This window comes from Electrona antarctica, assembly GCF_951216825.1.
Source record: "Electrona antarctica genome assembly, contig: scaffold_99, whole genome shotgun sequence".
NCBI lineage: Eukaryota > Metazoa > Chordata > Actinopteri > Myctophiformes > Myctophidae > Electrona > Electrona antarctica.
Genome location: NW_027637089.1, coordinates 402,125 through 474,213, shown reverse-complemented (window position 1 = coordinate 474,213; position 72,089 = coordinate 402,125). Strand labels below are relative to the sequence as shown.

The 72,089-nt window shown below is 43.1% G+C and overlaps 1 protein-coding gene across 1 annotated transcript; it reads right to left on the bottom strand.

The window, feature by feature from the left end:
• Positions 1 to 12,471: 12,471 nt before the first annotated feature.
• On the bottom strand, positions 12,472 to 38,950 carry LOC306919174 (protein NLRC3-like; the record flags this gene model as incomplete). Its single annotated transcript, XM_079532004.1, has 7 exons — positions 12,472 to 13,047; positions 17,799 to 17,851; positions 18,450 to 18,596; positions 25,631 to 25,807; positions 27,272 to 29,027; positions 29,511 to 29,567; positions 38,830 to 38,950. 7 exons carry the CDS (start codon positions 38,948 to 38,950, stop codon positions 12,482 to 12,484), a joined length of 2,877 nt encoding a protein of 958 aa, XP_079388130.1. The 3' UTR covers positions 12,472 to 12,481.
• Between the last annotated feature and the right edge of the window lie 33,139 nt (positions 38,951 to 72,089).

Below are 72,089 nucleotides of genomic sequence, written 5' to 3'. Positions count from 1 at the left end.
ATTTGCCCGACAATTTTGGTGATACTTTGTACTGTTTTGCCTCAATGTATCCTCACTGCCACCTCCATCATCCAATCTGGATGAGTCTAACATGATGGGCAACAGGTGTATTGCCTGAAATACAGGGAGACTTCAACTCCTCTTTCGTATCTGTTTGACACTTCCAATCAGTTTTAGTAGCGGAACATCTTGTGTTATACAGTTAAAGGCCGGGGGCTATATCCTTTTACCACCCAACCGTACAAACATCAAAGCACATTGAAATATGGGATGCATCTACGTTCAAGCATCTGGTGCCCTACACCTAGCCCGACCGTTCATCCAGTGCAAGTCCTGTGCGATCTGTACACCATCCAGGTAACTGAATCCCTGTTACCCTTGTCTCAGCTCTCCCACGCTGACACATCCTGTCAATTCAGGTGCGGCTATCAACTAAAATGCTACAACTAACTAAACTTCTATTTGAGGTATACAGGGGCTTATTAGATAGCATTTAGGACACTAAAGTATACTACAAACTACAGTGAGTACACGACTACAACAATTAGTAAACCACAACTACAGCTACGTTACAAGCCGACACTGAACCCCATGCGGAGTCTCACAGCAGTGATGTCACCAGTGTGTCCTGGTTGTGCTTTGACATCACTCTTATATACAAAATTACAAACCAATAGAGCTTGATCACAGCATTTCAATGAATGGTGATGTTGCCCTTCAACAATATCTGTGATCAGACGGCTTCCGAAAACGCAAATTTTGAGTTGCGTAATAGCCCCCATCTTGAAAACTGGCGGCCATATTGGAATTAAATTGACACCATCAGAATACATTCATTTTGATGTTTGAATCAATGTGTGGATCACACATTTCTGTTCACTAAAGTTCTACTTATTAATTTGACGAGGTGGCCATCTTGAAAACTGGTCGGCCATCTTGGATTTTCAGCTGGAAAACATACTTTTCCTAGAAAGTACATCCTGGACATCACATGTGCCAAATCTGGTGCTTGTACCACCACATGAAGGATTATTATGGAATATGGACTTAATCTGCCCAACTTTATCGTTTAATTCCCATTGTATCATCATAATATTAAATAATTTTGATGTTCTAAATGCAGAATTGGATTTCTCATACTCAGAAACATATATGTTGATGTATAGGCCATCAAAATAGGATTTTATAGCTCAATATAACTCAAACACTGTTTAAAACCACCTCGAATGGGGGCCATCTTGAAAAATGGTGTCCATTTTGTTTTTTCAAGTGGACAACGTACTTTTCTGAGAGAGTAGGTTCCGAAGCACTTGTGTGCCAATTTTGGTGCTTGTATGATCAAGTGAACGATTCTTATGATATATTGACTTAATCTGCTCCACTATTAAGGGCCTTTGAGGTGCTGTGGTACCAGGAGGTGCATGCATAGTCAAAGAAACCCTGTACAAGGGCTCCTGTTAAGGTCTTCAAGGTGTTTTTGTTGACCAGTGAGGAGACCCTGTAAAGGAATCTTGTTCTATGGTTTGATTACGTTGGTGGCCATTTTATCACCGGAAAGATTAGCCTCCAGGATACAGAGAAGATTGGGAGCAAACCAATAGGAAGTAAAATTGGAACGATACAGAGAAGATTGGGATCATAGGAATTTAAATTGGAACGATACAGAGAAGATTGGGATCAAACCAATAGGAACTGAAATTGTAACGATACAGAGAAGATTGGGATCATAGGAAGTGAAATTGTAACGATACAGAGAAGATTGGGATCATAGGAGATGAAACTGGAACGATACAGAGAAGATTGGGATCAAACCAATAGGAACTGAAATTGGAACGATACAGAGACAATTGGGATCAAACCAATAGGAACTGAAATTGGAACGATACAGAGAAGATTGGGATCATAGGAACTGAAATTGGAACGATACAGAGAAAATTGGGATCAAACCAATAGGAACTGAAATTGGAACGATACAGAGAAGATTGGGAGCAAACCAATAGGAAGTAAAATTGGAATGATACAGAGAAGATTGGGATCATAGGAATTTAAATTGGAACGATACAGAGAAGATTGGGATCAAACCAATAGAAACTGAAATTGGAACGATACAGAGAAGATTGGGATGATAGGAAGTGAAATTACAACGATACAGAGAAGATTGGGATCATAAGGAAGTGAAATTGGAACGATACAGAGAAGATTGGGAGCAAACAAACAGGAACTGAAAATAGAACGATACCGAGAAGATTGGGAGCAAACCAATAGGAAGTGAAATTGGTAGGATACAGAGAAGATTGGGATCATATGAATTTAAATTGGAACGATACAGAGAAGATTGGGATCATAGGAAGTTAAATTGGAACGATACAGAGAAGATTGGGAGCAAACCAATAGGAACTAAAATTGGAACGATACAGAGAAGATTGGGATCAAACCAATAGGAACTGAAATTGGAACGATACAGAGAAGATTGGGATCATAGGAAAAAAAATTGGAACGATTCAGAGAAGATTGGGATCAAACCAATAGGAACTGAAATTGGGACGATGCAGAGAAGATTGGGATCAAACCAATAGGAACTGAAATTGGAATGATACAGAGAAGATTGGGATCAAACCAAAAGGAACTGAAAGTTTACGTTCCTTTTGTCGATACGGCGCTTTCAGCACCAATTTTCTTGTTAGTTAACACCCATCCTGACTCCCACAGTGGCGTTCCCTCCCCAGGTAACCTCAACCGTGAGACTCATGGATGTCCAGACTGAGACCTCTATCTATTTGGTCAAGCCAGGATGCTCCTGTGTCATATAATAAAATTGGAACGATACAGAGAAGATTGGGATCAAACCAATAGGGCCTGAAATTGGAACGATACAGAGAAGATTGGGATCATAGGAAGTGAAATTGGAACGATGCAGAGAAGATTGGGATCATAGGAGATGAAACTGGAACGATGCAGAGAAGATTGTGATCAAACCAATAGGAACTGAAATTGGAAAGATACAGAGAACATTGGGATCAAACCAATAGGAACTGAAATTGGAACGATACAGAGAAGATTGGGATCATAGGAAGTGAAATTGGAACGATACAGAGAAGATTGGGAGCAAACCAACAGGAACTGAAATTAGAACGATACAGAGAAGATTGGGAGCAAACCAATAGGGAGTGAAATTGGAACGATACAGAGAAGATTGGGATCATATGAATTTAAATTGGAACGATACAGAGAAGATTGGGATCATAGGAAGTGAAATTGGAACGATACAGAGAAGATTGGGAGCAAACCAATAGGAACTGAAATTGGAACGATACAGAGAAGATTGGGATCAAACCAATAGGAACTGAAATTGGAACGATACAGAGAAGATTGGGATCATAGGAAATGAAATTGGAACGATTCAGAGAAGATTGGGATCAAACCAATAGGAACTGTAATTGGAACGATGCAGAGAAGATTGGGATCAAACCAATAGGAACTGAAATTGGAATGATACAGAGAAGATTGGGATCAAACCAAAAGGAACTGAAAGTTTACGTTCCTTTTGTCAATACGGCGCTTTCAGCACCAATTTTCTTGTTAGTGAACACCCATCCGGACTCCCACAGTGGCGTTCCCTCCCAAGGTAACCTCAACCGTGAAACTCATGGATGTCCAGACTGAGACCTCTATCTATTTGGTCAAGCCAGTTGCTCCTGGTTTCGGGAGAGAAGCAGGAGGAGGAATGGAGGAGGGGGAAATGCAGTTGTCAGAGGAGGATTCTGATCATGACAGTGCAGTGATGGAAATAAGGATGGATTTAAACAAGAAAAGAAAATAAAGAAAGGAATGGGATCAAACAATTCAGAAAGTGATGAAGAGAGATTCATTATTGGTATGAGAGCGGAGGCGCAGGTCGACGGCATTTTTAATGACCAATATGCGCTGGGAAAGTTTGTTGAGAAGAAAGTGGGGGAAATTAAATCCTTGAGGGTTACTAGGAGTGGTCTGGTGATTTTTGAGTGCCGTGCAAAGCAGGTGAACAGGGCTCTGAACATTAATAAATACGGGGAGCATGACGTGAGTACCTTTCGCCTTGAAGGTAAACGGAGCAAGGGAATTATAAGTGGAGTTCCAATGTCATTGAAGCCACAAGCGTTTGTGAGCCTTGTTGAAGGTGTGTGTGAGGCAAAAAGATTGTCCAGATTCCGAGATGGGAAACGAGAGGAAAGTGGGTCAGTTTGTTTGACGTTTGCAGGAGAGCATTTACCCCAGAGAGTGTACCTGACTTACATGAGCTATCGGGTCAGGCCATATGAAAGAGCACCGCTCAGGTGCTATTGTTGCCAAAAATATGGCCATGTGTCAGCAGTGTGCAGGGAGAACAGAAAGTGTGGGAGGAGTGGGGAGGAAAATTGCAAAGAAGAGGAATGTTAAGAAAGCCAAGAAGAACTAAAGTGTGTGCACTGTGGTGGGGGACATTACACTGGATCAGCTGTGTGTCCTAAAAGAGAGAAGGAGATTATGGTGAGCAGGGTTAGGACTGTCCTACGCTGATGCTGTAAAGAGAGTGGAGAGGAGCAAGGCCAATGATGGAAAAGCACCAGTGGAAGTACAGCAGGCAAATGAGGGGGGAAGCAATGTAGGCTTAAGTGATAACAACATCTGTATGGACAAGAAACGGTTCTTGGCATTCATTGCGATGATCATAAACTGCGCGGCTGACATACAAACCAAGTCGGAACGAATTAAGATGGTGCTGGAAGCGGCGAGGAGGTTCCTAGGTGTACTGGATGTCACTGCAGAAGACGTGGATATTGTACTGAGAGAAGAATTCACACCATCTCAGGCCACAGGGTCTGGGATGTAGCGCACAGAATGGACAATGGAGAGGGGGGTCACTTTGGAGTGGGCACAATTAAGTTTGCACAGGACGGTGATAAGTTATAGTATAGAAATAAGTTTTAGTTTGTCTGATCCACACACGGATCAGAAGGGGGCGGTAATGCAACTATTTGGATGCCAACCGCCATAAAACCCCACGAAGAAGAAGAAGAAGAAGCCAGTTGCTCCTGTGTCACCTTCTGCTGCACATATAATAAAATTGGAACGATACAGAGAAGATCGAGATCAAACCAATAGAACTGAAATTGGACCGGTACAGAGAAGATTGGGATCATAGGAAGTGAAATTGGAAAGATACAGAGAAGATTGGGATCATAGGAAGTGAAATTAGAACGATTCAGAGAAGATTGGGAGCAACCCAATAGGAACTGAAATTGGAACGATTACAGAGAAGATTGGGATCATAGGAAGTGAAATTGGAACGACGCAGAGAAGATTGGGATCATAGGAGATGAAACTGGAACGATGCAGAGAAGATTGGGATCAAACCAATAGGAACTGAAATTGGAAGGATACAGAGAAGATAGGGATCAAACCAATAGAAACTGAAATTGGAACGATGCAGAGAAGATTGGGATCATAGGAAGTGAAATTGGAAAGATACAGAGTAGATTGGGATCATAGGAAGTGAAATTGGAACGATTCAGAGAAGATTGGGAGCAACCCAATAGGAACTGAAATTGGAACGATTACAGAGAAGATTGGGATCATAGGAAGTGAAATTGGAACGACGCAGAGAAGATTGGGATCATAGGAGATGAAACTGGAACGATACAGAGAAGATTGGGATCAAACCAATAGGAACTGAAATTGGAAGGATGCAGAGAATATAGGGATCAGACCAAATAGGAACTGAAATTGGAACGATGCAGAGAAGATTGGGATCAAACCAATAGGAACTGAAATTGGAACGATGCAGAGAAGATTGGGATCAAACCAATAGGAACTGAAATTGGAACGATACAGAGAAGATTGGGATCATAGGAAGTGAAATTGGAACGATACAGAGAAGATTGGGATCATAGGAAGTGAAATTGGAACGATACAGAGAAGATTGGGAGCAAACCAATAGGAAGTAAAATTGGAACGATTCAGAGAAGATTGGGATCATAGGAAGTGAAACTTGACCAACCTCCACTCTTGCTGCTAATGAGGGTTCTTCTGGCAAGTTGCCTTTGCAACTGTTCTTCTCCCCACAGAGCGGTCAGTCTGAACCCCAATTTCTCGGGTAGTGACTTTGTCACACTGACTCTATGGGCCCTATTATGCGTGTCTTAAGTACCAGGTCTTATTCCTTAACTTAAGACCTGGAGGCGTGATCAATGCCATTTGGCTATTCTGAGTGGCCAAATGGCATTGACCACGCCTCCAGGTCTTAAGTTAAGTCATAAGACCTGGTACTTAAGACACGCATAATAGGGCCCTGTGGGCCCTATTATGCGTGTCTTAAGTACTGGAGGCGTGATCAATGCCATTTGGCTATTCTGAGTGGCCAAACAGCATTGACCATGCCTCCAGGTCTTAAGTTAAGTCATAAGACCTGGTACTTAAGACACGCATAATAGGGCCCTGTGTCTCTCTTGTGGATGGAAGGGCCTGCTTTGTGAACAGATAAGATAACATTACATTACATTACATTACAGTCATTTAGCAGACGCTTTTATCCAAAGCGACTTACAATAAGTGTATTCAACATAGGTAGGGAACAAAAACTACTAATCACCAGAAGTCTTTAGTGCATTTTCTGCAAAAACAAGCAACCAAGAGTATACCTAGCGCTAAGGTAAAAGTAGAATATATCAGCTACCTATTTCCTTAAGCAGATAAGACAAAATAGCTAAATCAAATGAGCATGAGCTATAACAATTAAGTGTATTTAGGAGTTGCAGTAGTCCAGGCGGGAGATGACGAGAGCCTGGATGAGCACCTGGGCTGCCTTCTCCGTGAGGAAGGGGCGAATCCTCCTGATGTTGTAGAGGAGGAATCTGCAGGACCTTGTCACTGATGCGATGTTTGCCGAGAACGTCAGTTGATCGTCCAGGGTCACACCCAGATTCTTCGCAGTCCGAGTTGAGGTCACCACAGCATTATCAATGGTGATGGCCATGTCTCGGTGCGGACAGCCCTTCCCCGGGAGGAACATCAGCTCGGTCTTGTCCAGGTTGAGCTTCAGGTGGTTTGTCGACATCCACTCCGAGATGTCAGCCAGACAAGCAGCAATGCGTGCCTCCACTTGGGTATCAGAGGGGGGGAATGAGAGGATCAGCTGGGTGTCATCGGCATAGCAGTGGTAGGAAAAGCCATGGGAGTGGATGACAGCACCCAGAGATGTAGTGTAGAGAGAGAAAAGAAGAGGACCCAGAACCGAGCCTTGGGGAACCCCAGTTGTGAGCCTGTGTGGTTCTGACACAGACCCTCTCAGCATCACCTGGTAGGAGCGACCCGTCAGGTAGGATGCAAACAGGGAGAGTGCAGAGCCTGAGACACCCATCCCCTCGAGGGTGGAGAGGAGGATCTGATGGTTCACCGTGTCGAACGCTGCAGACAGGTCCAGGAGTATCAGGACGGAGGAGAGAGAGTTCGCTCTAGCGGCATGGAGCGACTCCGTCACTGCCAGCAGGGCAGTCTCTGTCGAGTGACCCACTTTGAACCCAGACTGGTTGGAGTCCAGGAGGTTGTTCTGGTGGAGATAGGAGGACAGTTGTTTAAAGACAGCACGTTCGAGAGTTTTAGATAGGAAGGATAGAAGGGAAACCGGTCTGTAGTTCTTGATCTCAGAGGGGTCAAGTGTCGGTTTCTTCAGGAGGGGGGTTACTCTGGCAGTCTTGAAAGTAGAGGGAAAGTAGCCAGATGTCAGAGAGGTGTTAATAAGGTGGGTTAAGAAGGGAAGAAGTTCAGGTGCAATAGACTGCAACAGTTTAAATTACTTGTTCAGACATACTTCTGCTCATGAAAACAATAGTGCAGGCTATGTCCTGATCAATAACACCCTCGTAAATCTGCATGTAAAAAATAAAATAATGTGAATGTCCACTTGTAATGGCCTACATAACTGTAGCATCAGTCTTGAGACCGCCCCTTATGCCCCTATACACTTGGGAGGAGGTAAACCCTTACCTGGCTACAATACATGAAATGCACATGGTGTTTTGTGACAGTCAGTGAAGATGCATTGTACATGTTCTATTGTGTTCTGTTTATCATCACCAGAAAAATGTTTGATACTTTGGCAAATTATTTCAGTGGACAACAAAACACAGGCATAACTTTATCAAAGAGCAGAGCGCGAGATTTCCAAATTACTCATATCCAGGAAACACACTGCAACCAGACTAGGCTACTACCATCACTTTTCGTTACGGTGCAATACTTTCTGTATTTGGTCGATGGTCAAATCATGGTTGGTTGCACTGTGTTACAGTGGATGATACGATACACACTACAAACGCTACGTAACATTGACCATTTTGTCGTTTAGCAGAAAATAGAGCCCAAACTACTACACATAAATAAAAAAGTATAATTATAATAACAAGTACTGCTGGAAACTTACATGGGAAGCAACAGGCCTGTTGACGACGGTAGTGATACAGGTGGGGGGAGAGGTGTTGGAGGGAGTCCGGCCCCAGCGGCGATATATATGGTCGGCTCGGCACCACTCACTAACATCAGTGGGTTGTCTGTAAAACCGAGCTGTCTCCGTTGCCAGTTTGAGAAACAATCGGAGGTGAAATGTTGGCTGCAGAGGTAGGCAGTGGAGGTGGTGATTTGTAAATCTCTCCCGCCGTGGCGCTTCACAAACTCCATCCACCTCTGTCTCATTTCCTCGTTTTTGGGGAACGCGAATAAACAAATGGAACCCCCTTGGCGAGCATGGAAGGCAGGTAAAACGCATTTGCGCCAAGGAGCCATGACAACGATAAAAAAGGACAACGAGCAAAAGCTAAACCAACAAACAGGAAAAAGTACCGTCTACTAGCTGTAGGGACTCTGTAGTGGTGGTGGTAGAGGGAGCGTGGGGACATCAACCACACACAGCACAGCAGGCTAGTAGCTAGCCAGGTAGGGGGCGGAGCTTCGGCAGTAGGCTCATCACATTTAAATATCACCGTGATACGTCACGCGGTGATATGATAATCTCGACCCCCCGCAGATAATGATCAAAAAAACGCAAAGTGGTCTAATTCCATAGTGCTGTAAAATAAAGTTCCAATTTATTTTCCAGGGTTTCATAGATGACCATTTTACATGTTTAATATGTCTATAAGAAAATAGCTTAGTTTGCTTTACAGCCACTTTAAGTTATGATGACTAAAACTAAGACTGTATATTGCCAAGATCCAGTAGAACTGAAAGACAAGTAATTTTGTTTGGTTGCGCCCGGGTGTGAAGCTCAGCTTGTAGATCTGCTATTTTCAGCATGCAACCAAGTGCAAAATCAGCCATTACGACACCATCAAGGCAAAACACATTTTAGTAAATTGTAGATTTAGAAGAACTTGCACTATAGTTGACTAAAACTAGACTAACACTAAAGCATTTTTAACTGGAAATAAATTACATTTTACTCAAGACTAGCCTATGACTAAAACTTAATCAAAATGTGCTGTCAAAATCAACACCACTCAATAATGAACATGTTGTTCATTATTTTTGAGTGGTGCAACCACTCCAAGGAACAGCTTTGTCCCTATGTCCTAACCTATGTCCTACTCCTAACCTATGTCCAACCTATGTGACTATGTCCCTGTGTCCCGATGTTTAGAGTACCAATAGGGGGTAATGTTAACGAAGTCCACACCCACAACACCAGAGGGAGTGCAACGAACCATGTACAACCCAGATTTGGCACAAACAAGGGACTAAATTATTTTCGCTCCTATGACACCAAAATGTGGAACGCCCTACCAACAGTCATTAAGACATGTGAATCCCTTGACTCCTTCAAAACCGCTCTCAAAGGGCACCTACGGACGGCTGCAATTCGAAACTGGCCCCCGTAAAATCTGAATCCCCCCCCACCGCCCCCCCTTTTTATCCTCACTGTATATGTTTCTGTTCCCTTTTTACCTCCTTTATGATGAATTCCTGTTCTGTTCTTTGACTATATAGAAGTGTCTATTTGTACGTCTCTAAATGTTTTGATGAATTGAACATGGTGGACCCTCTTGTAAACAAGTGTAATGCTTAATTGGGTCGTCCACTCACAGTTAACAGCCTTTGTATTGAGTTTGTGCTTGAAATGTACTGTAATTCTGCAAACTGTTAATATTTCAATCAATCAATCAATCAATCAATCAATCAATCAATGCTGTTGCACCACTCGCTTCAGACTGGTCTGATAAAAAAATCAGACCAGTCTACATTTATACTATCCATTTTAGCGATCTCTATGTTTCTATCTTCCATTTAGGCTCTGTATTCCATCCGGTATGTATTATGTTTCTATTAATGGGGTGTAAGGGGTATTCTGTCTCTATTATGCACTTCTCCATTAGGGTGTAAGGTATATGCACACACTTTGTTGTGATGTTACAAAAATCAGTGGTTCACAAAACATTTCATGTCAAGGACCCCCAAAATAATGTCAGGGACCCCCATCTGAACACGATGTTGTACCAGGGACCCCCATCTGACACTATGTTGTACCAGGGACCCCCATCTGAACAGTATGTTGTACCTGGGACCCCCATCTGAACACTATGTTGTACCAGGAACCCCCATCTGAACACTATGTTGTACCAGGGACCCCCATCTGACACTATGTTGTACCAGGGACCCCATCTGAACACTATGTTGTACCAGGGACCCCCATCTGGCATTATGTTGTACCAGGGACCCCCCAATCCCCCATTTAACACTATGTTGTACCAGGGGACCCCCATCTGAACATATGTTGTACCAGGGACCCCCATCTGAACATATGTTGTACCAGGGACCCCCATCTTAACACTATGTTGTACCAGGGACCCCCATCTAAACACTATGTTGTACCAGGGACCCCCATCTGACCATGTGTTGTTCTAGGGACCCCCATCTGGAAATATTTTGTTCCAGGGACCCCCATCTGGAAATGTTTTGTTCCAGAGACCCCCAGAAGAGAAGATTTGTGTTATTTAAAATAGTTTAAAAATATCAGATCTACAAGACCCCTGGGGGTCCCCAGACCCCCTGCAACCCCCTGAAGGCTAAATGTGTTGATACCCAAAACTACATAGAAATCAATCCAGAGACACTTCTATCATGCATAAACATTTATTTGATGTTATGGTTTCAGAAATGCTTCCAGAGCATTAGGAATATAACATGTGTATCTGCTTATGAACGCTAGACATTTACAATGTACTTTATGAACGCTAGACATTTACAATGTACTTTTATACATCAATATTGTAACAAGAACATTACAGAGTACAACTGATCCATTTTTTTTTCTTATTTTTTAATGAAATAAAATACATGGAAAAAGTAATAAAAAACATGGCCTCCTCTCGCATCAGAAGGACAATGTCAAAAGCAGAGACGTGTGTTTTCAACCAGTCTAACATTCATTAGAGTTGGAAAAGCGTCTGAAAGAGTCTCCTGCCGACAAGCTCCCGTCGCTTGCCATGGATATCGCCGTGCCGACTGGTCAGAAACCCGTGGATGAAGAAGCTAACATGTTGGGTGGGTGGCCGACCTGGGGAATCGTGGCTGTCTGCGTGGTCGTTATGAGAGGGTCAATATACACCTGGGGAGTCGTGGCTGTCTGCGTGGTCGTTATGAGAGGGTCAATATACACCTGGGGAGGCGTGACTGTCTGCCTGGTGGTGATGAGAGGGTCAATATACACCTGGGGAGGCGTGGTTGTCTGCCTGGTGGTGATGAGAGGGTCAATATACACCTGGGGAGGCGTGGCTGTCTGCGTGGTCGTTATGAGAGGGTCAATACACCTGGGGAGGCGTGGCTGTCTGCGTGGTCGTTATGAGAGGGTCAATATACACCTGGGGAGGCGTGGCTGTCTGCGTGGTGGTGACTCCACTGTAGAGTGGATCTCTAGTCTGCTCGTCATGTTGTACAGAAGGTCTGTCTGGACCATATTCTCACTTCCTGAACCAATCCATCAACTCCAATTAAGCTCCAACTCCAAATCAACTCACAAAACTAAAGTGGAAAAATAAATGCTGTGTGTGTTTTGTAAAGTATAACATAATGCTTAAAACACCAAAAGGGGTTCCTGCCCTGAATGGGTTAAAAACCAGGAAGTGACGCCTGGTGTTTTACACTTCAGAAACAAGCCCAACATTAAACAACCCGCAACTATGGATATTTACAAGAGACTTTACAGGAAAACACGGCCAAAGTCGCTTACAATAAGCATACCTGGCAACACTGCAAACCAGCGCTGCAAGCTAATTTGCATATGATCAAAAACCATGTTTCATTGGCCGACTGGCTCGTGCTGAACTAAAGGACCTCAACGTTCAATAGAAGGACAAGGTATCTCTCTCTCCCCTTTAAATGATGTCTCTCTCTCTCTCTCTCTCTCTCTCTCTCTCTCTCTCTCTTTCTCTCTCTCTCTCTCTCTCTCTCCTCTAACTCTAGCTGATCAGAGACATTATCTGTCCTCACAAAGACACACTGAGGAGGAGTCATAAAGCGTAAACCCAGGGTAGAGAGGTTCAGTGAATGTGGTCTGGAAGGTGTAAATGTGTCTCAGTGAGTCAGAGGACACTTCATAGAAGGACAGAGTCCCTGCAGGGCAGTCTAGATACACTGCTACTCTGGAGACAGGCCAACCCCTCTCATCCACTGCTCTGCTGGAGTCAGAGGGAACAACAGGGAGGCGAGTCACCCTACTATTGTGAATGACATAGTAACCACCTCCAGTACAGACCAGACTCCAGGAATGATCATTGTATCCAAGCCTACTACCCTCTCCTCTCCTGCTGATTGGTCTGTAAGCCCCTCCTATCACAACCCCTCCACTCCGCTCTACCTCCCACAGGTAACGACGTCCAGACAGACCTTCTGAACACAGAACCTGATAACGACTATCATCAAATCTATCAGGATGGTCAGCGTATGACTGAAGCTCCTGTGACCTTGTGACCTTCCTGTTGTCGTCAGACAGACAGAGTGTTCTGCTTGCTGTGTTTGGGTCCAGAGTGAGACGATGGGAATCTGATGAGAAAACAATACAGTAAAAAACATTAAATATTAAACATATTTACCTGTCTCACCCTCCTCCACCCCAGCTACCCCCTGTCTCACCCTCCTCCACCCCAGCTACCACCTGTCTCACCCTCCACTCCAGCTACCCCCTGTCTCACCCTCCTCCACCCACCCCAGCTACCACCTGTCTCACCCTCCTCCACTCCAGCTACCACCTGTCTCACCCTCCTCCACCCACCCCAGCTACCACCTGTCTCACCCTCCTCCACCCCAACTACCCCGTCTCACCCTCCTCCACCCCAGCTACCTGTCTCACCCTCCTCCAACCCAAATATCCCCTGTCTCACCCTCCTCCACCCCAGCTACCACCTGTCTCACCCTCCTCTACCCCAGCTACCCCGTGTCTCACCCTCCACCCCAGCTACCACCTGTCTCACCCTCCTCCACCTCAGCTACCACCTGTCTCACCCTCCTCCACCCAAGCTGCCCCCTGTCTCACCCTCCTCCAGCTACCACCTGTCTCACCCGACCACCCCAGCTACAACCTGTCTCACCCTCCTCCACCCAGCTACCACCTGTCTCACCCTCCTCCACCCCAGCTGCCCCCTGTCTCACCCTCCTCCAGCTACCACCTGTCTCACCCTCCTCCACCCAGCTACCCCCTGTCTCACACTCCTCCACCCAGCTACCACCTGTCTCACCCTCCTCCACCCCAGCTGCCCCCTGTCTCACCCTCCTCCAGCTACCACCTGTCTCACCCTCCTCCACCCAGCTACCCCCTGTCTCACACTCCTCCACCCCAGCTACCCCCTGTCTCACCCTCCTCCACCTCAGCTAACACCTGTCTCACCCTCCTCCACCCCAGCTACCACCTGTCTCACCCTCCACCAGCCCATCTACCACCTGTCTCACCCTCCTCCACCCCAGCTACCCCGTCTCACCCTCCTCCACCCCAGCTACCCCCTGTCTCACCCTCCTCCACCCCAGCTACCCCGTCTCACCCTCCTTCACCCCAGCTACCCCCTGTCTCACCCTCCTCCACCCCAGCTACCACCTGTCTCACCCTCCACACCAGCTACCCCATGTCTCACCCTCCTCCACCCCAGCAACCACCTGTCTCACCCTCCTCCACCTCGGCTACCACCTGTCTCACCCTCCTCCACCCCAGCTGCCCCCTGTCTCACCCTCATCCAGCTACCACCTGTCTCACCCGACCACCCCAGCTACAACCTGTCTCACCCTCCTCCACCCAGCTACCACCTGTCTCACCCTCCTCCACCCCAGCTTCCCCCTGTCTCACCCTCCTCCAGCTACCACCTGTATCACCCTCCTCCACCCAGCTACCCCCTGTCTCACACTCCTCCACCCCAGCTACCCCCTGTCTCACCCTCCTCCACCCCAGCAACCACCTGTCTCACCCTCCTCCACCCCAGCAACCACCTGTCTCACCCTCCTCCACCTCGGCTACCACCTGTCTCACCCTCCTCCACCCCAGCTGCCCCCTGTCTCACCCTCCTCCAGCTACCACCTGTCTCACCCGACCACCCCAGCTACAACCTGTCTCACCCTCCTCCACCCAGCTACCCCCTGTCTCACCCTCCTCCCGCTAGCACCTGTCTCACCCTCCTCCACCCAGCTACCCCCTGTCTCACACTCCTCCACCCCAGCTACCCCCTGTCTCAACCTCCTCCACCTAAGCTAACACCTGTCTCACCCTCCTCCACCCCAGCTACCACCTGTCTCACCCTCCACCAGCCCATCTACCACCTGTCTCACCCTCCACCACCCCAGCTACCCCCTTTCTCACCCTCCTCCACCCCAGTGCCTGTGTTATGACACTATAGGGTCATTATGTATTTTAGTGTTGGTATTACTCTGCATTTTCTTCCTTCCGTGTGTGTGTGTGTGTGTGTGTGTGTGTGTGTGTGTGTGTGTGTGTGTGTGTGTGTGTGTGTGTGTGTGTGTGTGTGTGTGTGTGTGTGTGTGTGTGATGAGGGACTGATTGAGTGGGTGAGTGGTTACCAGCTTGCATGAACAGACAGAGTGGTGTATGTGTGTGATTGGCTAATTTCTAGGAGGACAAGTGATATATATGATATATGATATGATATGATATGATATAGTACTTTATTGTCAGTTCACACTGAAATTTGTCTTGCGACACAGCAGCCAAGTATGCATAACACATATACACACATTTGACATTTGACACAAATAACAAGACAATTTACACACATAAAGACATGAAGACAAGAGCAATATCCACCGCTTAGATTACCCTGTCTAGATTACCCTGTCGCTACTACAACTCCTGATTAAGCCTCAAGGTCGACTGGTGGACAAAGGACCTCTTTAGTCTGACCTTATTGTATGCGGGTACACCATATCTCCTTCCTGAAGGTAGCAACCTATATTCTCCATACAACACATGCTTAGTATTAGAGGTGATATTCCTTGCTAACCTTAGGATGCTGTTATCATACGTGGATGTATAAAGTTTCTGAAGTTGTTGTCCAACAATCTTTGAACAAATGTTCAGTTTTTGCAGCAGTTGTGACTTTAGGGCTGCAGACAAACATCCATACCAGGTGGTACTACAGTACTGAAGAACCCTCATAATAACAGAAGTGAAAAACAAAAGAAGAATCCGTCTACTAGCACCGAAGGATCTTAGACGGCGAAGGAAGTAGATTATTTGCTTTGTTTTCTTACACACTGAATCAATCTGATCGTTCCATGACAATAGATGGTCTATTACTACTCCTAGGTATTTGTACGAACATACCTGGTTGATCGGTTCACCATGAATAGTAATGGGGGATCTGTGTATCTCTGGTCCACAAGATTCGATACACCACCAAGATACCCATGTACCTGTCTAGATACTTCCTTAATGTTAACGAAGTCCACAACCACAACACCAGAGGGAGTGCAACGAACCATGTACAACCCAGATTCGGCACAAACAAGGGACTAAATTATTTTCGCTCCTATGCCACCAAAATGTGGAACGCCCTACCAACAGTCATTAAGACATGCAAATCCCTTGACTCCTTCAAAACCGCTCTCAAAGGGCACCTACGGATGGCTGCAATTCAAAACTGGCCCCCGTAAAATCTGAATTCCCTCACTGTATATGTTTCTTTTCCCTTTTGACCTCCATTATGATGAATTCCTGTTCTGTTCTTTGTCTATATAGAAGTGTCTATTTGTACGTCTCTAAATGTTTTGATGAATTGAACATGGTGGACCCTCTTGTAAACAAGTGTAATGCTTAATTGGGTCGTCCACTCACAGTTAACAGCCTTTGTATTGAATTTGTGCTTGAAATGTACTGTAATTCTGCAAACTGTTAATAAATATTTCAATCAATCAATCAATGGTGGTGTACCAAAAACAATCTCTTATGTCTTTTTTGTGTTAATGATGATAGCGTTGTTATCACTCCATTCAACCACCTTATTTACTCTGTGTTGGTGCAGTCCAGGATCACTGGAACTATCTAGGAGAGAAATCAAAACTGTATCATCTGAGTATTTTAGAATGTATTGGTCTGGTGTGTCAGTGCGACATTCAGACAGGCATTTCTCAATACGACAGCTGTCAGTATAAAGGGTGAAAAGTACAGCTGAGCTCACACACCCCTGGGGAGCACCAACATTGGTAGTTAATGCTGATGAGAGGGTTGTGTTCATTTTCACCATCTGTACTCTCTTAGTAAGAAAAGAAGCATACCAGTGAATTAAGTATGGTTCAGTTCCAACTGTACCATTTTTGACACTAGTATATACTAACAAGATGTTGTAACAGTATTCTTTCAAGTGATTTCATAATCACTGAAGTGAGAGCTATGGGTCTTATGTTCTTAGTGGTTTTATGTGTGAGTTTTTTTTAAAGCAGCCAGCTCAGATGCAAAGTTTTTAAGGAGAAAAGCACTAAATTCATCTGGCCCATTAGCTTTCCTTGCGTTAGTACAGAAACACTTTCCTTATATCCTCTTCAGTGATGGTAATTCTGTCTGAGGGGGCAGGTGTTACAGCCTTCAGTATTTCAGTGCACTTTGAGGAATTGTCCAATGATTCAAATCTGGCGAAAAAGGTATTTAGGTCATTAGAAAAGCCAAGTTCATTTCCGGTCACAATAGGTTTCGTTGGGGTTGACATTCCTGTCATAGATTTCATAGTATCCCATGCCTTTTTGTAATCATTGGCATTAAACGCATCCTCCAGACGCATCTTCCAGACGCAAGTGATGACAAGTGTTGCATCGCAATGCGTTGTAGAAGCTTGTAAAAGCTTGTAGATCTGCTATTTTCAGCATGTAACCAAGTGTAAACTAACACTAAAATATAACTAAAACTCAATTAAGTTGTATTCAAAAGTCTATGACTAAACTAAAATCTAAACGTTGCTGTTAAAATCAACACTGATACGTTTTGCAGAGACCTGAGACCAGATTCTACAAAATGTATTTTTCTGTTTTCTGAACTTTAGTAAATGTAGTTAGTTACTTTCCACCACTGCACATGCCAGTAGCAACACATAGCAGACAGACAGACAGACAGACAGACAGACATACAGACAGACAGCTAGACAGACAGACAGACAGACAGACAGACAGACAGACAGACAGACAGACAGACAGACAGACAGACAGACAGACAGACAGACAGCTAGACAGACAGACAGACAGACAGACAGACAGACAGACAGACAGACAGACAGACAGACAGACAGACAGACAGACAGACAGATACTCACATTGTGTAAGGAGTTGAGGATTAGTCCCGTGTTCATGCCCTCCATGTTTCACTCTGTAGGAAGTAGAACATCAATGTATCAATGTCTGACTGTCTAACACAACGTCTCTGACACTACAGTGTTTCTGCTACCATTATCTTCACCAGGGCAGGCAGCCTGACCGGACAAACTCACTGCCACCTGGTTTAGACCAGAGGATTTAGGAATTCTTGTTGTTTTTACATTTCTACAGAATAATGTGATTTCTTCCCATGGTACTGGCCAGCAGGCTGTGGTCATACAATGGTACACTGAGGACACTCAAATGGAACTGCAACAGTATGTGCTGCTGAGAAACTGTCATGAAATGACTGAGAGGGAACCTTCTGTGTCCTCTCCTGTTAGACCTGCTATTTGAGCTTATCTGCTATTTGAGCTTGTAGATCTGCTATTTGAGCGTATCTGCTATTTGAGCTTGTAGATCTGTTATTTGAGTTTCATCATAATGTTCAGGCATACTACGGTTCATGTGGTTAATCACTGACTCTAAAAAGTTGTTTCATGCCAAATTACAGTTTACATGTGAAGTGCTACAACAATTTTGTTTTTCTTCATATAATTGTATGTTTCAATTAAAAGTACATAACAGACAGACAGACAGAGTCTACTCACTTGAGCGTTTCCAGTCCAGAGAAGTTCTCCAGTCCAGACACCGGCAAGACGTTGAAGGTCAAGTCTAATTCTCTCAAATGAGGATTAGATCTGAGAGCTGAGGCCAGACGTTCACAGCTTCTCTCTGACAACCAGCAGTTCATCAGTCTAAATGAGAAAAAAAACACCACATGTTTGATTGTCTGCTATAAAATACATGATTCTGGATAGAAGACAGTGAAGCTGATAACTGGTGATGTCACAGACACAAGGACATCTGCTGGAGCAAAAGACAATACCATTTTTTTGTATTGTCACTGTCATTTTTTAAACATGTTGATAAATCAATTCTCATCCCTAGCAGAACATATTTTCAGTCTGCAGACAAATGCATTTCAATTTGGGGATACTTGACATGAAAACGTTTGACAACCAATGCTGTAGACTCAGAGCAGGGGTCTTCAACAGGGGGTCCGGGACCGCCAAGCGGTCCTCTGAGTTACTGCAGGGGGGTCGCCAAATCTTCTTATAATAGAAGTGTATTACTATGATATCAACCTTATTCACACTCTACCAATAAAGCATCACCACAATATTAATAGTAGTAGACATAATAAACTAGAAAAGTCGCAATTTTGAAAAATTGCAAAGTGTGGTTGCCACAGTCGCTTACATATGCCCCTCCCACTAATATTGCTAGCCAGTTACAATGTCACGTCACCCCTGTGATCATGTGTAAGTAATTTGGAGGGGATTCATCCCCCCAAAATCATTTTTCTGCAAGAAACGGTTACATTTTTCGCATTTGCGGCGCCCCCTATGGATGAAAATAGAATCGCTATTGGCTTTTGGTTGATTAAACCATCCGCGACATCTGATTCGAATTTGGGATGGATGGACATTCCGTTCGTGATTTGTGGCATTTTTTGTATTATTGTATTTTTTGATTTTACGACCTATGGTTCAAGAGTTATAAGCCAAAATGTAAAGTGGGCTGTTATAGCGCCACCATGAGGCCGACCGATATAATTATAAGTTAAATAATTGTATTAATTATTTTGAATTTACCCCCCAAGTTTTTTAACTAGAGTGCTTACGGTCTCCGAGCAAAAAATACTTGAATGTGAGTTTTCGCATTTTCCCATTCATGTCAATGGGGACATGTAATGCACGGATAAATTAATATCAATTAAACTATACATTTCTCTTAGCAAAATACAAGCACACAATTCCCGATTTTTCCGGTCAATTTGACATATGGCTCAAGTGCGTACAGTCAAAACTGTGGGAGTAGTGCAGCAAAGTTTGTCTTACTCCAGTAAATGAAATAATAACTAGAAAGCAGTTCCTGTAGAAACTGCGTGGGCTCGCCAAAAAACGCAATGTATAAAGTTAAGTTAAGCAATTACAGCTTGTTCGAATTGGTGGTCTAAATCCATAAATGAGATTTCGGGACTGTAGCATGCTGCAAACAAGAGTTATAATTGTGTAAAGGCCAGCCAATAGGAAGACAGAGGGGGCGGGGCTTAGGCAATTACAGCTTGTTGCTATTTGTGGTCTACGTCCATGTACCAAAGTTTGAGGCTGTAGCATGTTGTAAACAAAAGTTATAGCTGTATAAAGGCCACCCAATAGGAATACAGAGGGCTTAAGCAATTAAGCCATTCCAGCTTGTTCCTCTTGATGGTCTGTCCATGTACAAAATGTCGAGGCTGTAGCATGTTGTAAACAAAAGTTAAGAGCTGTGTAAAGGCCAGCCAATAGGAAGACAGAGGGGCGGGGCTTAAGCAATTAAGCAATTACAGCGTGTTCCTGTTGGTGGTCTAAGTCCATGGATCAAGTTTCAAGACTGTAGCATGCTGAAAACCAAATATATAGCTTGTGTAAAGGCCAGCCAATAGGAAGACAGAGGGTCTTAAGCAATGAAGCAATTACAGTGTGCTCCTATTGGTGGTCTAAGTCCATGGAGCAAGTTTCATGACTGTAGCATGCTGCAAACAAAAGTTAGAGCTGTGTAAAGGCCAGCCAATAGGAATACAGAGGGCGGGGCTTAATCAATTAATAATAATTAATAAGCAATTGGGGGAATTCAGATTTTTACGGGGGCCAGTTTCGAATTACAGCCGTCCGTAGGTGCCCTTTGAGAGCGGTTTTAAAGGAGTCAAGGGATTCGTATGTCTTAATGACTGTTGGTAGGGCGTTCCACATTTTGGTGGCATAGGAGCGAAAATAATTTAGTCCCTTGTTTGTGCCGAATCTGGGTTGTACATGGTTCGTTGCACTCCCTCTGGTGTTGTGGGTGTGGACTTTGTTAACATTAAGGAAGTATCTAGACGGGTACATGGGTATCTTGGTGGAGTATCGAATCTTGTGGACCAGACCCATTGCAAGATGCTGTACTCTGTCGTCGACCCTAAGCCATTCCAGTCTGTCAAAGTGGGCAGGGGTGAGGTGGGTTCGGGGGTGAGGCCAAGTAGGAGCCTGACCAGTTTGTTTTGGGAAGTCTGGAGCCTAGTTTTAAGGGCCTTTGAGGTGCTGTGGTACCAGGAGGTGCATGCATAGTCAAAGAAGCCTTGTACGAGGGCTCCTGTTAAGGTTTTCAAGGTGTTTTTGTTGACCAGTGAGGAGATCCTGTAAAGGAATCTTGTTCTTTGGTTGACTTTTTTTATTACGTTGGTGGCCATTTTATCACCGGAAAGATTAGCCTCCAGGATGGAACCTAGGTAGGTAATTTCATCAATGTTATCACACGTAAAGTGTGATAACATTGTCACCCACTCTAACCAAGAAGCCATTTGTCTTGCTGAGATTACTATTAGATCCAAAGAGAATGGATTCAGTTTTTCCCAGGTGTAAAGATAGTTTGTTATCAGCGAGCCAGGTGCAGATTCTACCGAGTTCAGAGCTGAGGGCATTTTCAACCTGCAGTTTGTTCCTCTCCGATACCAGCAGTGCTGAGTCATCTGCGAACAGGAACAAGTTGCAGTCACAAGCTGAAGTCATGTCGTTTACATATATTAGGAACAGTAGAGGCCCTAGTATGCTTCCTTGTGGGCTCACTGGGAGGGGGGGGGGACAGTGTTCCGTTCACTTCCACCATCTGTTCTCTCCCCTCCAGGTAGGATTGCATCCAGCTCACTGATGTGCTATCGAAACCAATTGCTTTTAGCTTGTTAACCAGTATGGAGTGGTTCACGGTGTCAAAAGCCTTTTGGACGTCCAGCATGACCATGCCGCAGTATTTGCCAGCATCCACCTCTTGTTTGATGTGGTCGCTCAAATAGAGAAGGCCTGTGTCAGTGGAGTGGGATGTTCTGACGCCAGATTGGAACTCGTACATTAATTTATTAGTGGCAAGATACTTTTCAACCTGTTCATAGACTATTTTTTCCATCACTTTCGAGTTGGAGCTTAGAATAGAAATAGGGCGGTAGTTGCCGGGGTCTAATTTACTCCCTTTCTTGTGCAGGGGGGTTACTTTGGCCAGTTTGAAATCTTGGGGGACCTGTCCCTGTTTGATGGAGAGGTTTACTATGTGGGTGATGATTGGAGCTATAGAGATGGCTGAGTCTCTTGAGAAATTTGGAGGGAATATTGTCATGGCCAGTGGCCTTGTGGGGTTGGAGGGCACTCAGTTTCTTAAGTACCTCATCAGTTGTTACCATAACTAGTTTAAAATCGTCTTTACAAACACCTAGGTTTCTGTAGATGGTTTTAATGTGCTCTACACCGAAGAGCCCAGAGTGGGAGGGCAGATTGTTAACCAGCGTTGTTGCTATGTTTGTAAAGAAGATGTTCAAGTAGTTGGCCACATCAAGCTTGTCAGTGATGAGAGTGTTGTTCGCTTTAATGTTTATGTTTGAAAACCTGGTTTTCAGTTTCTGACCGCAGCCTAGTTGGTTGTTGAGTAGCTTCCAGAGCTCTCGAGGATTGTCTTTGTTTTCCTCAGCTTTATTATTAATAAAGTTTATTTTGGCGGATTTGGTCATGGCAGTAACAATATTTCTTAGCTTGTTTCGTTGGGTTTTTAGGTTGTCCAGCTGAGCTTGGAGATCACTGTCGAAGCACTTGGCAAACTTTGACTTGCATTTTAGAATGTCTCTGGCTTTCATTGCAGTCAGTATGTCTGAATTCATCCATGGCTCTGAGCGGGTTTTGACCCTGATGGTTCTCAAAGGAGCCATGTTGTTCAGTACTGATGTAAATTTGGTTTTGAAGCCACGCCAAGCATCTTCGACAAGTGTGCTTTTAAGCTCATCGGACCAATCCAGACTCTCCAATTATTGGTTAAAGACCTCACTAGAGTAGGTTTTGAGGTCCCTTGATATGACTGCTTTGTGACAGCCAGACTTTAGTTTTTGTTTTTTGCGGGTACAGAATAGGATTGGAGAATTGGAGATTCTGGATTTGTCCGAGGTCAGAATGAGATCAATGCTGATGAAGCTGTGTAAAGGCCAGCCAATAGGAAGACAGATGGGCGGGGCTTAATCAATTAAGCAAGTACAGCGTTCTCCTATAGGCCTATCTCACAGCCCGCTTTCCACGCCCACTTCCGGTAAATAGTGGTGTCATTTAACATTAGCATTTACACGTTTTTTTCTCTGGAGAATCAAGTACATTTTCTAATGTAAAAATGTGATATTATTATGAAGCAAACAAGATGGTAAATCAGCTCGAACAGATAGAACAAACCTTACCTTGAGAAAACAAAAGTTGTAGACTTCTTAAATTACCTCTGTTAACATGTAGTGTCTATGGAGTGACGTCACGCTATCACCACTAACCCCGAAAGGGGGTGTATTAAAGGGGCGGGGAAATTCTGTGAGATAGGCTTATTGGTGGTCTAAGCCCATGGAGCAAATTGCAAGACTGTAGCATCCTGCAAGCAAAAGTTAGAGCTGTGTAAAGGCCAGCCAATAGGAAGACAGGGTTTGTGTGTGTGTGTGTGTGTGTGTGTGTGTGTGTGTGTGTGTGTGTGTGTGTGTGTGTGTGTGTGTGTGTGTGTGTGTGTGTGTGTGCCTGCCTGCCTGCCTGCCTGCGTGCCTGTGTGCGCTTGCATGCGTGTGCATGCGTGTGTAGAGCCTAATTGCACAAACAGCAGATCTACAAGCTCACAAGGTTTCGCAGAGCAACTTATTGAGATCTTGTAACTCTAATGTCAGCCCTGTAATTAAGCCCTTATATGTCTCAGCTGTGGGAGAGTAAAACAGTGCCAGCACTATGACTGGGAGATTTCAATGGGCCTCAATGGGAGAAACCTATGCCCGAACAAATTGCTCTATCGCAAAAAGTAAAAGTCAAATGCAAATATTTCTTTCGCTGTGAGTGGCCTGAGACATTGAGGTACAACATGTGCGATTGTGGTGTTGGTACGATCAAAAATGTGGTTATAAGCTTGACTGTATTTGTGTCACTTAAAGGGCCATAGTTCACATTCTGTATGTATCTGTGCTTTGGTGGTCACATTGTGTGAGAGAGGAGGACATGTGTGGCTACAAAATGACCAAAGAACATGCGTGTGAAGTGAATATTTTGTCCGGTACGACAATTTGTTTGTTCCAAGGAAAGAATTTCAGTTTCCACCCACTAGTCTACAAGGGCCCGCACTCTAAGCGTGAACTAATTAGGCCAAATGGCCTGCGGTTGAACTGCGATTTCGGAAAAACTGTGTAACGTATTCGAATACGGTTTGAACCACGAAAAAGTCCAAAGTCGTGTGAGCTTGCTAAAGTTTAAATCACGTTTCTACGACAAAGTATGCCAGAGTAATGAGGCTGCAAAAGTGAGGTTGATTTGGGATAAAATCCCATTCATTGTCTATGGGAGAAGAGAATAATAAATCATACTATAATTAAGCCAATGTCTGAATGTCTGAATGTCAGAAACACTCACATAGCTCCACACTGCCTGCACCAAATCACTCCCACTTTTCACACATAATTGACCATAATAATATGGAGGTCTTAACGAAGCCCCTTTTCCCATTTCACAAATTAAGAATTGCTTTATTAGTGAATTAAAACGCCGACCTAAAACGCGCAACCTCGCACCCTCACACACCTCCGCCCCTTAGCGACACCTGCATCACAGGCCACCGTTCTCACTGTTACCCCACTGGCATGCTTCCTCTAGCTACCGCCGCAACACAACAAACAGTGCCCTATACAATTTGGCACTGCCGCCACGGCACACACACGCAACAACCACGGCGCGCACACACACACACACACACACACACACACACACACACACACACACACAGCTACCGCCGCAACACAACAAACAGTGGCACACAGTACACAGGACAACACACTTTCTTTCACCCGTCGCAAAGTTCGACTTTCGCAACGCACGCATGCGTGGGTCCATACACACACTGACGGAGCCACAGCTTCATTCACACGTTCCTTCCGCCAGCCCAGGTAAACAATTCCTTCCAGCTACTTTCGCAACGCATGTGTGTGTGTGTGTGTGAGTGTGTGTGTGTGTGTGTGTGTGTGTACGGTGTACTTTCGCAACGCACGTGTGTGTGTGTGTAGCTACTTTCGCGACACGCGCACGCGCGTGCGTGTGTGCGTGCGTGTGTGTGTGGCTCAATCATAGTTTAGGGGTCCTGCATGGGGGGAGTTCCCCCATGTCCCCAGCTAAATGATAGTTTAGAACCAACTGGGGTCTTTCATACTTTTCAAATGGGGGTCTGTGGGCTAATAAGTGTAAATGTTACAGTCCTTGCCATGAAAACATTTCCCTACCATGCATTTATACGAATACTTTCATGTTATAGTACTGTTTTTATTCATAAAAAAAACCCCACAAAAATATATTATACAAGTTAAAATGAATGGTAATTAATATTTCTGGGGTCAATATCTCACAACGGGTAAGGACTAGTAAAGTTAAATATCTAAAAAAGCATAAATAACTGCAAAGAGCTGAACATGTTGAAATTTGAACTACATTTCTAGCATAAAGTATGTGGAAGTAGTAGGATTTCGAAGAAAGTGAACTCTGTGGATAACAATAGTGTGCTCGCTATAAAGCGAGCCCATAATAAATATAAACTGGCAATAACTAGTGTGTGCTCGCTGGAGCGAGCCCACAATAAATATAAATTGTCGATAACAAGTATGTGCTCGCTGGAGCGAGCCCACAATAAAGTGTTACAATTACAATAGTCTGGTTTAATAAAACTAATATCTGACCGTAGAGTCTCCAGTCTACAATGTGGACTCCTCAGTGCTTCACAGAGCAGATCCAGGTTATCGCCCAGGTGGTTGTAACTGATGTCCAGGTGTCTCAGATGGGACGGATTAGAACTGAGAGCTGAAGCCACAACTTCAATGTGTTCCTTCTGGAGGTCACGGCCAAAACCAACAAGTCTGTAATGACATATTAAATGTAAATCAGAGATGATCAAAACAGGTCAGACCAAGTTCACTGTCAAGGAAGTAAACTTAGAGATCTTCTATTGCAGATCTACAAGCTAACAATGTGTCACATTGCGAGGTTGCAGATTGGCTATTTTCAAAAACATATTTAAGTAAATTGACAATAATAAATTAACACAATTATGGTGTGGGGGTCCCTGGCACACAATGTATTCAGATAGAAGTCTGTTACATAATACATATTTATTTATACAAATTAAGTCCTTGGTTTGAGAACCACTGGTTTACATTAAACACTGTAGAATGAACCACCAAGGAGTCTTTTAACAGACCTGAGGCAGATTCTTAGAAAATGGCTTCTAAATCATCAGTTTTCTGAAAAACCCTATGTTTCTATGTTCAGTGTACTAGTTCTCAAACTATTTCATGTCAAGGACCCCCAGAATTATATGTAATTGGCTGCGGACCCTATCTGACAATATGTTGTTCCAGGGACCCCCCAGAAGCAAAGACATGAGTTAAAAATGTTCGCTCTGTTTTCACGATTTTTCAAAAATAGCAGATCTACAAGCTCGTAGCGCGTTGTGCTATGAGCTTGTAGATCGGCTATATTTCAATATAGTATGACATACTACATACTAACTAACATATATCGCGGCACTAGGTGCGGCGCTACGAGCTTGGAGATCTGCTATTTTTCAATAGCTAAAGTATAACATAATGCTTAAAACACCAAAAGGGGTTCCTGTCCGAAATGGGTTAATTTGTGATGATTCCACCTCTGTGTGCGTGTGCACTGTGCACGTGCATGTGAGTGCGTGTGTGTGTATGCGTGCGTGCGTGTGTGCGTGCGTGCGTGCGTGCGTGCATGCAGCCGTCCATGCATGCGTGTGTACAGTACGCAAGTGTGTGTGTGCATGCGTGGCATGTCTGTTTATTATTTGTATTAATTTGTAATGAATGAATATAGTAGAATAATATTAAATAGGGATGTACCGATGAGACATTTTGTCCGATATCCGATATAATTAATTGCTGTTATGGCCGATATCCGATATAACCTATGTCGATATGATCTCATTCTGTATTAAGAAAATATAATCATTTTTGCCATTCTGAAAAAGGCTTATAATCCAACTTGTTGACTGTTTTGAAAGCTTCCCCAGAAAACATTTTTTCAGCCTTCATCATAACAAAAGGCTTTTCAGGCTTTATTATTTTTTTCAACATAATAATTATAAAATAAAATATCTGCTAAAACCGATATATAATTTTACCGATACCGATATATCCTTTTAAGGCCAATATCGGCCGATACTGATGTGTTTGCCGATTAATCTCCCATCCCTAATATTAAATATACCGGTAGTAATATTTATAATGAATGAATATAGTAGTAATATTATATACGAGTCATTGGTGCTCAGTAATGTTGTTATTCACAGGACTACTAACCTGGCTGTTGTGCAGTTCCTCACAGCTGGGATCAATCTCTGTCGCCCCCCTGGTGATGTGTTGTATTTGTCCAGGTCCAACTCCTCCAGAACCTCCTCTGACATCAGCAGCATGGAGGCCAGAGCTGAACACTGGGTCTCAGAGAGTTCCTTCCCTGATCTGCTCTCTGACTCCAGGTACTGTTGGATCCCCTGACTTACTGATGGGGCGTTCATCTCCATCAGACAGTGGAAGATGTTGATACATCTGTCAGGAGAGGCACGGCGATCATCCATCTCCTTCAGGTTGTTGATGGCTCTCTGGATCTCCTCTGGACTGTTCTCTGTCTGACCCAGCAGGCCTCCTAACAGACTCTGGTTGGACTGCAGTGAGAGACCATGAAGGAAGCGGACAAAGAGGTCCAGGTGACCATTCTCACTCTGTAGGGCTTTTTGCATGGCTCTCTTCAAGAAGTCCTCCAAGGAACTGACACGGCTGGTTCCCAGGAATGTCTTCAAGACCTCCCTGTTCCTCCGAGTCCTCTGAGTGAAACGGTGGAACCATAGACTCTTGTTCCACTGAGTGAAACAGTGGAACAGGTAGACTGCAGCCAGAAACTCTTGGAGGCTCAGATGAAAAAAGCAGTAGACAGTTTGGCGGAAAAACACATCATCTTCTTTGAAGAAGGTTGTGCAAAAGCCAGAGATCAGCAAGTCCTTGTCCACATCAAGACCACACGCTTTGAGGTCCTCCTCATAGAAAATGATGTTGCCTTTGTACAGTTGGTCAAACGCCAGCCTGCCCAGCTTTAGAAGAACTTTCCCTGCATCCTTTATGAGCTTCTTTTTGTCTTCCTCATCTACTTCAAGATCTTGTGTCTTCTCCCGCAGTATCTCACCGATCAGGAAGTAGCGGTACATCTCAGTCAGGGTTTTGGGCAGCTTGTATTTCATCTTCATGCTCATCACAACTCTAGCAAGGAACCAACAGAAGACTGGGATTTCACACATGGTGTGGAGGATCTTTGATTTCTGGATGTGTGAGTAGATTGAGCTGGCCTGGTTCTCATCACTGATGCTCTTCGTGAAGAACTCCTTCTTCTGGTCATCTCTGATGAACCCTCGTACTTCTGTCATTCTGTTAACAAACGCCTTAGGGATCTGATTGGATGCTGCAGGTCGTGAGGTTATCCAGATGTGAGCAGAGGGGAGCAGCTCTCCCTTGATGAGGTTTACAAGCAGATGTTCCACTGGGTACGAATCCACCAAGTTCATGAGGCCAAAATCTGTTTTGAAATCGAACTGGAAATAATTTTCATCATATCCATCCATAACAATCATGACTTTGAAGGGGCTCTTGTTGTAGTGTCCTGACTTCTGCAATACCTTGAAGATGTCATTAAGAACGTCTTCTGCAATACTTCTGGTTTCCTTGATGCATTTGTGCATTAGCTGTGCCAAAGTAAAGTTCTGTCCCTTGAGAACATTTAACTGGCGGAACTTGAGCAGAAACACAAGGTGTGGATCTTGGGGGAAACATTTCTTGGCCCAGTCAGACAAAAACAATAGTATGAGGAACGTTTTGCCAATTCCTGCACAGCCAACAGTCAGCACTGATCTTATGTCTCTTCCAGAAGGGTCTTTGTGCATTTTACCAGGTTGGATATGTGTTCCATCTCCTGCCTTATTCATCTCCATCTGTCTGACCTCATGGTGGCTGTGGATGTCTGTGTCTTTGATGTCTACATTGTGGGGCGGGATGAAGACCTTTTCAGGCTCTGTGCCCAATTTTACACATAGACAAGTACTGCTCATGTTGTCCTGAAGCTGGTCTTCATAGTAAGTAATGGGAAGCCCTGATGTTTCCACCAACAGACCTGTAGGAAACAAAGCAATTCCATGTTGAGAGAGAGAGAGAGAGAGAGAGAGAGAGAGAGAGAGAGAGAGAGAGAGAGAGAGAGAGAGAGAGAGAGAGAGAGAGAGAGAGAGAGAGAGAGAGAGAGAGATTTGGCACATCTAACACATCCTAGAAGGGGTGCCCAGAGGAATATGAAATAGGAAGTGAGTTTTTGACACAATTGATTGAAAGTCCTTCATTGGTGCTACTTAGCCCCGCCCCCTCTTCTCATACGTCCATATTTCATATTTTTTGCTATGAAGTTCTATCAAAACTTATCACGCTTTCAATGAATTATGCAGTCAAACAAAGTAGACATTACTTCCAAAAAAATCTATAAAATGTATTTTCTTTACTTTCTTACCTGGCAGCGCAACAGAAGGATTCCATTCGCTGAGTTGTGGATACGTGACGAGAATCTCTGGTTTTTGGAGAAGTGTAAGGAACTGAGATGAAGTTCCCTCTCCTCTACTAATCACTGTATCAATAAGCTCAATACAAACATCTTCTGGCTGCGCTGTATGCTTCAGTTTTGTATAAACTCTATCATCAATAATTCCCTCACAATGAGCATGCTGTAGAATGTGGAGATCTGATCTGAGCCACTTGATCAGTTCCACCTTGTTGGCCACCAATATCTTCACAGACGAGCCCTATAGAAATGAGGTATTATTATTATATTTTACACTATGCAAATTAATTGTAACAATGACACCTTATTTTGAGGGTATCCGGAGAACTCGCCAGTTTACCATCTTGTTGGGGCGAAAAGGGGACAGCACTCGCACAAATTTAAAAAAAGTGAAGACATGTCGCCGGAACTGTAGACAGCTCGCCGGGATCTGGACAGCTCGCCGTGGTGTGATATGATATAAATATGAGAGAAGACTTACTAAATTAAGTTGTGATTGTGTCTCACAATCTAATGAAATATGTGAACCAAAAATGTCTCACATGCTAATGTCTTGATGGAAGTACTAAACAACTATGAATAGAGATGCTCCGATCGATCGGTGTCCGATCATGATCGGCCGATAATGCCTCTATCGGGTCGGATTTCTCAAAATAAATCAAAATCCTTTCCGATACGCCCTGCTTAATGTCCTGATTGTCACGTATCCGACAAACTTTAAACTGAGCAGATTGGACCTCCCGTTCCAGAGATAACGGCCAAAACGTCTTGAAAACCACCACCACCACCACCACCACCATGAAATAGCTGGGTGACAAACGCAGTGTTGACAAACGTGCCTCTGTTTAACGTAATCAAAGCCCCCCTTGCAAATAATGCACTCCCTTCCCAGACCCCGGATGTTTACTGCAGTGGAGTACCTGCCTACCATTTACATTTCACTGCAACTATCATTAGCATTCTCCCTCTGGGAGAGCTCTCCCGCCCTCTGGGAGAGCTCACCCGCCTCTGCGACATGTTAGGTGAGATATCCGGCGACATGTCAGGACATTCTGGGACCTTCGCGACGACATGTCCGGACATTCTGGGACCTTCGTGGCGACATGTCCGGCGAGATCTCTGCACTTTTCATTTTTGTAGATTGAAAAAATATTGGGGGTCCTTTGCTCTTGGCATGAAAATGTTTGAGAACCACTGCTCTAAAACAATATTAGACAACGTTTGAGCCACAAACACATTGCTCTCTCTCTTCTCCTTTTGAAATAGGCCTATTCATGATTCTGCTTATAGAGAAGTAGCCTATGTTAATTTGTTTTATGGAAACAGTTTGTGTTGTTGAATGTGCTAATTGCACAGAATTATTCAAAAGAGAGAAAATGGGCAAGCCATAAAAGAATGCACATTGCACTTGTCTTTTCATACGTCATGTGGAAATAAGGTAAATAAAAAAAGTAACATTAATGTTGTCATTTTATCAACCGGCCCCTGGCCCCTTTCCATTTTCATAATGTGGCCCACATGTTCAGCAATTTGAGTATCCCTGGTTTACTGTGTCAGAAAAGGACACCAAACAAGCAGTTTCATGATTTCACAACGCTGTGATCGGTATCGGCAATATCGGTATCGGCAGATACTGTTTCCAGTGATCGGTGATCAGTGATCTGCCCCAAAAAACCTGATCGGAGCATCTCTAACTATGAATGAATTTAATTAACATTCTACTTCATCTATCCTCTCTCTCTCACTTGTAAGGTGTAAGGGGATCTGTCCCTTCCCCTCTTTGGGGTGGTGCTTTCATAAGTACTACACCTATGAATGAATTGAATTAGCAGTCCTACTGTAAACTCTAAAAGGTGTGTTGAAGGAAATAAAATATAGCTGTGTTACATTAACACTGGGAGTGAAACTATCACCACTGCAACTATCATTAGCATTCTCCCTCTGGGAGAGCTCTCCCGCCCTCTGGGAGAGCTCACCCGCCTCTGCGACATGTTAGGTGAGATATCCGGCGACATGTCAGGACATTCTGGGACCTTCGCGACGACATGTCCGGACATTCTGGGACCTTCGTGGCGACATGTCCGGCGAGATCTCTGCACTTTTCGCGGCGAGACGGAAAACTGTCGAGTTCTACGATATTCATTTTGAGTTGCTATTTGCCAGTAAACCAACCTGTATAGAATCTACGTGAGAGGAAGCCATGGTCTTCTCTGGATGAGGCACAGCTGTTGAACAAAGAAGAAATGTAACCTTTTCTCATTGGAAGGTGTGTAAACTCCACATCAATGGACAGAACTCAGAGTCTAAATGTTGTGTGTAAACTCCACCTTAATGGACAGAACTCACTGGCCCTAATTTATCAATTGAGTGTAAAATCTGCCCCAAATTCGAGCGTCGGTTTTGTAGTACACCCACGTCACCACGGCATTTATAAAGTGATCGCAAACAGCTGATCCTTCCTTAATTTCATTCCTAGCAGTGATAAATGTGACGGCTGAAATCAATCTGGCACGCCCTATGAAATCCCTCGTTTTTGCGACATGAACAACTGCAATACGACCTGGAAACCATGGTTACAGGACAAAAACAAGTTTCCCCCGCTCGCCTTACTGCCCGCCTCACCCCCCTCTCTCTCACACACACACACACTCACACACACACACACACACACACACACACACACACACACACACACACGCACACACACACACACACACACACAGACGCACACACAGACACACACACAGACGCACACATGCACACACAACTTGCAAGCCCAACTGGTGTGTTGTATCTTAAAAAAGAAATAAAAACGAACACCTTCATGAATTAAATAAAGCTGTAGGCCTACCCTGTCTTTTTCCCTCTCACCTCGCTTGCCTTGCTGTCATGTCCACGCACGCACGCATGCACCTCAAGGCTACATGACACATCGCATCGCCATGAATGGAATAAGTTTGTAGGCTAGGCCTATATTAATTGTACCCATTCGTGCACAGTGCACGGCGAGTGAGTGAGTGAGTGAGTGATGTCTGCATGACATAGCATGTCGTCAAGGCATAATAATCAACATTTATGGAGTGATTTGATCATTGATGAACGAATCATAAACATATGGATGAAGGCTTGCATGCTGGTATGTGCTGGCGACGCACGCCGCGATCCCGTCCTCCCGACTCCCGAAAATTATCTCGCTTTTATCTGAATGACTGTCAAAGCACTTACTTATTTAAATGGTGAATGATTAAGCCCCTCACGCCTATAGCCTACAATTGCAAATAGGCAAGCTGTATGCTTGTCATTGTCACTTGGAAATAAAGGCGTGCAGTCCATTTATGCCTAAATATCTTTTTTTATAATATCACAGGGATTATATAGGCATCTGATGTCACGCTCATGCGCTCCCAAATCATCTCACAAGTGCGTTCACGTATGCATGTTTAACAAGGCCAGTAAAGCACCAGCTGTTTGATTAAACCCTGTAAGACCCAACGATGCTTCTCGGTAACATTTTTATTTTAATTAATTACTTAATTATTATTATTTTTGTCTGTTCTTTTTTCACCTAAACATCATCATTGATGTTCATTGTTTAGTCTTGCAATGCCATTGGTCATGATATTTGCATATAAATACCCCCCACAGAGGCACACATTTACACAATTTCAAAATCTCTGGACTTTTTAATCTAAATTAACCTATGACCTTTAATCTTTAACCCTGATAAAAGTAACTAAAATGCATGTAATACATATATTTGTGTGATCATTATAATGTCTAGAACATGTATTATGTATTATTGTGAAAGATATCCACCGAATGTAAATTATTAATGTATTATTATTATTTTAATAATTATTATAAATGTGCATACAATTTCCTTTAAATTGCACAAACTAGTACATTGTAAACTCAATGAGTCTAAATGTTGTGTGTAAACTCCATATCAATGGACAGAACTCACGTACGGCTTGCGTACATTTATTCAGAAGGTTTTAGTCTTCATGCTGAATCAATAAATAGTTCCCAAATCTCAGATAAAATATGTAGGCATGTGTCCCCAACATTGGTCAGCAAATAAAAAATGATAGCCTATATAAAAGCCAAGTATCACTTGGCCTAAATGCATGCATTCTAGAGGCAAGTTAGCCTAGAGTCCCACACAGAAACTTCCCCTGCAAGCCAGACACCTTTTTATTTATTTATTAGGATATTTCTAGCATGCGTGATTGCGCTGCTCACTCGACAGCTTTCTACTCGCAGTGCAACGTGTTGTGAGCTTGTAGATCGGCTCTCGCGGACTCACGCTGCTCACAATTATAATAAGAACATGCACTTATCTGCATTCTGCACTGTACGAATCCAACGTTGTTTAGTGTAGTAATGTCTGCAGTAGGCCTATTTAAATTGTTTTGTTATGGAGCTCCTTTGAGTCAGTCAGACCGTCGGTGTGTGTGTGCCGCTGAACCGAGTCCAATCTGGGTGAAATTCACATTGGAAAATGAATATAACGGCGCACCTTAATTAATTATAATATGGGCAACTGTAGCTGTGTAGGCTGTAGGCTACTACATTGATCTCATCATGAGATCAATCAAGTTTGACATCATGAAATGAACCTGCACTTACATCTGACAAAGAGGATATAGGTAACATTGCGCTAGAAAGCTGTGTGTGTGTGTGTGTGTGTGTGTGTGTGTGTGTGTGTGTGTGTGTGTGTGTGTGTGTGCGCGTCTGCGTCTGTGTGTGCGTGCACCTATCTGTCTGTCTGTCTGTCTGCCTGCCTGCCTGCCTGCCTGCCTTCCTGCCTGTCTGCCTGCCTGCCTGCCTGCCTGCCTGCCTGCCTGTCTGTCTGTCTGTCTGTCTGTGTCTGTGACAACATGGTGTTAAAGTGCTAGTGTTTTCCTTCTTTTGTTTTAATCAATATTATTTTGTAGTCTTGCCCTACAGCCTACAGCATGACTTTGGCTAGGGCCTATCTTTATCCAAACCGACCGCAGCTTAAATAGGTGAAATTCAACTGCGACGGCACGGACTGCGATGCGATTATTGTTTCTTTAAAAAAAAAAAACACTGCCTAGCGCGAGGCTTCGCATGCGCGAGGCCCTGTGCGGCCGCACCACTCGCACTACCCTAAAAGCGGCCCTGACTGTAGGGGATTACTTTTTAAAAGTAACCTTCCCAACCCTGCGTATATGGTTGAACATATAAATAGCTATATGCTTACGTGTCCATGATCAGAACAAATCCATTCTCCACATGACATTCAGATAGATGACAGTGAGATGATATTATATAAGGCGGACTTCCCCGCATGAATCAATGCAGCTCTGATAAAAAAAAGTATTGGATATCTATTTGACCTCTGCAGGCGAATGTGCAATTGTTCTTTCCTTTTTTTTCCAATTCATCAGTAAGGGCTTTTATCATTGCCGAGTTGTAATATAGCATTTGGTCGTGTGGTGAACAGTACAAATTAACTTCTTTCTCGTTTTGTGAAAGTAACTGTAACATCAGTTAACTTATGAACGTTCTGACATTTAACAAGGAGTGAAGCAATGCGTGCCAAGTTGGCAAGTTTCGTTTATAATTATATACATATAACTCGCGCTGTTTGCTTGAAGATCTGTCCGTGCAGAGACCCGCCTGTGAAAATTAACTTCTACAAGCTCATCGCGGCTGTTGTATATAATTTAAAGCTTGGGAATCCTCTGTGCAGACTATGATGACAAATTTCGATATTTCCTGTTGCCTTATATGGTGTGGAATGGGCGTGGATGTTCCATCTAACCAGGCGACACCAGGCGAATCGGAAAAATGCGGAAAGGATACACTCGGCGATCTGCACAAATTAAGTGATTACACCAGCTTCCCTGAATAACACGGGAGCTAAGCGTAGGTTGAGAGGACGGATTAATACGATATCATTACGCATCTGTTTACACATCATTTACACTGTGACGTATTTCTCCTTTTTGAATGAGGACCACTGAGTCTAAATGTTGTGTAAACTCCACCTCAATGGACAGAACTCACTGGCCCTCATTTATCAACTCGGTGTACGCCAAAATATGGGTGCACGCCGGAATTACCGCATTTCCGCAAAACCTTGAACTTGAACGTGTGCCAGGACAAAAATCACGTTGGGAGCTGTCGTACGCTTTGTCCTCACCTGTTTTTCTGTCGTACACAAGCGGAGCAGCATTGTCTGAACTGCTGGCATGCTGTCACAGGCATCTAAACATATGTTTTCACTCCTAAAATGTATAAAACTAATAATACATGTGAATAAAATATATTTTGTAAAGGCATGTCATATGAAATTGGTAGGATATTTCCAAGTGTGCAAGCAATTCAAATTGCGCAATTAAAGTTAGATGCTTAACCCTCTTATGGCCAAGTCTAATTAACAGTGGATTGTGCCTTCTGCCTATTCATGTTTAATTTGTAATTTTAATGCCAATAGAAAAATCTGTGATATACAAACTATATCTCATTCGGAAACGGCAATCCTATAGTATTATACCCAGTCCTGATGGTGGCGGTAGCGTCACCACTGTGCCGTTTTTGACCAAATAGAGCGAATCTGGCGATGTCACTTCCGGTTTAAGGAATCACAACATCCAGGACTAGTTTGGACTGGTGCAGCACTATCAGATGTCCGGAATGCTAAGCGATCATTGTTTATTTTAATAACTAAGTCAAATTAAGCTCTAATCAAGCCCAAGCAGATTTTGGCCGGTTTTAGGTAGATTACATCAGCCGTTAGCCAAACAAGCTAATAGTTGCTACATTTTGTTATATTAAGCTCCCGATTATAGGGGATTAAACGATTACGTCAATTACGTCAGTGGCCATAAGGGATTTATTGATATCAATACGCATAATATGTCACTGGCCATAAGCCGGTTAAGCCATTTAAACAGTGTTTTGCATGAGCGCATACATGCGAGGATTTGTGCTGTCTGTGCTGGAATATTTCCATGACGGGACGTTAGAGAGTATAGTGCAGTGCTGCAGCTGCACTATACCCAACACGGGTAACCTACTGTAGCCTAATCTACAGCAGGCCGATGTTTTTCTGGAGTTACGGTATGTGCAATCTCCTCCTTGTTTAATAAACCTGACGCGTCGCTCGAATGCCAAATGTACCGTGCCAGCGCAAGTGGGAACCAAGATAGGTATAGGCTAACCCAGCCAGCCCACCACCACCAGTGCCAGTGAGTGCCACATGAGGCTACGGTTTTGGCTGCACATTCATATAATTGACAGTTGACAGCCCAGCCACTGCAGCGACTAGCGACTGCGAGGCAATCTAAATAGACTGTTGAACGTGCATGGTCAGTTGGTCACAGACCACGGTGTCACGGACGGACCACAGTGAGACAGACAGACAGACAGGACAGGAGGGAGGAGATGCACCTATTTGCAAAACAGCAGCGTGTGTGTGCGCCTATTTGTTATTTAATTCATGGTTCACAGGTTCAGGTTTTCGTTCACTAATATATCTTGTTGTATATTAAATTAATAAAGACTTTAATAATTTAATATACCGGTAGGCTACAACAGTACAACTAACTATAGGCATGCCACGGTATGAGATTTTACAGTACGGTACGGTGCCGGTATTGATAACCTATACCTCGGTATTCCACGGTATTTATATATAAAAAAATAAAATAAAATAAAAAGATTGCCCCCCCCCCCCACCTATGTCTAGTGACTACCCCCACCTCCTTATAAGCCCTTCTTTGTTCCCCAACCTGTAGGCCTACATATCTTATTTTTTTATTTTTACCTTTTATGATAATTTTGTTATTTGTCATGTGACTTGTCATGATTATGAATTGAAACCGAATGGAAACAAGACAGCAAGGACTTTTTTCAGTGATCCCTTTGGACATGTGTTTGACTGTACCCTATACTGATTACATTTCTGCCAATAAAGTATTCAATCAATGAATCAATAGCTATTCCCCACTGTATTTCACTGTACTATGGCTCCCCCTAATGGCCGTTTTGTACCCTGCACGCTGGATCTAGTGATCTACGCTGGAGGTAGTGCAATCTGCGCATGCTCACAACTGCGTGCCTCTGTGTTGACAGTTCACACTTTTAGTTTAGTACATGTGGAAATATGGAATATACAATTGGATCTGGGTGTCTTTCAGCAACACTAACTCAAAGGTAGGAAGCAACTTTTCAATCTACTGCAGCTGTGGTGAAAATAAATGTTTTGCCTTAGTCTGCGAGTGGAGTTGCACTGCATGCGCGCAGCATGCGCCGCCCACCAACGCTGTATTATAAGCTCGGAAATCTCACGGTATCAACACCGTGGCTGTTCCTGTCGCGGTATTACCGAAATTCGGTAAACCGCAGCATGCCTACAACTAACACAGCAGGCGCGTAGCGTAGATCAAATAATTGACTGGGCAAATTAGCATCCCTGGCCGATAGGTGTGAAGTGTGAACTGTGAATGGTTTGGGGGACCATTTAAAACAAAGGCGGCCTGCATGCTGTGGTTTACTAACCAGAAAGGCAAGCGAGGCGAGAGGAGAAACAGACAGGGTAGGCCAGGGTAGTTACAGCTTTATTTAATTCATGCAGGTGTTTTTTCTTTATATATTTAAGATACAACACACCAGTTGGGCTTGCAAGTTGCATGTGCGTGCATCTGTGTGTGTGTATGAGAGGGGGGGTGAGGCGGGCAGCAAGGCAAGCGGGGGAAACTTTTTTATTAGCTTTTTCCATCGTGGAACTATGGTTACCATGCGTTGTTTGGTCGTATTGCAGTTGTGCATGTCGCAAAAACGAGGGCGAGGCTTGATTTCATAGGGTGTGCCAGATTGATTTCAGCCGTCACATTTATCACTACTAGGAATGAAATTAAGTCACAGGCATCTAAACATATGTTTTCCCTCCTAAAATGTATAAAACTAATTATACGTAAAAGCGCTTTTCTCTTCTGGGAAGCAATGAAAGCTATAGCTGCTGTCTCAGCTGTCAGCAACATTGTTGTGAGGAGAGCTAGCTCTTTGAGTTAGCCAGGTGGCTAGGCTAACCCCAAAGGAACAGACTGCCTGCCTGGGAACTACTATTCTTGGAGCCATGGCAACACTGTGGACGCTGCTTGTGTTGTTCTTGGTCTTTGGGGAACTCCTGTGCACAAGTGGGTTTGAAACTCTTCCCACAAACACGGCAGTGCTCCGTGCCTATACGAGAGAGGCCCTGCTCGCCCTTCGGTCTAAAGGGAATACACCGCCAACGAACCTCCCCGGGCCGTCATCAGCAGCTCTGCCGGGGGAGCCAGACGAAGGAAGAGGGGTAGGAAAGGTGGCGTCCGGCAACGCGTCCGCAGAAGAGGAAACAAACCTCCGCTGCCTTCGATCATCTTGAGCAACGTGCGGTCGCTTCGAAATAAAATGGATGAGCTCCACGTACACACAAGATTTAGCCATGAGTACCGGGAGGCTAATATCTTGGTGTTTACCGAAACGTGGCTACGAGAGGACATACCGAACTCCATGCTGGAGCTGGAGGGTTTCTCATCAACACGGGCGGATCGGGAGGCTACGTCTGGGAAGTCCAAAGGAGGAGGACTCAGTGTGTATGTGAGTAACAGTTGGTGTAGCCAATACACGATCAGAGAGAAGTACTGTGACCCGGACCTTGAACTGCTTTGTCTCTCTATGAGACCGTTCTACCTTCCGAGGGAATTCGGTAATATTGTTATTTGTGTAGCTTATGTACCGCCTAGTGCAAATGCAGCTAGAGCTGCAAATAGACTAGCGGATTGTGTACACTCACAAATGCAACGTACGCCTGGAGCCCCTATCTTCGTACTGGGGGATCTGAACCACTGTAGACTGGAGCCAGTACTACCTGGGTTTCACCAGTATGTGAAATGTGGTACAAGAAACAAAAATGTGCTAGACAAACGCTATGGCAACATCAAATATGCGTACAGAGCCAAGGTTCTCCCCCCTCTTGCCAACTCGGATCACTCTACTGTCCAGCTCATGCCCACTTACAAATCTGTCTTAAAGTCCAGTAAGCCTGTCCAAAAAACGGTGATACAGTGGTCAGAGGACAGTGTGGAGGCTCTTAAGGGCTGCTTCCTATGCACGGACTGGAGCATTTTTCATGATCTCGAACTGAACGAGGCTACAGAGACCGCAACGGACTACATTAACTTCTGTGTGGACAATGTCGTCCCTAAAAAGTCCATTCGCCACTTCCGTAACAACAAGCCCTACATCACCAAGGAGGTAAAAGCCTGTATTAACAGCAAGAAAGTGGCTTTTAAAAATGGGGACAGGGGGGGCATGGCTGTGGCCCAAAGGGAGCTCAATAGGATGTTGTCCCTGGCAAAAAGAAACCACCGTGCTGCACTAGAGCAGGGGTTCTCAACGTTTTTGGCCGGGGACCCCCGGAAATGCTTTGGCAATGTCTCGGGACCCCCCGCCCCGCCCCCTCCCGACCCCCAATATAAATTGACTGCTACAATAACCTTAACCCATTTTGGGCGGGAACCCCTTTTGGTGTTTTAAGCATTATGTTATAATTTAGCTATTGAAAAATAGCAGATCTACAAGCTCATAGCGCGCCACCGAGTGGCGCGCTACGAGCTTGTAGGTCTGCTATTTTTGAAAAATCGTGAAAATAAAATTTAAAAACCTTTTTTTTTTTTTTTTTTTGAAAATAATTTGGGGATTCCCTCAAATATTTTGGCGACCCCCCGAGGGGTCGCGACCCACGGGTTGAGAACCCCTGCACTAGAGGAGAGTGTCGGCACCATGAACACTAAGGGTTTATGGGATCATATGAAAAAAATAACGAACATGAACACAAACCGAAATCCCATTGCTACACTTGATGAACTAGCTAAAGCCAATGAACTGAATGACTTTTTCCTCCGTCATGACACTGACTCCTTAGAGCAGGAGTCTGTGGACTTTAATATTGATTCTATCATGTGTAACGCTTCTGATCGACTTCTCATTGATCCCAAACAGGTCCAGAGTGTCTTTAGCAGGGTATGCAACAAAAAATCAACAGGGCCTGATGGTTTGCCTGCCTTGTTGTTGAAAAAGTGCTCTGAAGAGCTTACAGCTGCCTGGTGCCCTATTTTCCAACAGTCTGTAGACAAACACATGGTTCCTGATATCTGGAAAAAGTCTTTAATTATTCCTGTTCCTAAAGTATCTTGTCCCTCTGTGAACAAAGATTACAGACCTATTGCTTTAACTTGTGGGGTTATGAAATGTTTTGAGAGAATCATTGTAAACTCACTTAAGTCTCAGGTGGCTTCCTTTATGGATCCCCTTCAATTTGCTTACAGGGCTGGGCGCAGCACGGAGGATGCTGTAGTCAGTATAACCCATTTAATTAGCAAGCACTTGGAGGAGCCTAACGGCCGGGCTCCACCGGGCGCGTCAGCGTCGCGTCTCCGTCACCGTCAGGGAATGTTCCCTTTTTAATCAATGAAGGGTGGCTCCACTGCCCGCGTTGACGGAGACGCGACGCGTGCATTAAAATTGAACCGGTGCGTTTTTTGACGCGACGCGACGGAGACGCAACGCGTCCGGTGGAGCCCTGGCGTTAGGCGTATGCTCGTGTCCTTTTTGCAGATTTCAGTTCTGCTTTTGATACTGTAACGCCAGGGCTCCACCGGACACGTTGCGTTGCGTCTGCGTCGCGTCAAAAAACGCACCGGTTCAATTTTAATGCACGCGTCGCGTCTCCGTCAACGCGGGCAGTGGAGCCACCCTTCATTGATTAAAAAGGGAACATTCCCTGACGGTGACGGAGACGCGACGCTGACGCGCCCGGTGGAGCCCGGCCGTTAGGCGTAAGCCCTCTGTTACTTGTCCAAAAGCTAAATAACATGAATGTAAACCCATTCATCATTAGATGGTTCTACTCCATGTTAACAAACAGATCTCAACAGGTCAAGGTGAACTCAGTACTCTCAAGCTCTACATTGTGTAGCACAGGTGTGCCACAAGGGGGGGTGAGTTCACCATTTATTTTCACTGCCTACACAAATGAATGCAGAAGCAGTCAGCCAAACAACTACATCTTGAAATGTTCTGATGACACTGTAATAGTCAGCCTGTTAAGGGGTGTTGAACACCCTGTGGGTTATATCAGTGAGATCAATAACTTTAAAGACTGGTGTGATAATAGCCACCTTATGTTAAACACCACAAAAACCAAAGAGATGATCTTCGATCCTAAAGGTGTCCACATCCATGACCCAGTGGTCATGGGGGGCATGCAAATTGAGCAGGTTGTATCAAGTACCTGGGGATCCAAATGGACAACCAGCTCAAATGGAACATCCATGTGGACTATCTGTGTGCCAAATTGGCACAACGCTTGCACTTTCTCCGCAGGCTCAGGCTCTTTGGTGTGAGTAAGGGAGTCATGTCAACTTTCTATGATGCAGTGCTAGGTAGCATTATTAGATATGGCATGTCAGCTTGGTTTGGGACACTCTCTGTCCAGCTCAAATCTAGAATAGCAAAAATGGAAAAAACAGCCATGAAGGTAATTGGTAGGAAAGATTCTCCATCTCTTCAGACAATCTTTGAGAAAACGGTGCTCAGTCTGTCAAAGAGAGTGTTGTCTGACCCTTCACATATATTATCTTCAGAGTATGAGCTGTTACCCTCTGGTAGACGCTACAGAGCGTGTCGTTGCAAGAGCAACCGCTTTAAACTTTATTTTCTTCCCACTTCAATTGTCCTACTAAACAACCGCCACATAGTTCTTAGTGGGGAAGGGACTTATTGACCTTCATCAGTTAGTTAATGCACTTATACCTGTGATACTATAAACTGTGAATACTCTAGTACTTTATATTTATATACCTCCTCTGATTGCAATTTTGCACCGTTCTTGTGATACTCTTGTGATACTGTACTTGTACATTGCTGCTATTGTGTATTGTCTACTGTGTATTGTCTGTCTGTTTTAAAAAGCGTCATGTACTACTGCACTTTTGCCCAAGACAAATTTCCCCTTGTGGGACAATAAAGTATATCTCATCTCATCTCATGTCATATGAAATTGGTAGGATATTTCCAAATGTGCAAGCAATTAAAATCGCGTTACCACGCGTTGTTTGGTCGTATTGCAGTTGTGCATGTCGCAAAAACGAGGGCGATGCTTGATTCCATAGGGCGTGCCAGATTGATTTCAGCCGTCACATTTATCACTGCTAGGAATTAAATTAAGGAAGGATCAGCTGTTTGCGATCACTTTATAAATGCCGGGGCGACGTGGGTGTACTACAAAACTGACGCTCGAATTTGGGGCAGATTTTACACTCAATTGATAAATGAGGGCCAGTGAGTCTAAATGTTCTGTGTAAACTCCACATCAATGGACATAACTCACTTGGTACAGATTTTGGCCTCGCTCTGCTCCCTTTCTTATTATGGAAGCCGTGGTGAACACTCACTCATATGGCATACCACGTTCCTGAATATTTTAGCATTGGGGGAGTGTCCATATGTTAATTATTTTCGCTTTGCGCAATTTGCTATTAAGCCCCTTGACCTAAAAACACTCAACGCATAACGATTCCACCTGGGTCTGACCACCTCTTAAATGCAAAAAGCACTGTTTGATTTTACACTTGAGCGGCTCTGGAGTGGAGCGGCTCGCTGCTGGAGTGTTGCCATGTCTGTTTATTATAAGCGGCTTCTTTTTCTGTAAAGTTGCTTGTAAATATTGGTAGTTGTGGTTGCTTTTCTTGTTTCTAAAGTGCTTATTTGGACTTTTCTCCTAATGTTGTTTAAACCAGTGATCCTCCTCACACAGCGACATTCCCATGTCAAGGACCTCCAGATGATTGCATTTGCCCAACTAAGCTAATCCAAAAATATTTTGGGCCAGTGACCCCCATGACAGATTTGTGTTTTTAAATGTTTCAATAAAATGTTTCAAAAATATTCCACAATTGTCACTTTTTTCAAAGATTACTTTTGAAAATAGCAGATCTACCAGCTCACAATGCATCACATTCATTCATTAAAACTATGAACTCTGACTGCAGGGGGATATATATTTATAATGATCATTATAACAATGTGCAAGAAAATATGTAAAAATAAGGAGGAACTTTATATTTGTGGACAATCAAAATATGTTGGAAATTTTAATGTGGTGTCATTAAAATTAATCTTGATATGGCAGACTCACTATCTAGAAAATAAAAACATGGCACTTCATTTAAAATAGGTTGCAGACCCCTGTTATATGCGCTTCTTTTGGGATTCTATTTACTTGTTTATATGAGACATGGCAACAGCTCGCCTGCTGTTGCAACAGAGGGGCGGCTTTCTGTTCAAACGTTGAGATTGTAAAGGGTCATATATTGTTCATTTCTCAACCTTTTTTTAAAGATTAAAACATCTCCATAATCCTTGGGTCGTTTGCTTTCATACGCTGTATCACACCCGACTCAATTCTTCTTCAATAAAATGCTACGAGCGAAGACCATAACATCGGGGCCGCAGCATTACGCATGGCGCACGTAGTAGGTGCGGCGGTGCCGGTGGCATTTCAACTCATTCCTTCGTCGTGACTCGAATTAAATAAAATACAATACACGTTATTTTACTGTAGTGGAGCAGATAAGTGCACGTTATAGCAAGAATCGTTCAAATGGTGATACAAGCATGACATTTGGTACATATACTCTTCAAATCCCACTCTTTTCAAAAATACCGCTGGCCACGCAGAATTCCAAGATGGCGGCCCCAAAAATCCAAGATGTCCGTCCAGAAATGAGGTTTTTCCTTTATAACTTGAAATGCATTGATGTTAAGCCACATAAATGTATTGAAGGCGAATATAAAGTTGGCATCTATTACGGGTCTTGAGATACAGCATATAGGTACTTTTACAGACTCAGGAAAGCTAGAAATTTGTAACATTGATTGTTGTTGTGTGAAATGTGAATAAGTGAATATGGTAATACAAATGTTATTTTCATAACCCCATATTTTCAGTAAGGTTATAACATAACATTCTAAACGCAAGATGGCGTCCAAGATGGCTGCCATTAACTTGACGTAATCATATTTTAGCAACTATGACACATTACTTTTTGGCGTGCACCTGTTTTTGGTCTATGAATCGAATTATAGGTACTTTTACAGAATTGGGAGAGCAAAAATATGAGTTTGAGACCCACACAAGTGTAGTGTTACACCTCACAGAGCTGTACACACGAGACCCAGTTTAGCACTTGCACCTGCCTTGCTGTTCGCAAGATTTGGCTATTGGAGAGTTGGCTGTCCAGAAGACCTGCCATTCCTCACCAACCTTCTGCCATTCCCAGTCTGCAGGGTCCTCTGCTTCTGGCTGACACTGGTTTGCCTGGGCCTACACACAACCAGCCTGGTACGCAGCACGCCCATGGTGTGTTGGAGCAGAGCTGCTCTGGTTGGTGGGATTGACTCATAAGGCCTCTGCTTTCTGGTGAACATGTCAAGCCTGGCCTCATCCACAGTAACAGCTGTGCTGGATCTGTCATACATAGTATGACAAACTTCTCCAGAATCTCTAGGTCACTATACTCCACTGTGGGAGGGTAAATACCCAGTTTGGAGAATACAGGCGAGGCCTCTGGACATGTCCCATGTCTGCCAAGCAGCCCCATATCCATTAGCTAGTAAACCATAGTTGTTAGTTAGTGATATAGTTAGATAGCCCACCTGAATTGGCAGGGTGTGCCAGCGCGGGAGAGCCGAGCCAAGGGTAACGGGCCTTCAGTTACCCGGATGGTGTACAGATCACACGGGACTTAAATGGCACTGGATGAATAATCGGGCTAGGTGTAGGTTAAACAATAACTGAACCTAGTTTTATCCCATACAGGAATGTGTGTTATTTGATTGAACCCAAAATGGCAGATTCAAACCCCATGTTTGTAAAAACACAAACTGACTAAATGTTGTCTTTGTCAAAAAGACAGCACAGACACAGACCTACAATTAATTTGTCTTTCATACTCCCTATATATCTGGATTTCATAAACATACCGATGTTTCATAAAATCCAGCAAATGCCATTGATCCTGGATCCAGCAAGGCTGGATGAAGGTCCTTCCCTGTTGCATTGAGCAAGGGTGGAAGATTGTACTCTTGCCAGAAGTCTCAGCTGAACTCTATCCGTGAGACGTATGTCCCACCAGTTGACAAAGAACCTGAGGCAGACATTCTCATTGTAGATGGGTCAACTTTGGTCCATGCCCTGCCACCAAAAAGATCCAAGACATTTGAGGACTATGCAGATCTCGACTTCCTACCAGTGATACACATGTACACCAGCAAGTATCTGGTCTTTGATGTGTACAGCCCATAAAGTCTTAAAGCTGAAACCAGGTCCAAACGTGGCCAGGGAGGAAGACGCAAGGTGACAAATAAGAACACCATGCCATCTAACTGGCATAACTTCCCGAGGCACAATGACAACAAGACAGAGTTGTACCACTTTCTTGGCGACAAGATTGCACAAAATTGTCACAAAGGGATCTGTCCTCAGCACTCATGAAACTAGTCTTGATGGACTGGATAAATGCTCTCACGAGGAAGCTGACAGCCAAACATGCTGCAGAACATGGTAGCCAATCCATCATAATCAAGGTAAATGACAGATGTTCTTGTCTTAGCACTAAGTGTCATTGCTGCTCTTCAAGAGGCTGGACTACAAAAGATGTGGGTTGCATTTGGGCAAGGTCAGACACTGATCAATGTGCATGACCTATTTCACTATGTTGGCCAGGAGAAGGTCAAAGGCATGCTATTCTTCCACGCGTTTACAGGATGTGTCACCGTGTCAGCCTTCCGTAACAAAGGCAAGAAAACTGCTTGGCAGACATGGGACATATGTCCAGAGGCCTGTATTCTCCAAACTGGGTATTTACCCACCCACAGTGGAGTATAGTGACCTAGAGATTCTGGAGAAGTTTGTCATACTAATGTATGACAGATCCAGCACAGCTGTTACTGTGGATGAGGCCAGGCTTGACATGTTCACCAGAAAGCAGAGGCCTTATGAGTCAATCCCACCAACCAGAGCAGCTCTGCTCCAACACACCATGGGCGTGCTGCATACCAGGCTGGTTGTGTGTGGGCCCAGGCAACCCAGTGTCAGCCAGAAGCAGAGGACCCTGCAGACGGGGGATGGCAGAAGGTTGGTGAGGAATGGCAGGTCTTCTGGACAGCCAACTCTCCAATAGCCAAATCTTGCGAACAGCTCACCAAATGTGGCAGTAAAGCTGGCTGTCGTGGCAGGTGCACTACACTTGTGTGGGTCTCAAACTCATATTTTTTAACTCCCAATTCTGTAAAAGTACCTATAATTGGATTCATAGACGAAAAACAGGTGCATGCCAAAAAGTAATGTGTCATAGTTGCTAAAATATGATTACCGGTACTTCAAGTTAATGGCAGCCATCTTGGATGCCATCTTGCATTTAGAATGTTATGTTATAACCTTACTGAAAATATGGGGTTATGAAAATAACATTTGTATTACCATATTCACTTCATTTCACACAACAACAATCAATGTTACAAATTTCTAGCTCTCCCGAGTCTGTAAAAGTACCTGTATGCTGTATCTCAAGAACCGTAATAGATACAGACATGTACCAAAATATCTGCAATGCCCAACTTTATATTCGCCTTCAATACATGTATGGGGCTTAAAATCAATGCATTTCAAGTTATAAAGGAAAAACCCCATTTCTGGACGGACATCTTGGATTTTTGGGGCCGCCATCTTGGAATTTTGCGTGGCCATCGGTATTTTTGAAAAGAGTGGGATTTTAAGAGTATATGTACCAAATGTCATGCTTGTATCACCATTTGAACGATCCTTACACTTATCTGCTCCACTGTGTTTTTCAATAGAAACAAATAAAGAGGGTGTGTGCAACAGTACATGCATGCGTGAGTGACGGGATGTAGTGGTAGGGTCTCACATAAAACTGTTGAGATTTAGGATGTCCATAATTCTCTCGTTTCTCAACCGTTTTTTAAAATGTAAAAATCTCCATATTCCTTAGGAATCTGGCTTTCATTCGCTGTATGGTACATGGTTCAATAGAGCACCGAAGTCCTGACGTCACTGCCCTCTACTATCAGTAGAGGGCGCCAGTCCCATGGTTCGTGTATTTTTTTATAAGCATTGTACTCTCCATAGGGGGATTTTAGATCGTCTCATATAAGAACTGTGTTTGAAAAATAAACCGATCACCCCGGCCTTTTCACTCATATGGATATGAAGCATCGACTGAAGGTGGAAATGTACAAATATACCCAAAGAGTAACAAAATAAGCGTTAGAAACGAGCCAAACAACCCAGAGACTACATTTCCGGGTAGGCTGCTTCTGCCCGCAGCCCGTCGCACAACAGAAACTGAACGTTAATTACGTTTATTTTTATTTTTATTTTATTGATATATAATGTATCGTGGTTAGTACGAGTCGAGTCACCACCAGCTGAGCTTACGTCAAAGGGAATCTCAGGAACGCAATATGTTGACAGCTGGGCGTGACGTATATGCTCAGCGACATTGCATTCATATTATGTAGTTTCAAGTCTTTTGCGGTCACATTAATTCCATTTTCTCTAGAAACTAGCTGTATCAAATATGAATGGACATCATTAACGACGCACAGCCACTCCCCTGACAGAAACGCCGGGGTGGTCGGTTTATTTTTCAAACACAGTTCTTATATGAAGCGACATTTTTACAAATAGAAAAATACACAAACCTGTGTGTTGGTGCCCTCTACTGAAAGTGACGTCAGACTTCGGTGCTCTATTGTTATCGAATTAAACAATATCAAACGAACTTGAATGTTCGGGGGTTAGACGATTCTGGGAACATTATGTGTAAAGTCCAATTATGGATGGAGGGGCAAAGTTGGGGTAAACGTTTTATGTGATCTAGACATGTGCTCTCATCAGAGAGAGAAGAAGGAACTGTCAATCTAACATCACATACTTTAAATACTCTGATGACACTGCCATTCTCGGACTGCTCCATGACAATAACTCTATTACGGTCTATCAGAATACCATTTCTCATTTCACACAGTGGTGCACTGACAACTATCTAGAGTTGAATGTGGTCAAAACAAAATAACTGATAATTGAAACAAAACACACTGGACTTAACCCACTCCTCATTAATGGTAAAACAGTAGAACAGGTTGACAGCTTCACATATCTTGGACTCACACTGGACAATAGACTCAGGTTTGATCAACACATTAATCTATCCAGTCACGCTTTCAGCAAAGACTCCATGTAATCCGTAAATTAAGATCATTATCCAGGGCTGCCAAGTTTCAGAAAATGCCAAGAGTGAGACCTTAGTGTCTTAATGCGTTCGACGCCGGCCACCGGCGAAAAATAATTGGCCTTTTTTAATGTCGATTTGGCCTTTTTTAACATTGATCTAGACTCTAAATCAATGTTAAAAAAGGTCAATTTTAGAGGAACACAGACATCCCACCCTAGAGTTGTGCAACTCCGTGTGGGGGCGGGGGGGGGAGTTTCAGACCCACAGGATAGAGCCCAGGGTGCCGGGCCGGTTCCTGCGAGCCGTCCCGCGTCCGAAACGGTAGAGAAATGACAGAGTTACCATGTGGGGGGCCCACTACTGTACTGTACTGTACTGTACTGTACTGTACTGTACTGTACTGTACTGTACTGTACTGGCACACCCGAAATCATCATATATACAGTTAATATGTGCATGTGTGTTTGTGTTTGGTTGCGCACAGGTGGTGAAAAACAACCACGCTGTTTTCGTGCTCAGACCCAGCCAGCCAGCCAGCCAGCAAGCCACACACATAGTGCTCAGACCCAGCCAGCCAGCCAGCAAGCCACACACATAGTGTTCAGACCCAGCCAGCCAGCCAGCAAGCCACACACATAGTGCTCAGACCCAGCCAGCCAGCAATCCACACACATAGTGCTCAGACCCAGCCAGCCACACACATAGCTCCGTAAGGGAGTGGTTGCACCACTCAAAAAATCTTCAAAAAACTGAAGAGGCTACTGAGGATTGGAGAACCTGATTTGGACATGATCTGATGCAGGACAATGTCACTATGACAGAAAGAGAAGATGGGTCTGGCCACATTCATTCACCCCATAATCTCAGTGGAAATTGGGGAATATGTTGTGAAATAAAAAGTCAGAAAACTGGAATTTGGGAAAATGCCTTATTTTTAATTTCCCCATGCCCACACATCTGTGGTCTCTCTCTCTCTCTCTCTCTCCCTCTCTGAACAGAACTATAACGACAAGTTGCGATGCGGCCCCTCCCCCTTTACACACACACACACACACACACACACACACGACTTTGTCCCTATAATGTGCGTAGGCTACTGGCACCGTTCCTCATATCACGCAAGAGACGCCACACACCAGTATAGAAGAGAGATAGTCACTTGTGACTTACTCACTTAATGTAACTTGTGGAGGCTATATTGTCTTCCATGAAAAATATTTCGAAGCGATGTTAAACTCTGCATGGCTCATTTCCATGCGTCACAGTCAGGGACCCTGCTGACGATTTGGTGGTCCACTGCCTGGTTACGTGGCAGCGGTGGCCGAACGGATAGCGGCGCGGTCTTGATACCGGAAGGTTCCTAGTTCGAATCAGCCGTCCGACACGTTAAAATTACCACCGCTGAAGTGCCCTTGAACAAGGCATTGAACCACTACGATGAAATGTGTTCTATGAGCAGGGCCTGGCTGGAAACAAGTTCTTGAGCTTAGCCCAGATACCCTGGGTAAATATAGATTTCATTTCATTTAATTTCACCCTTCTACTGCATATAACAGCGCTGCATGATCTCCTGCAGATCGGCTATTTTTGCCGTTTGTGAGGACGCACACATGGGTGCGCGTTATTACGCGGCGGAGCCGCGGAGAAAATTGTTATTATGATAGCCGGCTTGGCTTTTTTGGCACATTTTATGCCCCCCTCGGCGTGCGTATTGTGCGTGCGTGAGAAATGAGAGGTGTGGCGTGGTGCGTGGTAAAAGGTCAAATTGCGTGACTCTCACTCTCAAAGCGTGAGACTTGGCAGCCCTGATCATTATCTGTTGCTCCTCATCTTCTGCTATTATTGTACAAAAGCATTATTCAACCTGTTCTGTTGTACTGTTCTGCATGTTTCTACACCATACTGTCCATGCCTAACAGGAACACACTTTTCAGTATCACCCGTATTGCTTCCAAGATCATCGGACTTCCTACACCCACACTTTCTGATATGAACAATAAGGCCATCACACGGCTAGCACTTTCGATATCAAATGACACTGATCATCCCCTGTATCGTTTCTTTAACCTCATGCCATCTGGACAAAGATACAGAACCTTGCCATGGAAAAAGGTCCGTTTTAGTAGGAGCTTTGTCCCCTCAGCCATCACGGCTTTAAAAAAACTGCCCCGTCTGTATATAGTGGGGACCTCATGTTTTGTTTTTGTTTTTGTATTGTCTTGGCAGTGTTATGTGCTCTGTGTTGTTTTTGATGTGGGTGTTGAACATATTGTGAAGACAAATATCCTTCGGGACAATCAAGATTATTATTATTAATAGTATCACATTCCGTGGGGCAATAAACAGGCTGCAGGCGGGGGTTGGGTGGTAAGCTACCTTCCTGCTAGAGTGAGAGGTCTTTACGACAACCTACAGAGGAATGAGTACACACAGATAATGGCAGGGGGAACAATGTAACTAAGTACCACTTGAATTCCTGTTATAAGTGATCAATATGTGTTCTAGAGTCCATACTTAGAAATTGGGTTACCAAAACACCTTTATAATAATATCTAAGAGTCTACCGGTTTAAGCTGGTCAGAGAGAGCAGCCAGGCTTGCAACACAAGGAGTGTGATGCAAACTGGCTGACAGGCAAGGGCTTAGAACCGCCTCTCTCAGGCGGAGAAGGGGCCACTGGGCTTTCGATTGGCCGGGGAGGTGTGACCCATCCAGGGCCTGCTGTATCATGTGTGTAAACTAGCTGTGGGGTAGATTCAAGGGGAAGACCATGAGGGCAACAGGCGAGTGGCCAATGGTAAATATATACTAATGTGCATTGTTAAGAACATGTGTTGTGTTGTGTGATGTTTAGATTGTAACAAAGTATGTATTGTGCTTATTGTCTTGTCTCCAACATAATAATGGTAATAAGATTTAAAACCATAGGTAAAACATAGGTTTTAGACTACCATAGTGTTGAGCTAAATAGTACCAAGATCGATAGTTGAACTCCTCACAGGCAGATAGGGTAGGGACAGACTATTAGGCAAAGGTCCAGAGTACTGTATCCGTCCTGTGTCAGGGGGAGGGTGAAACAAACCAGTGTGTATGTTGTATGTGTTTAATAAAACCTTATAAAAAGCATGTTGAGTTCGTAAAGAGAAGTGATTATTGGAACATTTAGTTTAGCTTATGCGTGTTAATTCTTTAGTAAAATCCGCCTGTTGCTGAGTTCGTCGGATACTCGGCTAATCTCACCGAAATCTGAACATTACGCATGGATTGCCAATTTGCCAGCCATATGCTGCTTATCTACTCGCAGTTCCATTCCGATCTGAAAGGTATAGGTAGGTGCCATTTCAAAGGCTTAGTTATTCATTTATGAATCAAATGAACTAGAATAAAGATTTTTACAGCTGTTTTTCATGCTTAGAACAGAAACAAATGAAGTGATGATGTGCGTATTTCTCCCTCCCTTTATAGCATATGGCTGCGCCGCTGTAAGGACTTTCCAATTAACATAAAGAGACATAGGCCTACAAGCTATGCACATCATGGCTGTGACAGCTTGTGGATCTGTTCTTTTGAGGTGACAGCATGCAGTGCAATAGGAATAATTAACCCAAATATGACAAAGTCATGTCATGTCTATGGTGCCAGCCTGCAGAAATGTAATACCACTCCAGCAAAGGGCGCATTCCGTATGTAAGATCAGCTGACTCGTAAAGATAATAGTACGGACATGTTGATTGGGTAAGCCTTACACACTCCTTAAACACTCCCATGACTAATTCAAGGCCGTTGTGCGCACGCCACGGGGTGTCGAAAGCGCTTCTTACCGTGCCCATAATTGTATTATGACATTATGCCACGCCTCCACCTCTTAAAACTGTATATGATACAAATATGATATGTAATATTATTCGACTTGCTTAATTGGGCTCACTGAGTCTAAATGGTGTGTGTAAATTCCACATCAATGGACAGAACTCACTGGGCCCGATTAAGCAGGTGAAATCTAATTACATATCATATTACAGTTTTTAAGACGTGGAGGCGTGGGCAATGTCATATTACAATTATGGGCCTGGTAAGAAGCGCTTTCGACACCCCGTGGTGTGAGCAAAACGGCCTTGAATTAGTCATGGGAGTGTTTTAGGGAGTTTTGAGGCTTACCCAATGAACATGTCCATACTATTCTCTTTACGAGGTCCTTGACATGGGAATGTCGCTGTGTGAGGATCACTGGTTTAAACAACATTAGGAGAAAAGCCCAAATAAGCACTTTAGAAACAAGAAAAGCAACCACAACTACCAATATTTACAAGCAACTTTACAGAAAAAGAAGCCGCTTACAGACATGGCAACACTCCAGCAGCACTCCAGAGCCGCTCAAGTGTAAAATCAAACAGTGCCTTTTGCATTTAAGAGGTGGTCAGACCCAGGTGGAAACGGTATGCGCTGAGGGTTTTTTGGTCAAGGGGCTTAATAGCAAATAGCGCAAAGCGAAAATAATTAACATATGGACACTCCCCCAATGCTAAAATATTCAGGAACGTGGTATTCCATATGAGTGAGCGTTCACCACGGCTTCCATAATACGAAAAGGCGCAGAGCGAGGCCAAAATCTGTATTACCGCATGGGTTTTTCGACTTGTTTAATCGGGCTCCACTGAGTCTAAATGTTGTGTGTAAACTCCACATCAATGGACAGAATTTACCCAGTCAAAGTGTTGTGTAAACTCCACCTCAATGGACAGCAAAGATCTGCAATAGGTGATCTCTTAGTTTACTTCCTTGACAGTGAACTTGGTCTGACAGCAAAGATCGTCTCAAATTAAACAACCTTTAAAAGAGAGAGAGAGAGAGAGAGAGAGAGAGAGAGAGAGAGAGGTGATCATGTTGTTTAAGTGATAATATTTGGTTAAAACATAAAGTTGTATGAATGTAGTGACCATCAGGCTCAGCTCTGTCGGCACGGTAGGTTTTGTGTCGGTGTGACGAGTGGGAAACTGAGGTTAAATCCCAGCTCGACGCAAATCACTTAACTTTGTGCCTCTCAAGACTAACCGACAATATGTGGACACATACATAAAGAAATACAAACTAGCGAGTAACGGTACATTTAAACAGTAGCGAGTTTTAGGGGGGCCCAGGGGGCATGTGTGTCCCCCCCGTCGGTGGCCACCAAAATACAAACACGTACTTGTCTTGCATATTTAGTTGTTTATGCTCTATAACTTTGAGTTCTCACAGATACTATTACCCAGACATTGTAGGCTAATATTATACCACCTGTAATCCTCGTCCCCCCAAAAAATAAATACATCGATCACATTTAAACTCAAAATGGGTTGGTAGTTGTACTTGGTACCCATAAAATAATAATAATAAAAAAATCAAAATGATTCGACCCCTCCCTGCTGGGAGAGCCAAAAATCGCCTATGCATTTAACATAGCTTTTACCTAAGCAAATATAACAGTACCTACCTAGAGTAGGACACACTGGGTGCTTTGTCAGCAGATACAAACAATCAGCAGATGAAACAAACCAAACCATTTAGCTGAACTGCAAGCACATGAAAATATATCAAATGAAGAATATAATCATACTATATCATCATACTATAATTCTGACAATGTCTGAATGTCTGTCTGAATGTCTGTGTGTCACTGTGACTGCCGTAGCTCCTCACTGCCTGCACCAATCACTCCCACTTTTCACACAGGCATTGACCATAGTTATATGGAGGGCGTAACTTAGCCCTTTTTTCGATTTCACACATTAATGATTAATAATGAATTTATTAGTGAATTAAAAATTCGAAAACGCACATAGGGTGCACAGGGGGGGGGGGGGGGGGGGGCAATATCTCACAACGGGTAAGGGCTAGTATACAATAAATTGTTTGTTTGTTTGATTGATTGATTGATTGAAATATTTATTATTTAATATTTATAATATTTAATATTTATTTAACAGTTTGCAGAATTACAGTACATTTCAAGCACAAACTCAATACAAAGACTGTTAACTGTGAGTGGACGACCCAATTAGCATTACACTTGTTTACAAGAGGGTCCACCTTGTTCAATTTATCAAAACATTTAGAGACGTACAAATAGACACTTCTATATAGCCAAAGAACAGAACAGGAATTAATCATAAAGGAGGTAAAAAAAGAAACATATACAGTGAGGGGAAAAGGGGTGGGTGGGGGGGATTCAGATTTTACGGGGGCCAGTTTCGAATTGCAGCCGTCCGTAGGTGCCCTTTGAGAGCGGTTTGATGGAGTCAATCTGGGTTGCACATGGTTTGTTGCACTCCCTGAGCTATTAATAATGTTATCGGGCCGATCATTATGATGTCACAAATCACAATTAGTTATTGTGCATCCCTAGTTTTATGAGTCTTACACAAACAAACAGTTGAGTTGGTCTCTCAGTGCTGTAGTCTAATGGAGCAGTGTTGCCAGATTGTGTGAGAGAAACAAGCAACCAGGTCTATGAAAACAAGCCCAAAAGAAAGAGACTAGGATTATTTGAAAATAGCAGATCTATAAACTCACAATGTGTTGCGATGTAATGTATTGTGAGTTTGTAGATCTGCTATTAAAAAAATAAAAACATCTTGGAAAAAAGGGACAAAATGTGGAATATTTTTTCATTTCTTTAACAACACAAATCTGGTATGTATGGGGGTCCCTGTCACAACATAGGTTTAGATGTTGTAGGGGTCCTTGACTTGTTGAATCTGGGGGCCAATCACTGGTTTAAACAACATTAGGACACAAGACCAAATAAACAACTGCACTTTAGAAACAAGACCAAATAAACAACTACACTTTGGAAACAAGACCAAATAAACAACTACACTTTAGAAACAAGACCAAATAAACAACTACACTTTAGAAACAAGACCAAATAAACAACTACACTTTAGAAACAAGACCAAATAACTAACTACACTTTAGAGACAAGACCAAATAAACAACAACTACACTTTAAAAACAAGTACCACAAAATACCACAAACCGCAAACTACAAATATTTACAAGCTACTTTGCAGAAAAAAAATCACACCTGTGTGAAGTGAGTGGTACAACTCCGTGTGGAGGAACGCGCCCAGGGGGCCTGGGCGGTTCTGGCGTGCCGCCCCGCGTCCCTCTACTGTACCCTCTACTGTACTGTCACTGTACTGTACTGGCACAGCCGAAAGCATATACAGTTAATACGTGCGCCCACCCAGCCAGCCACCCACACACTCCGTAAGGGAGTGGTTGCACCACTCAAAAAAAACAAGCCCAAAGTCGCTTCAAATAAGCAGACATGGCAACACTGTCCTAATCACCAGTCATGACGGAATTCCATGCTGCTGTTTGCACTTCCTGCATTTACAACCATAACATATAGGTCTACATAAACGTTCCTGCATTTACAACCATAACGGCAGCAGCTCTATGGCCCTCATTTATCAATTGAGTGTAAATTCTGCCCCGAGTGTAGCTTTCGGAGTACACCCACGTCGCGTCGGCATTTATAAAGTGATCGCAAACAGCTGATCCTTCCTTAATTTCGTTCCGACGTTAATAAATGTGACGGCTGAAATCTATCTGGCACGCCCTATGAAATCAAGCCTCGCCCTCGTTTTTGCGACATGAACAACTGCAGTTCGACCTTGGAAACCATAGTTACATGAAGAAAAAAGTCAAGCCTTGCCTTGCCTTGCTGCCCGCCTCACCCCCACTCTCATACACATACAGACGCACGCACACGCAACTTGCAAGCAACTGTCACTGTGTGTTGTTAGTTGTATAGGCTATACAATTATTAAAATGTTTATTCATTTAATATACAACAAGATTAGTGAACGAAAACCTGAACCTGTGATTCTGTGAAGCATTAATTAAATAACATTGCTCACGTCATTAAAATGAGTTTGGACACGCACAGCAGTGACATATGCTGTTTTGCAAATAGCTGCATCTCCTCCTGTCGTGACCTGCATGGGGCTACCGGTATGCGCTCATGCAAAACACTGTTTAAATGGCTTAAGCATGACTTGCAACATTGTTTTTAATTGTGCGTTTTTAATTGCTTGCACACTTGGAAATATCCTACCAATTTCATATGACATGCCTTTACAAAAAATATTTTTTTCACATGTATTATTAGTTTTATAGACTCTTTTATAGACTTTCAGACTCCACCATGGCCCATAGCACTTACCCTACCCCCTTAGACAGCACTTTTTTAGACTTAGATAGCATTTGAAACAGACTTATAGCATGTCATGTAGACAGCACAATAACAGTACAGCATAGTATAATATATATGTATAGCTTATATGTATAGTGTCATTATATATAGATATGTTCTAGTTACGTTTTTAGCTTACGCATGTTTCTTGATAAATGCTGTTTATATATGTGATGTATTCCCATGCTTTTTGTTCTTGCTTAATGTAAGTCGCTCTGGATTAAGAGCGTCTGCTAAATGCCTAAATTGTAAATTGTATCATCCATGACTTTAAATTAATACTACTACTACTGCTGCTGTTGCTGCTAGTAGCAGCCTGCTAGTACTACTACTAATAATAATAATATTAACATTAGTCTACTAATAATACTATGTATTACTGCTTTCTACTAACTACATTAGTGAAATAGTTAATGGGCTGACCAATGACCAAGTGTTGTGCCTCCATTACTGTGACAATATAGAGCTTTTTAACACTTATTTGAACCAAAGATAATCTCTTACCCTACTTTTAATAACAATAAAAAAGTAAAGCAACGTAAAAGTGAATAAACAGCAACGTTACCTCTGGTTGGGAAAGCTGGCTGGTGTTTATAAAAACAGATTGTAAAGCGTGTCTCTCTGCAGTGCAAGTTCCTCCTTCCTTCCTCATTGATTTTGATTTAGTTTAATTGTTTATAAAAAACAGATTTAAAGCAGTTTGTCTAGAGTTATAAGGTGTGTCTGCAGTGCAAGTTCCTCCTTCCTTCTTTCCTTCCTCAAAACAAACCAAACCACTTCTGGTTTCCGTGGGCATGGGCACACTTGAGCCGACAGCCGCAGACAGAAGAAGCTGTGTTGTGGAGGAGAGCATTTCCGGGAATCTGTCCATCGCGGCAGTCAGCCGGGGGTGGAGCTTATTTTCCTAGGCATACCATATTCTGAATTACCAAAAAGAGGACACATGTGCGTGTGCATGTGCGCGTGCACGTTGTGCATGTGTCGTGCGTGCGCGGTTCTGTTTGAATTAAATTCAGTTGTCAAAATAATCTATAACAAAAAAGTTATGCTCCTAAATTTGATCAAATATGCTCTATATTAGTTATGTATTTATTTAAAGCAGTGGCTCTCAAAGGTGTGATCCAGGGACCCTCATGGTTCCTTGAGGGGGTTCCAAATGGACCCATTATAGGTATGTAACTTTGAGAGTGTAGTACAAATGGACCCTTTTATAACATTTAACTCTGATACTGTACAAATGGAATCAAATGGGACTCTTATGGGTCCATTTGGTTTTACTCTCAGAGTTATGGGGGTCCTTGAAATTAAAAAGTTTGAGAACATGTATGCAAAGGCTTATCTCTTGTAAAAAGAGAGACCATCCTATTCTCCAAACCATCATATCTTATGCTTTGCTAGGTTGTACAAAATAATATTGGGTCAATTTAATTTGCAGGACTCACCTCGCGCACAGCTGCCTTGTCTGTGTTGTTGTCACATGACATGGGCTTGCATCACAGAACTTTTATTTGTGACAGACACATAGTTCCTTTGCAGACAATACAATCTGCTTCTCATTGGTCAGTCACAAAGCTAAGAAAACAGTAGCCTACTTTTTCTGCATGTCAATGATGAGATAGTTCTTTTGCAATTTAAGCTTTCCTCACGGAGAGCAGACAACACAACAGTCTATCTGCAGACAGCAGAGCAGCCAGCGAGCCTTTCTCTGATCTGCGGTCGGGACCAGACCAGTGGCAGTGCTGTCAGCGTGCAGCGCATGCAGAGTTATGAATAATACACATTCCGGGCAAAAGAGGACATATGGTAAGCCTACTTTTCCATCCACCAGCTGTCTAAAAACTCGGAAATTACGTAAAACACAGCTTCTTCTGTCCGCGGCTGTCGGCTCAAGTGTGCCCATGCTGTGTCCCATAGTAGTGTTGCCAGATTGTGTGAGAGAAACAAGCAACCAGTTGTAACAAGCCAAAAATAAATATACTATAGGGCTATTTGAAAATAGCAGATCTACAAGCTCACAACAGCTTGTGAGCTGCATTTAATGCGTTGCATTCTAAATGCAACACATTAGAGATATGGACCAGAGCTAGCTCTTCCCCTGCTGCTGCTGCTGCGTGTTGTCACTGGCGTTTAAAGCCATGTTTTTGTAACTTACAAGCAGGAACACACAGCCGACGGAGCCGTCAAGCCGAGTAGTAGAGATTAGTTACAAACACTCAAAGCACGCTTTAAATTGATAGGCGGCTGGCCGCAGCTGCGTCCAAATTTAATTTCAGCCAATGGCTGAAGCTGAAAGAGCCAGTACGTCACCACAGCATGTGTGTGTGTGTGTGTGTGTGTGTGTGTGTGTGTGTGTGTGTTTGTGTGTGTGTGATGGACACAGCACAGACAGGGCAGTGTCAGTGGTTAAAAACATAGTCTCCAATAAGGATCCCTTTTCAGAGAATGGCTAAAACACAAAGCCAGCTGAACCCTCACCAGAGCAGAGCCATGCAGCTACATGGACTTGATCTATAGAATATTGACGCACACCAACATTAGGCTCCAGCCGCTCCAACTGCATATGAAACACATGTAGGACCTTTGTATACCGGAGCTTTGCCTGCACGATTTGGTTTGTTTATTTGTTACGTTTGTAGGGTTTGATTTAACACAGATTGATGTGTGACCAAGGCCGAATTAGGCACACAGTATTTTGGCAATAGAATATTCTTTATAGTTGTTATTTTATAAGACAACCTTTAATTATTAGAGTTGCACCGTTTAAGGTGCTAGGGATATCAAAGTTGTACACCTTACTAGATAATCCTGGACTACGCCACCGTTATTTAATTGAAGAGAAACTATTTTGTCATTATTACTCTTAACACACAGGTTCACGTTTTACCAAGTAAGAGAGCAAGACCCATAAATAGGAGGAGAGAGACTGACACAAAGCCATGTACAGTATCAAACATATACCAATTGTTTATTGTCCTATACATGGGCCACTAAAATGCCATAAAACCAGTATTTATTAATTTCTAAAATCTGCTTATAAATCCTATAAATGCAATAGCAACTAACTAAATTAACAAAAGAAACAAAATAACAAAAATCCTAAAATCGTTCAATCCCATTAAAGTGTGCAAAGTGCGTAGGTTAGACAGTTCGTTAGTAGAGAGAGCCTCCCAGGTATAGTCCAGCATCAGATACGTTGAACTTGAATCAGACCAATACGTCCACTTCCATACATCATGGACCTGAAATCACATAAGGAGAAAGCCAGTTTCTCCGTTCGACAGATATACACTGCTAGCAGCCTTTAACGGGTGGTGGAATAGACAGACACGCTGCACGGAGCGGTACTCACACACAGTGGGTATGGAGATCCTACCCGCCGCGGTCCAAAGGCACAGCAACGTTCTGATGACACCTCCCCTGGCTCAGCTCACTCGATCCTCTCCGTCATAAACAGCTTGGTCACACACGAGTCCTCTCTCTCGACTCGTATCGTGGTGCGCCAACTGATCTCCGGCCCTCTCTCTCGGCCCTCCTGTCAACCTCTCGACAACGCACAAGAGCAGCAACACATACAACCTTCCTCTGCAAGTGTCCTTTTTATACTGGGCAAAAGTCTGTTACTGATAGAAAGCTCTTCCTCTTCCGTTCCCCACACCTGAAAGCTGTCAGTTAATGACGCTGACGTCATACTTAGTCCGTGCACAGATACGGGATCATATATCCAATAGACAGCGGTAGGTATATATATAATAAGAATAGTCACTGAATGTAAATATAATACAGGGTATTAATGCAAAAACAAAATAAGAGAAAACAAAAAGAGAAACCTGATTTTGACACAAATGCATTTCTGCTGCACAGTGTGAGACAAGACATGATGCCACAACGGAGAGACGCCATGTCCACCAGAACGGGTTATGGCTTTTAGCAGTAGGTATAATTTAATTGTCTCATTATATTCTACAGCAGAGAGAATTTCACATAGCCTTATAGTTGCCTGATACATTTTTTTGGGGGAACATTTTAAATTAAGAAATTAAGAACGATGAATTGAGTAATGAATTAAGGACCCCAATGGAAACAACTGAGACAAGACAATAGGCTAACTCCTCTTAGCATACCTTGTATTGAGCTGTACTTTCCTGTGCCCCCCCCCCCCAAAAAAAAACTATTCAATCAATCATCAATCAATCAATCGATCAGATCCAGTAGTAGCATGCAGTAATACAAACACAAATGACAATAATATTGTCATTTGTGTGATATTAAATGCAAGATCATAGCATTTAATATCACTTACAAATACTGCAATGTTACAAAACCTTAAAACACACGGATGCACACACGCGCGCACACACACACACACACACACACACAAATAAATAACCACCTTGAAGAATAAATATCTCAAAATTACAATATCATAAAAAAAACATCACAATACATCAGAAGATCAGGAAAAGGAAAACAAAAGGTGTACATACTGTGTGAATTACATTACAAATAGAAGCTAAGACAAATTTCAAAACGATCTAAAAACAGATCTAAATACTGTACACACTACACATAAACGAGATAGGCTCCTGCCCTTATATGGGCCTCATGGTGGCTTGACAAGGCTTACTTTACCTTGTCTCCTTATTGTCTCCACCAGGCTGCCCTGTCTCTGCTCTGTCTGAACAGTTATTTGGTGGGAACCACTGAATTAAGTAATTACTTTTTGAAACAACTGAACGTTTTTTACTGAAAACAAACATAAATGTTGTATCTTTGTCTTTTCCTCTCTCTAAACTTCTCAGGACTGGAACCCTGCATTCTCTACCGCCCTGTCCCTGGTTTCTACTCCAGTTACATCATGGCAAAGTACTACACAACAGTAGCAGCTACATAACAAGGTTAAGCCATATATTTTGTGTAACTTCTGTATATATTGGCCCTTGAATCCTGCTGTTGTCTCTCTGGTACCACACGGTCCACACCACATCATTACAGCATGAAACAGTCATTTTAGTCATCTGAAATGTAGTTTTAGGTTGCATGCTGAAAATAGCTGATCTACAAGCTCTTTTGCCTCAAGTTTGTCGTTACATTTGAAAGAAATTTTACTTGAATTTGATTTAATTTTACAGACAAACAAGGTGACATGCTGTACAGAGCTGAGCATGTATGTTCCAGCAAGACAGGGAGACGGTGGAGGCTGGAGAACACAACCTCATATCAGAAGTAAGTAAAATTGTTTATTAGCGAACAATAATTATATGTATTATGTTCTTTTGTAACTTCTTATGTTGTCTTATGTTGATAAAAGTCCTTAAACACAATTATTCTTTAATTTAAGGTAATTGTTCATTTTCACCAAAGACAGAAAATTGGCACCCAACAATGTGTAACTGTGTACCATTGTTAATTTGTTACTGTGGCGGGGTGGTATTGATTAAGGTAGCCAACTACGCCACCTGGGGAATTGCACCCCAGGAGATATTTTACTAAGAATACTGAACACCCGGAGCACGTAATGACTCCCCAACACAGATTCAGTAACAATAGAGGCAAGGCAGAAACGTGTGTAAACCAATATACAAAATACTTTATTAAAGACTTGTTCAGCAATATATATAATTAATAAAAACATGGCATCAAGCAATAAGACATTTCATTAATCCATATGACTGTGCAACAATAGCAGTATCCAACAGGGTTAAAGTGCAAGTGACTATAAAGTGCTTAAAGTTAGGGATATCACACCACTACAAGCCAGTACTGGGGGGAGGAGGGGAGCTGGGCAGGCTCACCTGTCCAGGGTGGTGGCAATACACAAACAAAACACAACACAGCAACTCAAAATAAACTACAAAGGAAAAGTAAACTAAGGGAAAAGGGCATTACCACCACCACTGGATGGCCAACTGCTCCAGCGTAGCTTATCCCCAGCACCGGACCTATAAGGAGGATAAATATACATATCAGCACTTCACAGTGGGAGGTATTCTACAATGACAGTATTCTCTTCAGCTGGTCGTATCTAAATCACAATGGTATATATAGTATACAATATAAATATAAGTGTAGTAGCCAGGTAGATAAGAGGAACTGTAAACAACAAAAGCCTGTTTATATTCCCCTGGCATCAACGACACCAAATTAATATATATGAGAAGAAGAACCACCAATAACGTACCGGGGTGGCGTTGTGCTAGCCTGGTTAATAAACCAGACCGAATCAGCCGTTGGCAAAAAAAAGTTGCCTACCAGCGGATTACGGTCTGGCGAGGCTCAGTAGCACGCCTCTTTCCTACAGCAGAGAACAGGTCGGACCAATCGGGACACGGTATGCAATATAGGCGGGCTTTGGTACAGTGACGTTCAATGCTTGAGACTTTTGACTGACAGTAGCTCTGACCAATTGCGTCAAAGAGAAAATGTTCCCCGGGAAATGAAATCCAAGTGGAGCCAGCCCAGACTGATATACCGCGACAGTGTTGTGTGATATTAGTCTGGCTTATTAGCCAGGCTAGCGTTGTGCCAGTTCACCACACAGAACTCCAGAAGGAGATATTCACTGTGTAGCCCTGAGGCTAGAAACAAAACAAGCGGTTAATGTCACGTTCAAACTTTTAAGGCAGGCGCTAGAATACACAGCAATGTGGAGAAACGTACCTTCACATACTGTATGTGTCAACTAAACGCGCTGTTCCCCGACAGAACAGCCGTTTTAGAATGACCGCCTCAATTGAAAAGGAATATCTCCCAAACGTGGAGAGCGTTCACAAGCAGAGCGGAGGAGAGACAGACAGCTAATACAACCGGAAGACGCGCCGCCTTATAAATGCCACCGTGCTACAAATCAAGCCATTAAGCAGTGGGCGGAGGACGGGCCGTGACAGCGTGGGAACGCTCACGCCCATCCTGCCACATTACCATCATGACATTTTAAATTACTGGGGTGTAGAAGGGAGATGGATTTGTATTAAACTAGTGGGTGTACAGGCAATTATTTTTTGCAGATGGATTGGAGCATGTTGACTTTGCACTTTTTTTATTGTATTTTTTTTTTTACTATGCAGATGCAGTCATGAAATTTGACCATGAAGCAAGAGAGGGAGACGGTGGACACAGCAGGCTCTCAGGACTCATTGTGGGGGATCTTGGACTTCAGTGTCGGCAGTGACGGGAACCTGGGGTCGGAGACCCAGCGACATTGGACAGGGAGCCTTCTGGAACTTCTGCTGGCGGCCACCACCAGTCGGGCTTCATAAAGGAAGGAAACGGCAGGCAGCCAGGCAGCTCATAAAACGGTGGTCCGTGGTTCAAATGCTGAATAACCTTGGCATGAAAAGGGTTAAAACCCACCGCTATAGGGGTTTCCAAATGGTCTCTTGAATGTATGCTACACGATTTCTTGCTCAAAGGTGAATCTCGATTTTCCTCCAAGAATTGAGATCACGATCCTCACATGATTATATTGTGTAGTAGGTGAACATTACCACCTTCAAAATGTCATGCCATTTTGAAAGTAGCTCTCAAGTCAAAGTGTGGGTACTCCTGCACCAGAGACTCAGCCTGGCCTGGCCCTGCACCCATCGGAGTCTCAGGCCTGAACCAGGATAAAAGTTTGGTTTTGAAATGTGAATGGAGTAATTACTTTTTCAAGCAACTGAATGTTTTTTTTCCTGAAAAGTTTAACAAATATTGCGTGCCTATTATGTGTTCTGTTTATTGCTGTGTAACTGTAATTGCAACATTACTGGGCCTACATAACTAACATAACTACTCCACACAGAATAGACTTGGTGTTCTATAGACTTAAGAAATTAAACCTGAGAACTGATTCTATAAAATGTCTTCTAAATCCTCACGCTACGCGCTTGTAGGTCTGCTATTTTGTTGTAACCTGAAAATGTGCAAATCTTTGACTTTGAATATATTATTTCAGAGCAAACGTTTTTAACTCAAATCTTTGCTTCTGGTAGTCCCTGGAACAACATATATTCAGATAGGTGTCTGCGGCCAATTTCATAACATTTCTGGGGTCCTTGACATTACATGAGTACCCCAAGGCTCGATTTTGGGTCCCATACTGTTTATTATATATATAAATAATACTGTAAATACATTACAGACCTGTAATATACATACATTTATATGCTGATGATACAATCTTATATTGTTTCTCAGACTCTGTGGAGAAATCTACTCATATGTTGCAACTTGCCTTTGATTTTTTCCAGAAATCATTCCTGGATCTAAAATTGGTTTTAAATGCTGAAAAGACCAAACTTATGTTTTTTACAAAGAGAAGAGCTTTAAATGAAAATGATCCTCAGCTATACACCTCAAATGGCACCACCATTGAACGAGTACCTTATTATAAATACCTCGGGATCTGGCTGGACGAGAAACTTAATTTTAACACACACATTGAGATTTTAGCAAATAAATTGTGAATGAAGCTTGGCCTTTTTTACCGAAACAGATCCTGCTTTCCTTGGCCTACTAGAAAGAGACTAATTGAAGCACTTTTCATCTCCGCTTTGGACTACGGGGACATTATATACAGAAACGCATCAGCTACCACACTTAAAATCTTAGACCCAGTTTACCACTCTGCTCTTAGATTTATAACAGGCCCTCCCTTGCGACAAGAAGAGACCAACATTGTTTTTTATTTATCTATAAAGCTCTAATTGGGAACTCACCTTCTTATTTAAACTCTCTTTTACAATGGAAAACTATTTCTTATCATACACGCTCTCAAGATTATTTGATGCTTGAGACCATACATACCTCCACTACTTCTGGAAAATCTGCTTTCAAGTGCGCTGCCCCACACACTTACGAACTTCACTAAAGTACAGCTCTCTTCCTTCTCTATATCGCTTTCAACTTGATATATCAACGTTGGTAAATATCAACTGTACCTGTTTTAATTGAGTTGATCACTATGTAATGTTCCCTTATTATTACCAGTAATTTACTTTATTCATCTATGTTTTGTTTTCTTTGTCCCCCGTTGTACATTGTTGATATGTTGTAATCTCGGCACCACTGAAAAAGAGGGTCTCAGCCCTCAGTGTGTTCTCCGAGAACTAAATAAAGGTTCAAATGAAATGAAATAAAAACATAATTTGAGAACCACTAATATAGAAACATAGGTTTTTCAGAAAACTGTCATGATTTAGAAGACATTTTGTAGAATCCAGCTCAGGTCTAAATGGATTAATACCAGTGGTGTGCCGTCAGGGCCAGCAAGGCCTTCTCTGCTGGCCCACTTGCCTGATGCAGAAATTTATATTTTATAATAAGTTTTTCTTTTTAACAAATATTATATTATCTATAATATTATCTATAATATTATATTTATTTCGCTGCCACTGCACTGTTTCTCACTCAGACAGGTTGGATGCTCTGCTTCCATTCTGTGCAGGTACAACAGCCAGTTTTTTTTTAACCAATGAGATTATTTCCTTGTGTTGTCTCCGGGTAAAATTCTCTACCGGGAGGCCTGCAGAAACTCCAGTGAATCCCCTTGCCGTTGAAATGAATGGGAGCAATATAGAGATTGACAGGTTCCTTAGCCAATCAGATTTCGAGTTTGCCCTGCTGGGCGTTTCTTTCAAGTTCCAACGCCAGCTAGCTGGCCTTTGGTGACGTTAACGTCTTGCTTGGATCCCATCGCTGGGGGAAATATTGTCAAATGAGAAAAGAGAACTGGGTCTTTCAAACTTTCTGCGCGAGTTCCCATATGTGGGTTGATTGAGGAGCTAAATAGATTTAACTCACAAACGCGGAAAACGGCTGAAGGAGGAGAAGAAACAGATTTAGTGGTGGATTTACAGTCAAAGCATTTTTCGAGAAGGAAGGACTTCAAGAAAAGCTTGCAGGGTAGACCATTGGTATGATGCAGGCAGCCATGGTAAGGATCTTTATATATAATATTTATATACATGCGATCGCGATGCGACGCAGCTTATTGATGATTGATTGTTTTATAGGCTATGGTTGTGGACTTCAGGACTTGTGGTTGTCCGTGCCCACAGTGTGTGTGTGGCCGAGTCTCATGTGGCTGTGCGCTGCGGAGCCACTTGTGTGTGTGTGTGTGTGTGTGTGTGTGTGTGTGTGTGTGTGTGTGCGCGCGCGCGCGCTGCGTGTGTTTAGTCCCCGCCGGTGCAGCATAGCTGGGATATTACAGAGCCTGATATGAGTGTGGTTCAGTTCCACCAATTTTTGCGTGGTTTAATGTTGTATAAGAACATATGACAGGTTGTTGTGGGGGGGGGACAATCTTATCCAACAATCTTATCCAACAACATGTTCTGGTGGTTTCAGGAAAGTTGGTGTTTTACTGTTTTATAGATTTTAGGAGCCAGTGGTTCGTAAAGTGTGGTCCTAAAGTGCATTCTCAGCAAAATTAGATCAAAATCAACCACTTGTATTCTAAACTTGGCTGTTTAAATATTTCCATGTTATGTGCCTTTATTTATGTTTAACATGGCTGTCTAAATGTTTTCATTGTAACCTTTTATTTCCTAATAAAGAAACAAAATTAAGTATACATGTGCTGCTTTATTATGATTCTATAAATATGGGGGAGGATCGAGGGGTGTGGGGTCGCATATGGGGGGGGGGGGTTGTCATACGACAGCTCCACGCTGTCCTGCTGCTGCCGTCGGTAGCTGGCGTTCGAGTCGCGGCAGAGTAGCGGGGCGCCGGCTACACGTGCGGCGGCCCGCCCGTGAAACGCTGATGAAGAACGTCGCGGCCACGGCACGTGACGCGCCCGGTGGAGGACACGATCGGCGGCGAGCGGGTACCGCCTCACGCCAGCGTCACGCCATGACTTGCTAGCTGGGTGGAGGATCACTCGTCCATTTGTTTGCATTGCACAGTGCTTCAGCCCTCAAGCACCCCCGGACTTGACGCCGCTGGGCCGCCTATGCAAGTAATGGTGAAATAGGTTACAGCAGAGCCATCTAATTAGAAGAGTTACGATGAGGGGACAGAAACGGAGCGATGTTCATGCAGTCTGAAAGGCGGACAAGCGGAGTTTGAATACATTGTTTTCAACGAGGTTTCAGCGGCGCTAATAAGAGCTATTTTAGGCACGTGTGCAACATGACAACTGTTTTAAAAGTGCATATGGCGCGCCAGGGAAGTGTTTAACATTAAATAAACTCACACAGTCTGTCTTTAAAGACAGGAATTGGCTCATTGCTAACTTTTCTGCTATGCTTAGCCCAGAAACAGGTGTGGTGTTTCTCCTATGCTCAGCCCAGGAAAAGAGGTATGGTGTTACCGTGTTGCTAACACCGCTGCTAAAGGATGATGATTTTAATTCTATCAGCGTTACGGATTAGATGATACTACACTATGACTGAAGCTAACTTGCTTTTAACGTCAACTTTAGCTATATCCATGTAATTTTAAAGCGATATTCATTCATTCTTCTTCTGTTTTCCATTTCCTGAGTGACAGCCCTTTATGGTGATCATACTGATGGGATGAACCTTGGGTGCTGGGAAGGTCCTTCCTGTGGGTTGCCGCAAACAGTCTTCATCGCAGCTGCGGCCATTACCGGATAGGCTCACATTGGCAGTATACGTGGATCTGCTGCTACCGAAACCATGAGGCAGATCATCAGTTAATCAATCTGCATCTTCACCTAGGCTGCATTTGTTCTCTTAAGTTCTCAATTAGCTCTTTGCTAAGTCCCACCCAAGCCCGTTGTTGGCCAATACCACGTTAGCAACGGTTACTAGGTTAGGATCCTGGTCAAGCTTGCAATGCTGGTCAAAATGGTTAAGCAGTGTCAATAAATATATTTGCTGTACAACGTGTGTGGACCTCAGAAAGAGTTTTTTTTTTCTTACCTGTTATGAGCAAACTAGTCCATTCCATGAATTATTTCGCTCCGTTGTGCAGTTGAATAGTATCTATAAAAAGGTACCAGGTCATCTCGCCCCTTTGCCAACTCGCCACAGAATTTCGAAAAGTGAAGACGGCTTGCCCCGAGCCGTGGAGAGCCCGCCCCCAAAGCGTGGAGGGGAGTAAGCCATTCATTATCCATGCATAATTTTAATTTGACCAACAACAACAACAAACTGGTTCTAACTGGTTCTAAATGTTCTCCTTTGACAAACAATGTTCTAATATGAGAAATAAGGTAAAATAAACATGAAATAAAGACGGGGCGAGATATCCGCGCTTTGGGGCGACCGATCTTCGCCGCTTGGGGCGAGTTGGAAAAGGGGCGAGCCGTCTCGTATTCATATAAAAATAGGCTCTCATTGACTTCCATTGTAACGGGGAAACAGCTCTCAAAATCAGTCAGTTAGCACATAAGCGAACAAAACAAAAGCTGATTCTGACAGTTTATGACATCAGGAAAACTCTGCCGTTTTATTTTCGTCTTTTGATAGATTTATAAAGTAACTATTTTGGTTGGAGATATACAGTGAAGCGGTTCTGGTGTCCCCAACTCTCGTTTGTAAACAAGTCGCCATGCTGTTTGAGATGCACCCAGCTGCAGTCCTAGACATTTCTCCTAAAGTGTCTTCCTCAAACACGTCCAAAATTGTGTATGGTGTTTGCGACGAGATCAAATACATTTGTTTACATCCAACGGCCTGGATGGTAAACCTGAGACCGAGGCTACTTCAGGAGTGGGTGTACAGATTTGGACCAATTAGATCGTTTTGTAGGCAAACCGGAACTTCTTTCCACACAAACTTGTCAGGGTTGCCAAGTCTGCGTATTTCCTGCTACTTTTGGCTTAAGGCTAATAATTAGTGTAATACATTACCAAAACATTAAGTATCATAGACATAGGCCTACATAGTATTTATAATGATAAATGCATACAATATTTTTATTAGGATTATATATGGTCATATTATTGTGTTTGTTTTGGCTTGTTTTTCTTGATTTGGCTTTAAGAGTTGGCTTGTTTTTGGAGGTGGGTTGGCTTATTTCTCTCACACAATGTGGCAACACTGAAGTCAAAACAAAAACAAGACAACGTTGAATTTCTTTATTAAAAATAAAACAGCATGAGTTTTCCTGATGTCATAAACGGTCAGATTAGGGTCGTTTGCACCAAGAAAGATTAAATAAAGCTTAGTTTGGTGTTAATCAAGGATTTGTTGATCAAGGATTAACTTTAATTTGAGTTGGGTTGCACCACTTAATTTTAAGCATTGCTTAACAGATATGTGATTAAATCCTTAACCTGTGATTAAAATCCATTAAACTGTGATTAAAACTTTAAACTGTGATTAATTAATGGATTAAACTTTGTTGTGTGTCCGCCATCTTGGTTTTGCGCTGTAAATAAACAGCAGTGTGTGTGTGCGTGCCACTGTGTGTGTGTGTGCGTGCGTGTGTGCATGTGTGTGCGCGCGTGCGCGTGTGTGCGTGCCACTGTGTGTGTGTGTGTGTGTGTGCGCGTGCATGTGTGCGTGCCACTGTGTGTGTGTGTGTCATTTATTGTTCAGTATAATTTAATGTCAGCATCATGTCAGTAGTATTTCAATATGGTCAGTATATTACCAGTTTAACTCTTTTTTTGTCCTGACAGTATAATACCAATATCATACTTCAGCATGATGATATTGGCATGATATTTAAATGATACTAACCGTGATACCATGCCCATTTTACTAACACTGTTTATAATTGTTCCTCATGTAGGCCTACATACATTGTAATGTAAATAAAACAAATTATGAAAACAATTAACAATTACAATTAAAAAGAATAACAAAGAAATGAGTTATTGAAAAAGCAATGCAAAGTTGATCCTCAATGGTCAAAACAATATAAAAAATGATATACCGGTAGGTTAAAGCATAATTTATGCTGTGATACAAGCCATGACTTATAGTTCTGTGCCCATAGCCATGAGCCATTGTACAATTGTGCTATAGGCTACTGTACTAAACATTTTTTTTTTTAAATGTTATGTATTTTTTAGATACTGATGTACATGTGAAGACTGTTGCCCCCTCTGCTCCTGTCATTGTGAAAAAGCGTGTCAGCAAAGGAGCAACCCCAGGACAGTCACACACGGTGCAGCACGGCAGCCCATCAAAGAGCAAGAGAGAGAAAAAGGACACAAATTAATATCATTTTTATGTACTGGAATTGGAGAAAGAGAAGAATATAATTCAGATAGAAAATGCAAAGTTACAGAGATAAGTGCTTCTGTTGCAGAAATAAGTGCTGCTGCTTCAAAAAGATGCACTCATGACTAATATGACTTACAACCAATGCAATTTCTTCTTAATGAACCCTAGTGTAAATAGATTCATGGTTGGTACAGTATTGTAGGCTAATGATTTTGTTAAGCCATTTACCTGTGTTGTAAATTTCACCAAAGGAGACAGGTTGTGATCACACACCATAGAGTCCCAGTCCAGACAGTTTTGTGTTTTGTTTTTGTCAATATGATCTGAATTTGAATTGAATTATTTATTTATGAAATTGAAGAAAAACAAGACAACTGTTCTTTTATGAGTATGAAGACAATAGATAGCCTTTTATCAATATATAACATATACAAATATGTACTGTACAATAATTGTACAGTACACAGACGTTGTTTATTTGCATTGGCTGGCATACTTATCTGCAGATGTGTGTTGTATTGGACTATTAATAAATTAACACATTGGACACTTTGACATGTTTCGTATCTACCTCAAAACACAGGCATTGAACAGCGCTCATTGTATTGGCTGTACAGTACACACAAGGAAAATATTACATTAACATGTTATATAAGTAGATGTAGAAGTGATTATTATAATTACAAAATTATTCGATTGATAGAGAAAAGTTCTCCTTTAGGCTTGTGTGTACATAATACACACCCTAATTAAGCAGCAAAATGGTTCTCAATTAAGGTCATCCGGACAGCAGTTCCATTTGCAGTGGCAGCAGCGTGTTCCTCCTGGTCATC